We start from the raw sequence: 72,089 nt of genomic DNA, 5'->3' as shown, positions 1-72,089 counted from the left end.
TAATACAGAATTTATTCAGTACTGCACTTGATCTGTAGCTAACTGAGGGTTTGGTATTAGGTTAGCAGGTAAAGGGAATGGGAGCAGCAGTAAACCACTACTGTTGGCTGTGAACCACCGTCAAACACCTTTGAATTTGGGTAAGATCTGATCAGTGTATGATAATTTGAGTGTTGGTTCCATTTCTGTGTTAGATTGGTTGTTTGATTACGATTTTAGTTAGGTTGTAATAGAATCTAATTAAGGGAGATTTGATCTCTTGTTTAACAGATGGATGAATTGGAATTGAGGTTTCTACTGGATTCTGGCTTATGTATTGAGGATTGTGATAATGTATGGATTAATTGATAGATCGGTAGATTAACGGAGGTCTTTTGGAGATTAACTCGATTAATTTGTTATCTAGGTTAGTTGATTTCTCTAGTTGAATTAATTCAACTGGATTTTATCTACGAAGAAGTATTGGATTATCAAATGGATTACCTAATTGAATGAAGATTGAGTTTTGGGGTTTAGCGAGTTGTTGTATATATGATTAGCTAAACCATATGCATCATATTATTTGCAGGGCATTGATTCGAGATGAGCGTTTTGACGCGGGACTACTTGACACGATCTACGTATAAAGGCGGGTACTTCTTGCCTTATCTCTTTAGTATTTTGACCCTAGTGCATGAGCTTTATATTCGGATAGTTGTTGTATCTATCTTGACTCCACTTGTATTTTTCCTGCGTTTGATACTTCCACTCAATCTTTAAGCTACTCGTTTCTGTTTCTATACAGTCTCGCGTTGCTATCTCTGATATTTAGCAGATACCAGTACCAGATGTTAGATATTAGGTATTTGATACCAGATACTAGATACCTGATACTAGATGTTATATATTGGATATATGGATACTACTTACTATGTTTACATACCTTATTAAGTATGTTGGCTTCATGTAGCATACATATTTTCTGTTTATATATATGATGACTGCTGCATATTACGCATCATGTCATTGCATGCATGTCGGCGACCATGTCTCTCTTGTGGTTGGAGCATGCCTAGAGTGGTGTGCAGCAGAGACCCTATTGCTACGTAGCCAGATAGCTACTATGCAAACTATCCACTCAGTCACTCGAGAGTAGTAGCGGTTGGTGTGTCGTACAGTTGTCATCGATCTGACCTCTCGACCATACAGGGGTCGTGGTGCAGAGAGGTGGGCGGGGGTGACCATCCGTGCATACGCTGTTGTTATTATACTTATGCTGCTGCTGTTTACTTATGCTGTTATTGCTAGTTTATGCTGTTGTTGCTTATGCTGTTATGCTTACATATGTTGAGATATGCATCGGTTGTAGGTGTCTAGACACTGACTCACTTATTGGTATTATGTATATACCTCACATGCTATCCTTGTAGTATGAGCAGTACTGTAGTAGATCTTTGCTATATGTGACCTATTACTAGCATGGGATATGGTTTCAGGTATGGACATTTACTATGATATCACTGTAGTATCTGCTATATTCCCTACGAGACTATATACCTTTGTGTATATCTAGTTCTTTACTATACTCATGCACTATCTGTCTATTACCTGCTGAGTCTCTATACTCACCACCCCGTATATTGGTAATTTCGCCAGGTAGCAGGTAAAGGATTTATAGAGTCTCTTGGAGATCCTGTCCACTAGTCCCACGTCACATTCGAGGACGATCTTATGGTTTCGGTATTCCTTACGCTATTAGTATTTTGGTTTTGTACATGTTCTTGTATTTGTGTATTCCTTTTATATGGAGTTTAGTTTGGTGATATCTTGTATTTGGTTTAGGTGATGTGTCAAGCTAAGCCGGCTCGCAGTTGGTTGTATTGTGTTTTGTGATCGTTATTTGTGATTTCCGCTGTGTTGGTTTTAGTACAGCCGTGTGAGCTGATTAATATATATATAACTGCATGGTTGTGTTTATTTCTGTTCCAGCCGAGTGGGCTGATTATATAACTGCGCGGTTGTGTATATAATCTAGCCGTATGTGGCTGATGTATTTTGTATGTATGTATGCCTCATATTGTCACCGGTACAGAGGAGATGTTGTCGAAATTTTTCGGTAGGTACTCCTCTGGGGGCGTGACGATTTATTTGTATCAGAGCCATAGGTTTACGAGACTTATTTTCTGTGATTTGGATTTTTGTGATTTGGTTTCTCGATGTGTCTTTTCAGGTTTTGGGACCAGGCAGTGACAGGAATCTCCAAGCTATAGGAGGTATGTTTGCATAATATTAGCTTACATTTCTGTTAGTACATGCATAGTTGTTCTAATAGTTATGTTATGTATTAGTACTCTTTTGTTAGTACATGTCTAGTTGTTTGTAGCATACATCACATGTGTGGGTCAACCATTGATCACGGTTGATCCTATTAGAGATCAATGATTACAGTCTCATGGGATTTCTTTTACCATACCACCAGTATTAGTAGCTTCTGTTATCACTAGTTTGGTAGTGGATAGTATCTGCTAAATATCATGTTGGCTTGTCAGTTGAGTATCAAATTACTCGTGTTGGTTCGGTCAGCAGAGGATCGATTTACCTTTGTTGACTTGGTCAAGAGAAGATTGATCGATTCTTGTCAGTATATTTAGTAGAGTATTGACTACTTTTATTAGTTCGGTCAGTAGGAGGCCGACTCATTCTATTTCATGAAGATTTTGACCTTTGGGTTATTTAAGCTTGGTTGGATAACCTAGAGGACACGTATGAGTATATGATTTTTACAGACGTGGAATGGACTGAAATAGCCACATACTATTGTCAGTTTGACTACTCTGTAGAGAATCAATATATCCTATTCCATGGGGACTTTGACCATGGACTGTATGTATCTGGTTGGGTTACTTAGAAGTACATTTGGATAGATGCCCCCACTGATGTGGAAAAATGTAGAACTAGTTGCTTAATACTTACGTGATACATTTATTATATAGGTGTATCAATTGGTGAGTATACTAAGATACATGACTTGTACAGATGCGGAACAGAATGTTGGTTGCGTATCCTTTACGTGACTAGACATCATGTAAAGGAAGATGCAGAAGACGATTTATAAGAGCAGTGTATCTCTTGTCATTGATTCTGAAATGCTCTAGAGAGATAGTGTTTCTCCACCTCTTTCGATTTAGCTTGTCAGGAGTTCTGGAACTAGAAAATGAGGGATTCTGATATAATGGTTTATTGGGCGATGATCAGTTGACTTGTCTAGCGTTGTTCCTTGGGAGGTCCTAACTCATGGACCGATTGGATATGGGTAGATATCCTCGATAGTACATATAGATATATGATCTGTAGTGATGCAGTGTATGTGGTGTTAGTTGCTTAACACCTACGAAGTTCCACCGTTACTGAGTGGAAATATCGGATGATAATCTTCGATGAGTAGAGTGACGATCGACAGTTATGTCGGTTAGCTATTTGTTAATGGTGCTCCTCTACCCATGTGTCCATTGCTCGTCACTAAAGGTTACTGAACTTCAGGTGGAGCAATCATAGTATGATGGGTTGCAAGACATCAACTAACATTGTCTCTGTAAGTAGCGCAAGACCTTGAACACACGATCATTTACTAAAGGTCTTGAAGTCTATATATTGGATCAGGATGTTCGATATTTTTATCGACATTTGTCGGACATTTACGGTATGTCTATGAGAGTTGTGGAGATATTCTCTTGATGGGTAGACTTTTAGTCAGGAGGTTGAGTGACCCTTTGGATTTTGGATCATCATGTTCCTTATGGTGGATTTTTGAGTATTTGAATGGATGATATTAGATATACTCTTTGGATATTTTTGGATAAGAATAGTAGAGTTTTGTATACTTATATCACATGGATTAGCCATACTCTACTATTTGGAGAGTTATTGGTCATCAATCAGGAAATCAAGGAGTGCCCTTGGATTTTCAGTTGTGCTACACTTTTGGTAGGATGGTGATATATTTCCACATCTTGATTGTAGCTCATGATGAGAGCGGATCAGTGGGAAAATTAGATTGGTGAGTATATGATTAGTCTATCTCACTAAAGATATACGTGAATGGATTTTTCTCACTAGATATAGTACCTGTAGTGGAACAACATGACGTGCAATGTTGAACCATAGTGGATATGTTGAAGTTTGTTTTCAGTGGGTGTTGAAGGATGGATGTATTCCTCTTCTCGATCATGGTGCAGGAAGCTATTAGGTTGATTAGTGTTGTGGATGATTTCAGGTTGGTGATTTTAGTTGGTGAGTCGATTATAGACTTATTGTCAGTGATCTGATTTTGAGTATGTTTGTTGTATGGACATTAGGAGTCCTTGATATTGCCATTTAGGCTACAGTACCCTAGATATTGCTATGGATTTGATGAATTTAGTATTCTTAGGGTAGTTGGATCAGTTGATGTTGTCTTCAATGACAATATTGTGATCTATTCTAGATCCGAGATGGATCATGTACACCATCTTCGTATGGTTCTAGAGATGTTTCGACGGGAACATCTATATGCGAAGTTCAGTAGTGCGTATCTTGATGTCTTTTGTGCGATTTCTGGAACACATGGTCACCAGTAGAGGTACACCTATGGATTTACAAAAGATAAAAGTTGTTACCAGTTAGGAGTAGCCAAAGTCTACATAGGAGACTCGCAGCTTCCTTGGTCTAGCTGGATGTTAGTGGGGATAGATTACGAGTTTCTCCATCGTTGTTATGTCGTTGACTTGATTGTCTAGGAAGAGTATGAAAATTTCCTGGACATATGCTTACGAGATCAGTTTCAGGAGTTGAAACAAAAAGCTGATAACTGCACCCGTCTGAGTGTTACTTTCTAGTGTAGTCGGATCTGTACTCTACACAGATGTATCGTATCTGGGGTTTGGTGCAGTTCCGATGTAACATGAGCGGAGTAGCCTCATACCAGTAGTTAGAATTTTCGTGTGATGAGAATGAGATTCTTTATTTCCATGGGAGACTATGTGTGTTTCCAAGTTACTTCTTATCTGGGAGAAGTTACTACAGGAAATACATCGATCTGGATTTGCGATACATCCGTGTGGTACCCAATGTATAGAAACTTGGAGTGTTCCGGTTGGTTGGACGACATGAAGAAAGACATCGCAGATTTTATAGCTTGATGTCTAGAATGTTAGCTAGTGGAGGCTGAACATTGGATACTAGCAGGATTATTTCAGTTGATTTAGATACTAGAGTGTCATATGGGAGCATGTTATGATGGACTTTGTTGTGAGATCACCCAGGACTTGTAGAAGATATGTTGCAATTTTGGGTAATCGCTGATTGATTGACTAATTTGCTTCTATTCTATCAATCCATAGGACAGATTCCGTGGATCGATTATTAGAGTTTTATTGTAGAGAGATTTCCTGACAAGATGGTATATCTCTTAGTATTGTACCGGATGGAGATCCGTGATTTATATTACGGTTCTAGAAAAGTTTATAGTAGATCGTGAGTATAGAGTCTTGTTGTAGTAGGGGTTTCTAACCCCATACAGATGGACAACATAAGCGCACTATATAGATATTAGGGGATCTGTTGTTAGTGTGCGATATGGATTTCGGAGATAATGGTAGAGACCATTTATGTTTATTAGATTTTACCCACAGTCGGCTAGGTAGTAGTGTAGAGTAGCGGAAGCAGAGTGAGCTCATAACCCACAGAGTCATTTCTTACGGTTGCAGATTTGCTTATGATATTTGGATGGAGTGGTATATAAGCATGTTATTTGGTTGTTACTCTTAGACGAGGATCCCTGAGTTGAGTAGTAAATTTGGGGACCAAATTTTTATTAGTGGGGGAGAATGTAAAATACGGTGTCCAAATAATAATTAAATAATAAGGTTATTTGACAAATAATCTTATTGGATTTTTCAGGAATTTTTAGAAATTTTCTAGTATTTAAATAGAGTTCGTATGACATGTTTTAATGGGATGAATTGGTTGAGTGGAGAAAGTCTGTTTGGATTACCCAAAGGTGAGGGTTGATTGAGAAATTTAACCTAGGGTTTAATTAAATACCTAAGTTTATATTTTATTTCTTTTTGTTTTCCTTTTTCTTCCGTTTCTCAACCGACCCAAGCCACGCTGCCCTTTCTTCTTCCCCATCTTGTTGATTCCCTTTCTCCTCTTCGCTACCTCGCGCCACCATCCGAAGCACGAAACGGTGTCGGTCGATCGCCGGCCTCGCTCACCCCACACCGGCTAAGCCTCCCTCTCCCATTAGCTCTTCGTTGCCGCCGCACCAGTCACTTGCCTCTCAGCCACCGGCCCTCTTTCCCCTCCTCTTCGTCGTCGGCATGGTCCCTAGTCAGAACCGCCAGCTGCAACAAAGGTCAGTATCGCGACTAACCAGGTCAGCCAGCTATCCCTTCATTCCTAATTCGTGCCCTAGATTTGATTCATCGTTGCTGCACTTGCGCGCCGCAACTCCGACCATCAGATTTCCCTATTGTAGCAGACCATTTGCTGATAACCTGCACCCTCACTTCTGATTCCCTCCTCATTGAGAAGCTTGACATCGGCTATGATTTGGCCACAGATAGCAACTGTCTCCACTTGGTACACTCTTTTGGTTGCCCTTCTGCCAAGATCCAGTGCTGGACATCACCTCCGATTCTGACATCAAGTTGCTGGGCATCTTCCAAGCGTCATTGCTGTTGGCCAGACCTAGGGATCAATAGAGGGGTAAGATGTGTTTGATTAATACATAATTTATTTAGTACTGCACTTGATCTATAGCTAATCGAGGGTTTGGTATTAGGTTAGCAGGTAAAGGGAATGGGAGCAGCAGTAAACCACTACTGTTGGCTATAAACTACCGTCAAACACTTTGAATTTGAGTAAGATCTGATCAGTGTATGATAATTTGAGTGTTGGTTCCATTTCTGTGTTAGATTGGTTGTTTGATTACGGTTTTAGTTAGGTTGTGATAGAATCTGATTAAGGGAGATTTGATCTCTTGCTTAACAGATGGATGAATTGGAATTGAGGTTTCTACTGGATTCTGGCTTATGTATTGAGGATTGTGATAATGTATGGATTAATTGATAGATCGGTAGATTAACGGAGGTCTTTTGGAGATTAACTCGATTAATTTGTTATCCAGGTTAGTTGATTTCTCTAGTTGAATTAATTCAACTGGATTTTATCTATGAAGAAGTATTGGATTATCAAATGGAATGGAAACATAGTTACCTAATTGAATGAAGATTGAGTTTTGGGGTTTAGCGAGTTGTTATATATATGATTAGCTAAATCATATGCATCATATTATTTACAGGGCGTTGATTCGAGATGAGCGTTTTGACTCAGGACTACTTGACACGATCTACGTATAAAGGCGGGTACTTCTTGTTGGAGGATCGGTGGCCGGCTTGAAGGGGGGTTGGATAGACGGCACCCCCAAATACTCGCTTCCTACGTATTCGTTAGTGCGCAAGCGGAAATACAAATACTAATAATGAATACAAAAGCTAAAGACAAAGAAAAGAACTAGCAAACCAATAACACGTTCGTTTAACGTGGTTCGGAGATGATGCTCCTACTCCACGGCTGTCCGTAAGGTGGACGATCCCTATCCGTCGGTGGATGAGCCCCCGGCAAACTCCGGCTATCTCAAGTCGCTCCTTGTGGGTGGAGAAACCTCACCACAACACACCAAGACCTCTTGGATTCCACAAACACTTGAGCACTTGTAGACTACTAATTAGACCTTAACCAAGTCTAATTTCGTCGCCTTGGCCGGCCATACCAAGCTCCTTCTTATAGAGCTTGGGGAAATCAGCCTTGCTGATTTGCCCGTTACCAGTCGACTGGTCCTTGCACCAGTCGACTGGTGCCAGCCCAACGGCACTCCAACGGCTATCTATCAGTCGACTGGTCTCATGACCAGTCGACTGATCCCAGCAATTTCGGGCATAGAAAGCTACTAGGATTTTACTCCGAGTACAATCTCTCATGCACTCGTACCCTCACGACTCATTTGACTCTTCTTTGCAGCCTTGACCTCTTGCCTTCAAGCCTACTTCCTTTGGCTCTCGTCCCTCGGATGCATCCAAGCCCGCGGCTCATCCCCAATGCCATCCTTCGCGTATGCCTCGAAGTCGCTTCCCTCGGCCCTTGTCCTTGTTGCCTTGTCCACGGTCCCTCGGATGCTCCATCCTTCACCGGACCCGAAGCCGTCAACCTGAGTCACATGTGTCACCTGCAGTCCTGCACAACTCAAGTACACATATCAAATAACGAGGGTAAACCTAACTTAAACCCTTTGCCCAAACACCAAAACACATGGTCCCACGGACCATTGGGATTGCTCCAACAATCTCCCCCTTTTTGGTGTTTGGCAATACGTTTAAGTTAGGGAAAACAAATAGCAAATAAACATGCTAATACAATGGACTTACGATGCCAAGGCTACACACTTGGACTTACTCCGCCGAATGGACTTACATTACCAAGCCTACACACTTGGCAACCGCCGAATGGACTTACGTTGCCAAGGCTACACACTTGGCAACCGCCGAATCAAAATGCAAACATGCATTAGAACCTATCACAAGGCTCCCCCTACACCTATGCTCCCCATTGAGCTAGGATTTTATCACAGGGCTTTTTAAGAACCTATCCCAAGGCTCCCCCTACGCAAAGGAACTTAAGGTTTTCCCAATTAAACCTTACTTCTCCCCCTTTGCCTAACATCCAAAAAGTTCTCCAACAATATCCCAATTGTTGAAAACTTATCATCCAAACTGACCCTAAACTCATGTATTAATCCCCCTTGGATCCCATACATCTAAGCGAGTTGACATGGTCATAAACCAATGCTGAAAACAGTTTCAGATTGGTATCAGTCGACTGCCCTAAGTGCCAGTCGACTGCCCCTTTCGACAGAACCTTACAGAAACATTCTGTGGTCGAAATCTACTGTTACCAGTCGACTGGTATCATCACCAGTCGACTGGTATCGACAAAATGAGCTTAAAACCAGTCGACTGGTATCTGTACCAGTCGACTGGTACCCTATTTCTGAAAAAATCAGCCTTTTCAGGCCAACTTCAGAAATGCACCAGAAATTCCCTAGACCTCCAAAAATTCCCAAATTTTGTGGAGAGGTCTATTGTACCCTTGTCTACTTGGGAAAAATACATTACAAAATGTATCTATCACTAATCCCAAGATTGACACAAAATCCAAAACTAGCTAAATGGTTCAATTGAACCTTGACCTAAAGTCCTAGTTTTGGCTTCCTTTTGATGTATTTGCCCATACCAACCCACAATGCATCCCTAGCATTGGTTTATATGGCATCTATACATCCAAAACTAATTATCATGCAATATGACCCTTAATGTCATATTTCCTTGCATGAAACATAATCCATGTGTGCCAAATCCCTAGGTTTGAGACTCAAGTCCGTCTCTAAACCATTTGGCACACTCCATGGCTCCTCTAGACCCCCAAGTAGAACCCACCTGAGATCCATTGGCCATGGGTCCCAAATTGACTCTTGGAGCTCCCCCTAGAGCTCTTTACCTTATTCACCTCCCTAGGTGACTCATCTATTGTGACCAAACCACAATGATGTCCCTTAGAAGATCTCCTTATCTTCTTAACCTTGGACACATCATCCTTGCCATAATCATATGCAACCCTAGCATATTTCTTTTTATTGGCCTTGGATGACTCTCCCTTGCCCTTATCATGTGCCACCTTAGCACATGGTCTCCTTTTGACCTTGGAGACACTAGATCGGTATCCCAAACCCGATCTATCATTATTGGGTCTTTGACTACCCAACACCATATTTAATCCTTTAGATTCAACATTGAATCTCTTAAGGAATTTCTCTAAACCATCAAGCTTTGCCTTCAAAGCTTGATTCTCCCTTTCTAGGTTCCTAAACCTAGAGTCAACATGTCCACCTTGGACATTCCTAGACCTACCCTTTCTAGGCATATGTCTCCCCTTCTTGGGATTAATGCCTTGGTTCTCTATTACCTTCTTCTCCTTAGGTAATGAGAATTTAACTTGCCTAGGTCTACCATTCCTAGGTTTTTCATGAATTGGCCTCCTAGGGTTTTGATCTACATTAACCCTATTCCTATCATGATACTTAAATCCAAAATTTTGCATGGGTAAATAATAAGAATTATTCCTAGCATGCATGGAGGAATTTAAATTTGACTTCAAATTTAAATTAGGGTTTACCTTACCCATTACCTTTGGAGCTCCCCCTTGACTCGAGCCTCCATTCTTCCTCCACTTCTTTTCCCACATCTTCAAATGCGCCAACTTCTTGAGCTATTTCTTCTTTGGGCATTTGGTGTGGTAGTGCCCTATGTCACCACAAGTGAAGCATCTAATGTGCTTCTTCTCCTTCTTCTTCTTGGCACCATCATTTCTACAACCCACATTAGTATTCAAATCAACTTGAATGGGTTTAGAATTTACCTCTTTCTTACCCATAGGACATCTACTCTTGTAGTGCCCTTTTTCATTGCAACCGAAGCAAATGATGTGGTCCTTTGACTTTGCTTCGGTGGAGGTGCTTGCTAAATTGACCTCTTCCAAGACCTCTTCTTCATCCTCTTCACTTGTCTTGGATTCTTCTTCAATTCTTGAGGATGTTGATGATATCTCATCTTGCTTCTCCTCCTCGGATGTTGAGCATGGCTCAACTTCCGGTTGCTCCTCTTCAACTTGAGCAACTAGACCCATCTCAATGGGTTCTTCTTCCTCTTGTGTAGGTTTAGGTTCTTCTTGTAGAATCATCTTCACCTTGCTCCACAACTCATGGGCGTTCTTATACTCACCTACACCATTTATCACATGATTAGGCAAAATATCAATCAATATAGATATTACCTTTGAATTTGCCTCCGATCGTGAGGTTTGCTCCTCCGTCCAATGTCGTGTTCGGAGTCTTTTTCCTTTCTTGTCCTTTGGAACTTTGAATGGCTCCCTTACCACCATCATTGTGTCCCAATCCGTGTTGAAGAAAACCTCCATCCTCATCATCCAATACGTGATGTCCCCAAGGCTTCCTCCTTCAAATTTTGGAGGGACAATAAACCAGGCCATCTTGTGCTTCCTTGGCGGTTAGTCCAACGGAGAGCGTCCTCGCTCTGATACCACTTGTTGGAGGATCGGTGGCCGGCTTGAAGGGGGGTTGGATAGACGGCACCCCCAAATACTCGCTTCCTACGTATTCGTTAGTGCGCAAGCGGAAATACAAATACTAATAATGAATACAAAAGCTAAAGACAAAGAAAAGAACTAGCAAACCAATAACACGTTCGTTTAACGTGGTTCGGAGATGATGCTCCTACTCCACGGCTGTCCGTAAGGTGGACGATCCCTATCCGTCGGTGGATTAGCCCCCGGCAAACTCCGGCTATCTCAAGTCGCTCCTTGTGGGTGGAGAAACCTCACCACAACACATCAAGACCTCTTGGATTCCACAAACACTTGAGCACTTGTAGACTACTAATTAGACCTTAACCAAGTCTAATTTCGTCGCCTTGGCCGGCCATACCAAGCTCCTTCTTATAGAGCTTGGAACAAATCAGAACCTGATTTGCCCGTTACCAGTCGACTGGTCCTTGCACCAGTCGACTGGTACCAGGCCATACACAGTCGACTGCTACAGTACGCTACAGTAACTGCTACAGTGCGCTACAGTACTGCTACAATGCCGCTACAGTAAAACCCTAAAACTAGGATTTTACTCCGAGTACAATCTCTCATGCACTCGTACCCTCACGACTCATTTGACTCTTCTTTGCAGCCTTGACCTCTTGCCTTCAAGCCTACTTCCTTTGGCTCTCGTCCCTCGGATGCATCCAAGCCCGCGGCTCATCCCCAATGCCATCCTTCGCGTATGCCTCGAAGTCGCTTCCCTCGGCCCTTGTCCTTGTTGCCTTGTCCACGGTCCCTCGGATGCTCCATCCTTCACCGGACCCGAAGCCGTCAACCTGAGTCACATGTGTCACCTGCAGTCCTGCACAACTCAAGTACACATATCAAATAACGAGGGTAAACCTAACTTAAACTCTTTGCCCAAACACCAAAACACATGGTCCCACGGACCATTGGGATTGCTCCAACACTTCTTGCCTTATCTCTTTAGTATTTTGACCCTAGTGCATGAGCTTTATATTCGGATAGTTGTTGTATCTATCTTAACTCTACTCGTATTTTTCCTGCGTTTGATACTTCCACTCAATCTTTGAGCTACTTGTTTTTGTTTCTATATAGTCTCACGTTACTATCTCTGATATTTAGCAGATACCAGTACCAGATGTTAGATATTAGGTATTCGATACCAGATACTAGATACCTGATACTAGATGTTAGATATTGGATATATGGATACTAGTTATCATGTTTACCTGCTTTGTATGTTGTATGTTTACATACCTTATTGAGCATGCTGGCTTCATGTAGCATACCTATTTTCTGTTTATATATATGATGACTGCTGCATATTACACATCATGTCATTGCATGCATGCCGGCGACCATGTCTCTCTTGTGGTTGAGAGGGTCGTTGGCCAGGGCCGCACGCTCGGGCACTCATGGGTAGTGGCGGTTGGAGCATGCCGCTTGTCCTGTCGTGCAGCACTCGGCCACTCATGGGTAGTGGCGGCTGGAGTGGTGTGCAGCAGAGACCCTATTGCTACGTAGCCAGATAGTTACTATGCAAACTGTCCACTCAGTCACTCGAGAGTAGTAGCGGTTGGTGTGCGGTACAGTTGTCATTGATCTGACCTCTCGACCATACAGGGGTCGTGGTGCAGAGAGGTGGGCGGGGTGACCATCCGTGCATACGCTGTTGTTATTATACTTATACTGCTGCTGTTTACTTATGTCGTTATTGCTAGTTTATGTTGTTGTTGCTTATGCTGTTATGCTTACATATGTTGAGATATGCATCGGTTTAGGTGTTTAGACACTGACTCACTTATTGGTATTATGTATATATCTCACATGTTATCCTTGTAGTATGAGCAGTACTGTAGTAGATCTTTGCTACTTGTGACCTATTACTAGCCTAGGATATGGTTTCAGGTATGGACATTTACTATGATATCACTGTAGTATCTGCTATATTCCCTACGAGACTGTATACCTTTGTGTATATCTAGTTCTTTACTATACTCATGCACTATCTGTCTATTACCTGCTGAGTCTCTATACTCACCACCTCGTATATTGGTAATTTCACCAGGTAGCAGGTAAAGGATTTATGGAGTCGCTTGGAGATCCTGTCCGCTAGTACCACGTCACATTCGAGGACGATCTTATGGTTTCGGTATTCCTTACGCTATTAGTATTTTGGTTTTGTACATGTTCTTGTATTTGTGTATTCCTTTTATATGGAGTTTAGTTTGGTGATATCTTGTATTTGGTTTTGGTGATGTGTCAAGCTGAGCCGGCTCGCAGTTGGTTGTATTGTGTTTTGTGATCGTTATTTGTGATTTCCGCTGCGTTGGTTTTAGTACAGCCGTGTGAGCTGATTAATATATATATATAACTGCGTGATTGTGTTTATTTCTGTTCAGCCGAGTGGGCTGATTACATAACTGCGTGGTTGTGTATATATTTCAGCCGTATGTGACTGATGTATTTTGTATGTATTTGTGTCTCAGATTGTCACCGGTACAGGGGAAATGTTGCCGAAATTTTTCAGTAGGTACTCCTCTGAGGGCGTGACAGTTAATTACTACTTATGCATATTACTACTCACTCATCATATATTACTATGCTAACTTTAGTTTACAAAAGTATTTGTTTAACTTTGTTTTATAGGAATCAATCTGATCGGTTGACCAAATCCATGGATTAGTCGACCAAATTAGGTTGATTCAGATCAGAGATCAAATCATGCTAAAGCAAACATAGAAGCCAGACCAATCGATCGACCAAACTCAGGGATCAGTCGACCAAACAATTAATATATTAATGCAGACTTAATGGTGAATCTCGGCAAACAGGGAAACTACTCTGTTCGATAGACCGAACAAGGTGATCAGTCGACCGAACAATAAATGTTATTAATGAGATCGTGATAGGATCTAGACGAAGAAAGAAAGCTGAGTCAATCGATAGGGAAATTTGTTGACTGAAAGGATCAGTTGACCGAACATCTTTTCGGTCGACTAAACAAAGCTTATAAAAAGGCATCGAGATCCGAGTCGATGACAATACCTTTTTATAATCCTCTGCTCGCGCCTCTGGTGTTCTATGCCTTAAACTACATGTGTAAGCTGTTACGCCAAGAAGTGTCGACGATTTTCATCTTTTACTCTTTGTCACTATACTTTTATTAGTTTGCATTATTTACAAGAAGATAGTAGTGTGTTACTATCTTTCATTTTTATTTGTATGAATTACTTCTTTCTGAAGATTTCGGAAAAAAGAATTATAGTGAATTACCTTATGGTACGATCAAGGATCGCAAGTCTTAGAGTATAAGTCGACATAGGCTCCAAAGTAAGTAACCACTTGAGTCATCTGTCTTTCTTTTGCTATCTTATTTTCAGTTGTCTTACTTTGATACTTGTTTATGAATCGATACAAAAAGAAAAGTTTTTAATGTGATATTCACCCCCCCCCCTTCTTCCCTTCCTTTCGATCTATCAATCGTAGTGGTCAGAATACGTATCCTTACCATTTAATTCATAATCAATTAGTACCCTAAAATTCAATAATGATAATAATCAATAATAAACAATAATTGGTAATAATAATAGTGAAATAGTAGTATTTTGGAAAAAATAGAAAATAAAATAATTATTTTCTTTACTGTAAAACAAAATTATAATTTGAATAATAAACTCACTTACAGTAATCCTTAGAAATTGATCAAACGATGGGAAAGGGAAAGGTGGGATCATGAATTACACTTCTCCTTCCTTACCAAAGTAATTCTGGCGAGAATATGTTTTCCCTTATTATGAAAATTAGTAACTTTCCCTGCACGCATAGACGATGTCCATGGGTTGTAGGTCACAACGTCAGGGACCACGTTCTAAAGGAAGATCTTGAGGATGCTACGTATCTCCTAGTAGATCAGGTTGTCCATCCCTCTTCCAAACATCACCGTCAAATCTAGTGCTCGATCTACTGATATCTGCACAAATTCAAGGCCATGTTACATAAATCAAACAAGAATTTGAAACTGAAAAGCTGAGAAATGTTCGATTGAGGAAGGGAAATCAAGGATTTGGTGCATACATGAAGGCTACAAGATCTGCGAAACTTGGTGCAAAACTTAGATCTGCCCTCTAAGACATAGATTCGGCGATCCATCGGTGGACCACTTGATCTACATAGCTCCATAAAGTTGCATAAGATAGATCTTGCAGCCTAGTCGCCTGCCCTCCAAGACACAAATCTAACAATTAGGATGTTGGATTTGCGCGGCCTCATAGGGCTTACCTCGTGTTGTCCCTGCTCGATGTCGCGCTCACGACTTTGCCTTGCCTCATGGTGAAACAGAGATTGGTTGGCAGTAGCATATGATTAAGGGTTGAGGAGGAAAAGGGTAAAATGGGGAGTTCGCCAGATGGGGAAGCTTATAAAGGCAAATTTGCAATGAATACAGATTACCCCTAACTTAGGCAAGAATTTGTAATTCGTCACAATATTTAGGGATGAATTTCAAATTCGTAGCCAAATTCGTCCCTAATTTTTTTTTTTTGCTAAATTAATGTTTTTGCAGTGCAGAATTTTAATTTTTATGGCAAAAATTTACTTGAATTTAGTATTCGTCCCTAAATTTAGGAACTAGTTTCATGACAAAAATTAATTTTTTATGCTAAATTAATATTTTTTTACTATGTGGGAATTTTAATTTTTAGGGTAAAAATTTAGGACGAATTCAATATTCATCCCTAAATTTAGGGATGAATTTATAATTCATCGCATAGTTCATCCCTAATTAGGGATGAATATTTGTCCCTAATTTTAATTTTATTTCAATGAATTTTGTAACAAAAGTTGATTCGTTACTAACTTATGATAAAAAAAAATTTACTATGATCTTTTTTCATCGCTAAATTATTTTTTTTTTTTATAGTAATAAGAGGTTTGACTAAAATTCACTGATAAACCCAACACATTCATAGGAGTATAATCATGTCATCAAAACATAGTTTCATACCCTAGATAACTTCTTGTGATTTTCTAAAATTTATGCAATCTTGAATAAATTTGGTACAAACTCATTATTGTACTTAAGTCTATCATATTCACTTAACACCAAGATTAATATGTTTTTGGGACTCTTCTCACTCGGTTGAAAATTTTAAATTCTTAATATTGTATGATGATTAGTGAATTTTGATTTAAACTCATTTATTCTATTTAATCCAAATTAGGATTAATGTATTCTTGGTATCTCTTGAGTGAAATCATGTCCTCTAATCTTAGTTTCATATCCTATTTAACCCATTATGATTTTTTTAAAATTACAGTCTTATGTAATTTTATCATAATATTATTGATGAACTTAGACTTATCATCTCAATAACAATATTTATATATTCCTAATACTCTTGTGATTTTCATCATGTTTAAAATTATTAAATCTAAAACTTATATAACCATTAATGAGTTTTGATTAAAACTCCTAACAAACTTGGCTTATGATATGCAGCCAAAACCAAAATCAATGTATTCGGGAGACTTTTTTTTTTAACTATAACTATACTTTCTAATCTTGATTCAATATCTTATTTGGGCTACTGTGAGTTTTTTTTAAAAAAAATTGCTTTTATTCCAAGAAGACGAATAATAGTTTTTAAAAACCTTACAAAAGTAACTTTTTTTTGTTGTTGAGATTTTGAATGTATTTCTATGGTTCGGAAGGGTCACGTGCATGAGTACAGACGGAGAGATATTTTAAAAAATATATAATTTAATAAATTTAAAAGTATAATTTGCTTAGGATATATATTTTACTGAACCACACCTCTAAATTTTGTGATTTTTTATTTTACGTACCTAATTTTTATAATATATATTTCTGAAATGCTCTTGTTCCTCCTTTCGTGTCATCAGATTCATGAATCTAGAAAATTTAAAATTATTTTAAATTAAAATTAATTTATTATTAGAAGTCTTTTTATGTATTTATACATACAGATGTAAATTTAATAACGTAAATTAAGAATAATAAAATTTTAAACTTGTAAAGGCTTAATCAAATTTGTCACAAGCTTATTATAAAGTCTAAGATAATGATATTCACTAATCAACATCTACGACACTTCTAATTTAAAAGATACTAAATATTTAAATTTTTAAATGGTATAAATCCATCAATTAATTTCAAATTAAATTAACTGATAGATATATAAAACTTTGAATTATTTCAAATTAAAATCATGTATTCTCAAAATTTTCCTTAATGCATTTATACCGTCGGATCTAATTCAATAGAATAAAATGAGAAAAGTGAATTTTTTTAATGGATAGAATAAAAATATAGATCCATGGACATAAATATATTAAAGAAGCTTCAACAATTATATTGATTTGGATTTAAAATGATTTACAATTTTCTAAGTCCATTCATCAATTTCGAATGAAATTTATTTATGGCATGAAAGAAAGAAAAAGGGTATATCCAAAATAAGTTGTGAGATTTGAATATTATGAAAGATAGCTAAATGATAAATTCTTAAAGTTACTTCCATTATTTATTTCAGTAAAATGTCATACATTAAACATACCCTCACATAGGAGCGTATTTTTGTCGTCTAAATGGAAAATTAATTCTTGTTTATTTTTATAAATCTATTATGGGATAATAACTCATGCCCTAGACTACCTCTGTAATTTATGAAAGTTGGATGGATGATTTAAATAAAATACAGTACAAATAATTCGTAGGAAATAATTAGCTATATCTATTTTTTATCGAAAATTTTTAAAATGATCAAATTGTGTAGATCATTTTTAAAATTATCAAATCATGTATCTATTTCTAATTTTACCTTTATTAGTTAATTGATTTTTTAAATCAGTCGAATCGATTTTGATGTGTACCAAAAAGTCAAAAAAATTAAATAAATCAGTCGACTCATTTATTTTTTTTCATAAAAGTATATTTTAAATAAAATTGGTTAATGAACTAAACGACGCCGGATTGATATGAAAATAGTTCCTATATATTCAGCTATCTCTCATGATTATATTCAGACCTTTAAACGTCAATTTAACATTTAATACATAAGTCGATTTTGTCTAAAATAGGCTAATGGACCAAATGACCTCGGATTGACATGAAATTATTTCCAATATGTTCGTCTACCTCTCCTACTTATATTCATGCCCTCAAATGCCAATTTAACTCAATATATTGAGAGCAATAATTTTTTGAACATGAATTATTACCCCGGTCCATGACTGGGTTATCTTTGGTTCCGCTCGGACCCACTCAGCTGCTCGGCGCGGCCATTAACCGCTTAGTCATCCCGCCATCTGTCCTCAAGCTGAGACTCTTCGGGAAGTGGATCCCCTATTCTTACCGCCGGATCAATTGCCTCCCCTTCAAGTCTAGTCGAAGGAGGCAGTGAGTCCGACTGACTGGACTATGTGTCCGAGCGGGCGGTCGCCGCCTTACCATTGCTTATAATATCCCTTGAGCCGTTCGGCCCTTATGCCAAATTTAGCCGCTCGGCTCTTAGTTTTGGATGCCTCAGCGTTCAACCTGGATGTTCGCTTGTCTCAATCTTCTCGGAAATCGTGCAATCTTTTTCATTAAGGCGAAGCGTGCGTGGTATGGGCGCATTAATTGCGCTCGGTGACAGGGTGCCACGTGTCGACCATTGTGTGGCGGCAGCGTCACTTACGATGGGACGCCCCCGTTTGAAATGGACGGTCAGATGATGACCTCGTCTCCCGTGACCTGCATCCGACGGCGGAGGCCGACCGACCTCAGCCGTATAAAGCCTCTGTCTCCTTCCTTCGTCGCCTATTCGCTTGCGCGTTGTCTTCTGCCTCTTCCTCTGCCGTGACCTCCGACGATCCAGTTCTTGTTTTTCGGCGGCGATCATCTCATCGGTGATTCTTTCCGCCCGTTTCCTTCCCAGTGAGTCTTCTTCCTTCACTTACTAGGTCTCCTCTGCTCATTTCGCCCCTTTCGTTCCCCTTCCTTCGATTTCTTACTATTCTTTCGCCTCTCCGAGATGGCAAGCTCCTCCGAACCCGCCACCAACGTTCATGGCCCATGGTATGCGACCATGGAGAGTCGGTTTGATGAAGAGGGCGCTCGGCGCCTTGTTCGGACGTACGGGATCCCAGATGACCATGAAATAGTTGTAGCCGACCCGACTGACCGGCCCCATGATCCCCCGATCGGCACCATTTGTTTTTTTCTAGACCAATTCCAGGGCGGCCTTAGATTTCCTACCCATCCCTTTATTTTAGAGGTTTGTAACTATTTTCGCATCCCGCTCGGCCAACTTGTGCCGAATTCCTTTAGGCTGCTGAGCGGGGTGGTCGTCCTCTTCAAGCTGCACAGTATCCCTCTTGACCCCAAAATATTTCACCTCTTCTTCTATCCCAAACAATCCGAACCGGGCACTTTTATTTTCCAAAGTAGAATAGGCTTTAAATTTTTTGATAATATGCCGACCTCCAACAAATACTGGAAGGAGTTTTTCTTCTATATCCGACTTCCCGAGCGGCCAGCATTCCGAACCAAATGGCAGACTGCTGTGCCGACTCAGCCGGAGCTCGGCAAGTTCAGAAGCAATCCAGCCTACCTTCATGCGGCGAACTGGTTGTCCGGTCAGCGATACAAGATCGACCAGTTGCTGCTCAAGGGGGTGTTGTATATTTTCGGATTGTCTCCCGTTCGGGCAAATCACCCCTTCTGCATGAGTAAGGATTCTTTACTCTCTTAGTCTTTTTTGTCTAATTGATTTTAATTTCTTTTACTGCAGCTGAAGTCATGTGGCGCTCCAAGGCTACTGATCATCTGAAGTTGAAGGCCGTGGAGATTGAGGCCGCCACAAAAAAGGAACTCGCCGAGCGGGGTCTTATCCCTAGTCGCCCGGCAGATGTAGGAGAGGGGGGGGCGCAGTCCGCCCCTGAAACAGAAGCTGCCCCATCCGCTTCAACGGAGGTTGAGGCGGATCATGTTTCCTCAGCCCCCGCCGAGCTGGGCGTCCCCCAGGTCGGGGATCCACCATTGGAGGTTCGGCGAAAACGTCGAAGAGACTCCAGCCTTCCGCCGACCCAAGAGGGGGAACCACAGGCGCCGATCGGCGTAACTTCGCCTGCTTACACGCCATCACAGATCGGGACCCCTGTGGCTTCGCCTACCGCACAGCCCTCTGGCTCTCCTCCCCGGACTCGTCGCCGCTTACGTCGGTTGGGCGAAACTTCCACTATAGGGGAGTCCTCGCATCAGGCGGCCGCGACTGAAGAAGCGCCGTCCGGTCATCCAACCATCAAGACTACCCTCCGATTCCCCTCGGAGGAATATTTACTGTCCGCCGATCGGCCATCGAGCCCCGTTCACGAAATAACCTTGACGGGTCCGCTCGCCAAGCTCTTTGAGGACGCGCAGATTCAAGTGGCCCTCATGACGCCCAAGCAGCTCGGCGACAACAACATGCAGCAGGCCACTCAGGTAAATTCATCTTTCTTCCTGTGCCATGCTACTGTTTGGTTCCGGATTTCATTATTTCCTTTACAGCGCTGGGCTGAGCAAATCGCCACTAGCCATTGGCTAGCCGAGCTGGAGGAGCTCCTGGAAAAACTTCAAGTGTCGGGGGGTCCGTCGGCTGAGCGAGAGAAACAAGCCTTCGAGGCCGAACAAAAGAAGGCTGCCGACCTGGCTACAGAGGTGGCTCGGCTAGAGGGCCAAGTCAAGAAGCGCGAAGCGGATGCCAAACGCGCTACTGCCCGGAAGAAGCGAGCGGTAGCCGATTTGGACAAGATGAAAGTAGATGTCCATGCGCTAGATCAGCGATCCAAGGATCTGGAGGCCCAGCTGAACGCCGAGCGAGAGGACCGTTCGGCAGAATGCACAAAGGTCGAGGTGGACTTGAAGGCTGTCCAAGATACCTTAACTGCTTCCCGAGCGGCACTCAAAAAATATAAGGAGGGAGAGCCGAACCGCCTAGCAGCAGCGCGCCAAGAATACCTCCGCTCGGAGAGGTTCGGCGTAAAATTCGGTGGCAACGTCTCTTCTACTTTTGCCGAAGCGGTCAAGGTCACCGTGACATACTTGAAGAAAGGTGGCCACCTTCCCGAAGGAATGCATATTCCCGCCTCCGACCTGGCGGCCATGATTGATGATATTCCGGACGCCTTCTTTAATTTTGAAGATCCTGAGTGAGGCGAGTTCTTTCAAGTGCTTTCTGTATTTCATCCGCTCGGCGGATGCAACATTTTTTGTACGTGCCGTTCGGCCTCCTTATGTTCCTTTGCTTGTATTTGTTTGCCCTTCATTGTCTCCTTTTAGTGTGTTGCTGCTTATTCGTAGAATCAGTTGGGCTCCCCATGTTTCCTACCAAACGACTGATCAGTTTAATCGGTAGACTCGTTTTCCTCGAAATCGTTTAACGCTTGGCTACACTGCTTGCATCTAGTGAATGCGAAGTGTTGGCAAGCCGATGGCCGATCGGACCTAATTAATTTAGTACTTGCGAACGCTCGTGATTTGGCGTCCTTAGTTCCGTCCAGGTTCACAGTCACGAGTTCGGATCGGCGCGGCTCTTGATCTTTAACGACGGGGCTCGTCGGCGCGGATGTTTATAGCCGATCGGCGCGGCTCTCGATCTTTAACGACGGGGCTCGTCGGCGCGGATGTTTATAGCTGATCGGCGCGGCTCTCGATCTTTAACGACGGGGCTCGTCGGCGCGGATGTTTATAGCCGATCGGCGCGGCTCTCGATCTTTAATGACGGGGCTCGTCGGCGCGGATGTTTATAGCCGATCGGCGCGGCTCTCGATCTTTAACGACGGGGCTCGTCGGCGCGGATGTTTATAGCCGATCGGCGCGGCTCTCGATCTTTAACGACGGGGCTCGTCGGCGCGGATGTTTATAGCCGATCGGCGCGGCTCTCGATCTTTAACGACGGGGCTTGTCGGCGCGGATGTTTATAGCCGATCGGCGCGGCTCTCGATCTTTAACGACGGGGCTCGTCGGCGCGGATGTTTATAGCCGATCGGCGCGGCTCTCGATCTTTAACGACGGGGCTCGTCGGCGCGGATGTTTATAGCCGATCGGCGCGGCTCTCGATCTTTAACGACGGGGCTCGTCGGCGCGGATGTTTATAGCCGATCGGCACGGCTCTCGATCTTTAACGACGGGGCTCGTCGGCGCGGATGTTTATAGCCGATCGGCGCGGCTCTCGATCTTTAACGACGGGACTCGTCGACGCGGATGTTTATAGCCGATCGGCGCAGCTCTACGGTTTAACGTCTGGGCTAGACGGCCTTCAAGGCTAACTCCTTACCAGGTCAAGCGACCTTGGCCTTCATAACTTATCCCGTGCTCGGACAAATTTTATGCCCATCCGACCGGCACGGGTCATTTGCTTACGAGTCTAAATGCATACGCCGTTCAGCGGAGAATGCTCCATGTGTTTTCATCTTTTTGCTCCTTAGCTTGGAGAACGTACTCCTGGCCGAACGACTCAGGGTCTGCTTCGTCGAGCATTTTGGCTAGGATAATATACCTCCGTCCGAATGGTACGGGGCCTTCAATTTTCGAGCGCTTGGCTCGACCCATTTACCTCCGGCCGAGCGGCTCGGGGCCTTCGTTCTTTTGTTGGCGGTGCCTTATTTGTTCTTTTGATTTTTCGTTTCTGCATTTCAAGTATTCAGTCGAAAAAAGTACATAAGATGATTTACATAGGCACACCTTTCACCCTGCCCGGTAAGGCTGAAGGTGGTTCGCGCTCCACGGCCTATCTAGCTGCCGACCTTCCTCATCCTCCAAATAATACGCACCCGAGCGGAGCTTCTCGATGATTTTGAAGGGACCTGCCCATGGAGCTTCAAGCTTGCCGATGTCGCCGACCGGCTTGACTTTCTTCCAGACAAGGTCGCCGACCTGGAATGATCGGGGAATGACGCGCCGGTTATAGTTTTGCTTCATTCATTGACGGTACGCCATCAGCCGAACGGATGCCTTGGCCCGCTCCTCGTCAATCAAATCCAGCTCCACATTCCTCCGATCGACGTTGCCTTCATCATACAATTGGACCCGGACGGACTCAACGCCGACTTCTACCGGAATGACTGTCTCGCCGCCGTACACCAAATGGAAAGGCGTAACGCCCGTTCCTTCCTTTGGAGCCGTTCGGATGGCCCACAAGACGCCCGGTACCTCTTCTGGCCAGCTTCCTCCGAGATGGTCGAGCCGAGTGCGTAGAATGCGAAGGATTTCCCGATTGGTCACTTCGGCTTGACCGTTGCTCTGAGGATAAGCCACGGACGTGAAGTGTTGCTCAATCCCATAGCTCTTGCACCAATCCTCTAACATCTTCCCTGTGAACTGCCGCCCGTTGTCGGACTCTAGTCGGCGAGGGATGCCGAACCGACAAATGATGTGTTGCCAGATGAATTTTTTAACCATTTGTTCAGTGATCTTTGCTAGCGGTTTAGCCTCCACCCACTTGGAGAAATAGTCTACCGCCACTAGTAAGAATTTCCTCTGCCCGGCCGCCATCGAAAATGGACCGACAATATCCATTCCCCATTGGTCGAACGGGCATGAAACGCTTGACGCCTTCATTTCTTCGGCCGGTCGGTGGGAGAAGTTGTGATACTTCTGGCATGAAAGGCAGGTAGATACTGTTCGAGCGGCATCTATTGTAAGGTTGGCCAAAAGTATCCGGCCAAGAGGATCTTCTTGGCCAACGAGCGCCCGCCCGGATGACCATCGCATGATCCTTGATGTACTTCCTGGAGGATGTAAGCTGAGTCCTCCGAGCTTACACCGCGAGAAAGCTTTCTTGTAAAGCTGATCTCCGATGAGTGTAAACCGACCGGCTCTTCTTCTGAGGAGCCGGGCTGCATATTCATCGGAGGGTGTGGTACCCGAACGGAGAAATTCTATAATAGGTGTCCTCCAGTCGCTTGGAAACGTGAGGCCTTGCATCCGATCGACGTGCGCCACCAGCAGTACTTTTTCAATTGGTTGCTGAATGGCAGCTGGTGTTATTGAACTCGCGAGTTTGGCTAACTCGTCTGCTGCCTGGTTCTCCGTTCGGGAGATCTTCTGTATAAGAACCTCTCGGAAAGTAGCTTTGAGTTTTTCAAAGGCCTCAACGTAGAGTTTAAGCCGAACACTATTGATTTCAAAGGTGCCAGAAAGTTGTTGAGCGGCCAACTGTGAATCCGAATAGAGAGTCACCCGACCGGCACCCACATGCCGGGCTGCCTGCAATCCGGCTATGAGGGCCTCATATTCTGCTTCGTTGTTGGTAGCTTTGTAATCCAGCCGGACGGATAGGTGCATCTTCTCTTCTTGAGGTGAGAGCAGCAATATTCCAATCCCACTTCCGAGCCGAGTGGAGGACCCATCCACATATATTCTCCACATAGCTTCCGGCTCTGGCCTTTGCACTTCGGTCACAAAATCAGCCAAGGATTGGGCTTTGATCGCCGAGCGGGGCTGATATTGGATGTCAAATTCACTTAATTCTGTCGTCCACTTGATGAGCCGTCCGGACGCTTCTGGATTCAACAGTACTCTTCCGAGTGGACTGTTCGTCCGGACAATGATGGTGTGAGCCAAGAAATACGGTCGAAGGCGCCGAGCGGCTAGAACCAAAAAAGGCCAACTTCTCGAGCCCGTGTAACGAGATTCAGCATCTTTTAAAATGTGGCTTGGAAAATACACCGGCTGCTCTTCGCCGTTCACAAGTCCTACAACATGCTCAATCGATGACAAATAAATATAAAGTGACTCACCCCGATCGGCTTGGCTAACACTGGCAGAGAATTAAGATATGTCTTCAATTCTTCGAACGCTCGGTCACATTCTTCATCCCACTGGAACTTAGTAGCGCGAGATCTTGAAGAATGGAAGGCTCGGTCGGCGGTTTTGGAGATGAATCGGACAAAGCAGATCCGACCGGTCAACCTCTGCACTTCTCTTGTATTTCTTGGGGCGGCATGTCTTGCAGAGCTTTCACCTTGCTGGGATTTGCTTGATTCCCCGTTCGGTCACTATGTACCCCAAGAACGCCCTCCTTTTGCTCCGAACAGGCACTTCGGGATTTAGTTTGACTCCATATTTGCACATGCTCGGAAGGTTTCTTCCATATCCTGGGAAAGATCGGCCGCTCGGACGGATTTGATAAGAATGTCGTCCACATAGACTTCCAGATTACGCCCGATCTGCTCCTTGAACACCTTGTTCATCAAGCATTGATAGGTGGCCCCGGCATTCTTCAATCCGAACGGCATCACATTATAGCAATATGTGCCGTCGGCCGTTACGAAGCGGCACTTGATGATATCCTTGATAGGCGTTAAGCATGCAAATTAATTCGCAGCCGGCCGTAGAGTCCACCAGCTGATCTATCCGTGGCAGAGGATAGAAGTCCTTGGGGCATGCTTTGTTTAAGTCCCGAAAGTCGATGCAGACTCTCCACTTGCCGCCCGGCTTGGAGACTAATACTACGTTAGCCAGCCAGCTCGGGAACTGCACTTCTCGTATGTGGCCGGCCTCCAAAAGCTTCTCGACTTCCGCCCGGATGATGGAGTTCTGCTCGGCACTGAAATCTCTTTTTCTCTGCTTTACCGGCCGAGCGTCCGGTCGGACATGTAACTCGTGCCGCGCTATGCTCGGCGAAATTCCGGGCAACTCATGTGTCGACCAGACGAATACATCATGATTCCGTCGGAGGCATTGGATCAGACCCTCTTTCTGCTTCTCCTCCAGATCGGACGCAATAAAGGTGGTGGCCTCCGACCGGATTGGATGAATATGCACTTCTTCTTTTTCCTCATAAATTAAAGTGGGTGGCTTTTCGGTGATGGCGTTTACCTCGATCCGAGGCGTTTTCCGAGCAGAATTAGCTTCTGCTCTGACCATTTCGATGTAACATCGCCGAGCTGCTAGCTGGTCTCCTCGTACTTCTCCCACTTTGTCTTCCACGGGGAACTTGATCTTCTGATGGAAGGTTGAGACGATCGCTCGGAATTCGCTGAGCGCCGGTCGTCCCAAAATGACGTTGTAGGACGAGGGAGAGTCAACCACCACGAAGTTTGTTGTCCTTGTCCTCCTGAGCGGCTCCTCTCCCAGCGAGGTAGCCAGCCGGATCTGTCCGACCGGCTGAACTTCGTTGCCCGTAAACCCGTAGAGCGGGGTCGCCATGGGCAGCAACTCGGCTCGATCAATTTGCAGCTGATCGAACGCCTTCTTGAACATGATGTTGACCGAGCTCCCTGTGTCAACGAATATGCGATGGATAGTGTAATTTGCTATTACCGCTTTAATGAGTAGAGCATCGTCGTGGGGCACTTCAACTCCTTCTAAGTCCCCGGGTCCGAAGGTGATTTCCAGTCCACTTGCCCGCTCCTGGCTGCAACCGACCGCGTGGATCTGGAGCTGCCGGACGCCCGCCTTTCTGGCTCGGTTGGAGTCTCCTCCGGTCGGCCCACCAGCAATAACGTTGATCTCACCTCGGGAAGTGTTGCTCCTATTTTCCTCTTCCCGAGCGGACGGCCGGGACCGCTCTCTGGACGCTCGGCGATTCTCCTGTCTTGGAGATCAGTGCCGATCGGGCGTCTGCTGATGTCGCCTCTCGGTGTGAATCCGGTCGGCTTCATGGGTCCTTTGTCTTCGGTCGACGGAAGGAGACCGTCGTTCAGCCTTCCTGGGCACGGGATTAGCCACGAAGGGAAGACTTCGACAATCCCTCGTGTTGTGCGTATCCGTCTGGTGGAAGGAGCAGAACATAGGGGTCCATTTCTTTTTTGGCTTGATCCGAGCGGCAGCTACTTCTTGAACTTAGGTCCTCACACGAGGGGAGCGGATTGCTTCGACCCTTGGTCCTCTAGGCGGCTGATGAGCGGCCTGCTGTCTCCGTTCGGCCTGAATAGGCGTCCTCTCGGTTGGAGTTTCCTTTTTACGGGCGGCTTGCGCTTCTTCTACGTTGATGTATTCATTGGCTCGGTGTAGCATGTGATCATAATCTCGGGGCGGCTTTCGGATGAGCGACCGGAAGAAGTCCCCATCCACTAGGCCTTGTGTGAAGGCATTCATCATGGTCTCTGATGTGGTCGTTGGAATATCCATTGCCACCTTGTTGAACCGCTGGATATAAGTTCGAAGTGATTCTCTCGGCTCCTGCTTGATGGCGAACAAGCTGACACTTGTCTTCTGATAACGCCGACTGCTGGCGAAGTGGTGGAGGAAGGCCGTTCGGAAGTCTTTGAAACTTGTGATGGATCCGTCCGGCAGCCTCCGAAACCACCGTTGAGCCGATCCCGAGAGAGTGGTAAGGAAGACTCGGCACTTTACTCCATCTGTGTACTGATGGAGTGTAGCCGTGTTATCAAACTTACCTAGATGATCATCCGGGTCTGTTGTTCCATTATACTCGCCGATCGTCGGAGGCACGTAGTGCTTGGGCAGAGGGTCTCGCAGAATAGCCTCCGAGAATTGGCGATTGATCCGCTCGGGGGATGCATCCGCTCGGGGGGTTTTCCCCTTTCTGTCATCTCGCCTAGGCATCTCGTCTGAAGAAGATCCCCTATCTCTTCGAGCTGGTACAGCTTCAGGGGTGCGAAACAAGGCTCGATGGAATGCGACGATGGCTGGAGGTGCTTCCGCTCGGCCACCTGACGCAGATGTTGCGTGTTGCTCAGGCCGCTCAGCTGCTGCTTTCTGTTTTTGCTCCACAAGTTTGGCGGCCCTCATCTCGACCAGAGCATCGAGTTCTTCTGTTGAAAGCGCCACCGTGTGTTGTCGTCCAGCCTCGTCCATTGTTCTTGTTCGGATGCAGGTGCGTTCCCACAGACGGCGCCAATTTGATCCTGTCCGAACCAGGAGTCAACGGACACTGGGCACGCGGTGCTCCCTGCTGGATCCTCGAGTGCTCCGGCGAACCTGCAGCAAAAATCGAGCCAGGAGGGGTGTCCCGGCGACGGCCCTCCGACGCTCAAGTCAGGCGAGGAATAACAAAAAGGTGGCCTCAAGATGAAGACTTGCGTACCTCCGGTGAAGAAATTGAGACCTTATATAGACCTCTCGAAGGAGCCTGGGCGCGCCAATCAAAGCAATCACCTGCTATCGACCATGCCCAGGTAAGGGTCTGTCAGAAGGATCATGTCCAGGTATGGGTCTGTCAGAAAGACGCCCATAAGGCCATACCGCCACTGTATCAACCTCTCCATGATGTGACGGCGAGATCCTCCATCGTACACTCTCGTGTATGGCTAACCTTCATACCCTCGCCCTTAGCCTGGCCGAACGGACCACCCACTCGGACCTTCGGTCCCAGCCGGGCAGACGCCCCGATCGGCCATTCGGTTCTCCTGCCTTGGCGTCGGAAACCCCGGTCCATGACTGAGTTATCTTTGGTTCCGCTCGGACTCACTCAGCTGCTCGCCGCGGCCATTAACCGCTTAGTCAGCCCGCCATCTGTCCTCAAGCTGAGACCCTTCAGGAAGTGGATCCCCCATTCTTACCGCCGGATCAAAGGTAATTTGATCCATCAGTCGATTTTGAGCAAAATCAACTGATGGACTAAATGAACTAAATGACCTCGAATTGACATGAAACCAATTATTATATGTTCATTTGCCTCTCTTGATTATATAAATGCCATAAACGTCAATTTGACTTAATATATTGATAGCGATGATTTTTTGAACATAAAAATATTTGAAAAATTAATTTATATTTAAAAATTACAGCTCTCAATATATTGGGTCAAATTGATGTTTAAGGGTATAAATATAATTAGAAGAATTAGCGAATACATAAGATATAGTTTTATATCAATCTGCGGTCATTTGATCCATTATTGTATTGGAATAGGAATCAGAATGAGAATGAGAATCATTGTATTGTGGAATGGGAATGTGTATGAGAATGGATATCAATCTTAAAAGCAATGTTTGGTTAGTTGTATATCTTCTATCGGAATAAATCAAAGTTTCCTTTTTTACCCTTAAAGGAAAATAAGAGAAAAAATTAGATGTGAGAGAAAAATATGATGAAAGAGAATGATGAGAGAGAAAGTATTATGAGAGAGAAAGTGTGATAAGAAAGAATGAAGAGAGAGAAAGTGTAATGAGAGAAAATGAAAAAAGAGAGTGTGATTGGAGAGAGCATGATGAGAGAAAATATGATGTGAGATAAAGTATGATAGGAGAGGATGAAGAGAGAGAAAATATAGTGAGAAAAAAATGAGGAGAGAGTACGTCATGAGAGAGATTGAGGAGAGAGAAAGTATGGTGAGAGAAAAAGTGAACAGTGAATATGATGGGAGAGATTGAGGAGAGAGAAAGTATGATGAGAGAGAAAGTGTGTTGAGGAAAAAAGAAGTAAGTGTGATAAGAGAGATTGAGGAGAGAGAAAGTATGATGAGAAAGAAAGTATGATGAGAGAGAAAGTGTGTTGAGGAAAAAAGGAGTAAGTGTGATAAGAGAGATTGAGGAGAGAGAAAGTATGATGAGAGAGACAGTGTGTTGAGGAAAAAAGGAGGAAGTGTGATAAGAGAGATTGAGGAGAGAGAAAGTATGATGAGAGAGAAAGTGTGATGAGAAAAAAAAGAGTGTGATGGGAGAGATTGAGGAGAGAGAAAGCACGATGAGAGAGAAAGTGTGATGAGGAAAAGAAGAAGGAAGAGATTGAGGAGAGAGAAAGTATGATGAGAGAGAAAGTGTAATGAGAAAAAAAGAGGAAAGAGAGTGTGATAGGAGAGAGTAAGGAGAGAGAAAGTGTGTGATAAAATGATGAGAGAGAAAATATAATGAGAGAGAATAAGGAGAGATAATTGATATGAAAGAAAAAATAAATAAATATATTTTGATATTTGATATTAATGGAGAAAATTTTAGTTTTAAGTCAAGGGTATTTTTGGAATAAGGGAATATTTTGATTGATGAAAATAGGGTAATGACTCATTGAAGGGGGTACATGAGAATGAGTTATTACCCAATTTCAAGGATTCATTCCCTTATTTGTATTCCTAATCCTATAATCCAAACATTAACAATGGGAGTCAATGATTCCCATTCCCATTCCCCACTCTTATTACCCTAAACCAAACGCCCCCTAGATTTTTTTTAACACGAATTAAAATTTTCAAACATATTTATATAAAATCATTGCTTTTAATATATTGAGTTAAATTGATATTTGAGGGTATGAATATAATCAGGAGAGATAGAAGAATACCTATGAACTAGTTTAATGTCAATCCGAAGTCAATTTATCTATTAGTTAATTTTGGATAAAATTGGCTAATGTACTAAATGTTAATTGGCAAGGCATAGATATAATCAGGAAAGATAGTCAAATATATAGAAATTAATTTCATGTCAATCTAAAATTATTTGATCCATCAATTACTTTTATTTAAAATTGACTTTGATAAAAAAAATAAATTAAGGACTGATTAAAAAAAATTAATTGATCGATTTATTTAAAATTTTAATATTTTGATATAGAATAAAATTAATCCGATTGCTTAAAAAACTAGTCGATGGATAAAAATAAAATGGAAAATGAATATGGAATTTAATAATTTTAAAACACCCATAAGTGATATGGTAATTTCGGCTGATTGGTTCGGTAAGAAGCCGTACCTGTATCAACGTAAAATAAATTTGCCCCGATGAAATAAGTTTACTTATCATTTTCGCACCCCAAGCCACCTCATTGTGATTTGTGGAAATCATTGGGCACCACTACCAGGCAACAGATAACCTCATGCTGTACCAAATTGGGGGCGCACCATCTATTTACTTTTCATCAATAATGCATCCTCTTTTATTTATTTTTCAATATTTTAATTTTATTTTTTCTATAAAAAAATGAATATGTATATCATTAAAAATGCAGGCACATACAATAGTCATAATTTTTATTTCTTTGAAAATATTTCTATGGCTGCAAACGAATCCTGCTCACGGGCTTTGATTTTAAAAAAATATTTAATTTATATTTGAACTTTTCGAATTTGAATTTAAATATATTTGATAATTTTAAATAGTTAAATCGTACTTTATTTATTTTTTATATAATTTTAATTTAATTATGTAACTTAAATTTATTTCGTATTGTAGTTCGATTTTGTTGGAATTAAAATTCAAATAATTCATTTAAAATCAGATTCTTACGAAAATTATTTATATTTTTAAATTTTAAATCATATTTTAATATCACATTATTCTATTCAATCTGATTCACTTTGTCTGTATATCTGATTGCTCTGTTTACTTTAAAAGAGGGAATGAGGAAGGACAAAATGTTTCAATGAAAAAAAAATTAATAGGAAAAAAATAAAGGAAGAGAATCATCAAAGAGTCATGTACAAGGGTGACCTTGTGCGCTCGAGCGAGGCAACCTCGCGTGAGTGGGGCTGGCGACAACGAATGCACGATGTTGTCATATGTGCAAGGTTGATCTAATCAAAGTTATGTTTGAGAAATTTGACTAACATAGTAGTTGAAAGGGTGAAAAGGTGCTTTCCATCCAATTTGGATCTGAATTCGTAAATTCATGTGGCCATTTAGTAAACAAAAGAAACAAAAATCATTCGTCAAGTAAACAAGGGGAAGTTTCCCATTGGAAAATCTTTCCATGATTTTTTTTTTCATCCGTTTAAGTAAACAGAGCATAAAGTTTTTCAGCCATTTTTAATGTGTGTTATCATTTACAAATAATATATCAGGAAAATTACAAAGTGGGACACGTCACCCCTAAACTTGATAAAGACATATTCAGCAATAATTAATTAATTAATTTATTTATTTACACCGTTTAATTAATGGTATTTGGTTTTCCCTTTAAAGCGATCGCTTTCGTTCGTCACGCTCTCTATCCATCGATCTAGAGCTAGGGTTTCAGATTCCCCATCGGTGGCTCCAACGAGTCACGAAAAGAGACGGGGAAGAACACCCAGAAACCCTCGAATCGCCTCCCTCGCCAAAACCAACCATAAATTTCTGATCCCGAACGGCGGAGCTATTAAACCCCTCTTCTTGTAATGAATCCGAGCACCGGCGTGAACATCGCCCCTCTCTCCTGCAGGACAGATTAAAGAAAACCTTTCGTAAGAACAGATCTAACCTCTGAGAAACTCGAATTACAGATTTGCACCACTTGACAGATGAACTCGGACCTCAGAAAGTTTTGATCTTTTCTTACAGGAGTGAAGATCTGAACTAAGTTTCCTTTTTTTTGGCTGCTGAAAGATCCATGACTCACTTTTTTCTCTATTTCGAATCCCGATACTGTTTGCTGAACCATCAGGCCTAGATCTGTTGATCTTGTTGACGAAATTTTCGTTTTGACCATCAAATTCTCATCTTGATTCAGTAAAAATGGTTAAATCGGCTGTTTACTACGAAAATTCTTTCCTTGGGGAAGCGGAAATCATTCCCCAGAACTCGAACACTGGTTCATGGATCAGGGAGATCCGGATCTCCCATCTGTCCCCTCCCAGCGAACGATGTCTGCCTCTCGCCATTCTGCACACTGTCGCTTCTGGTGGCGTCTGCTTCAAGATGGAGTCGAAGTTGCCACTGTCTAACGATTCGCCGTTGCTCTCTTTGCATGCCAGTCTTGCCACTGAGAATAAGGTAATATTCCCCAAATGGAAAAATAAAGAACACATTAAAATGTTTCTATGGCAACTGCAGGATGATTAAGAGTGAATCACGCCAGAATCACTTCTCCAAAATATTACACATATGAACTTGTTACTTCCTGTTCATGCTTTTGGGGGAGGGAATATGCTGCTGAATTCACTTTTCATGGCCTGATTAGACTCTGGCTGAATAAAATGTTGTTCTAGTAAAACTTTATTGGATTGGATTATTTCAATGAAATAATGAGATATGATAATGAAACGAAAAATTGTATCATGATTTTATTTAGTTTCTGTTTCTAAACTGGGGAAAAGGAAGAGTTTCAAAAGAAAAGTTTACTAATAATCACTTAAGTTCATTGTTTGATCTGTCAGGTGCTTTGTTAATTGTCTAATAGTTGCAACCAATTTTGTCTTATGTTTTGCCACAAGTTTGAAAAATCAAGTCCATTAGTTACTATAGTTAAAGGCTATCTTTATTTTGAAAAGTTATCATCTTTTTTAAATTCTTTTCTATTTGTTGTATGCACACTTTAAGGAGCTTTGCATGTCATTGATAAACATGAACCAATCATATATATGCTATGAGATTTAGGCATTTGTTGCTAGCATGTATCTAGAATTTTGTACATTTAACTTAAATGAGATATAAAATTTATTAGTTGTATGTAAAAGTGAAGATATAATAGCTGCTAGAGAAATTCGATCGTATTCGCTGCAACTCTCTGTTCAGAATTTCTATTCTATCTAGTTTTTACCCCCTTTGAGAGGCTATCTTGAGCAATTATCATACAACTGCTTAGACCGGGTAAATCTTGCTAATGTTTATACTTCATTTCATATTAACTTTAACCTTCTTAAAAGTAGGAGGTATTGATTTAGTTTATGCCTTCCTTGGTTGTGAATTTCCTTTTATACCTATTGGATGTATATATTGTCTTGTATTAAAATTTGAAGCATGAGACAACTTGAACATACGAAGTGGATAAATTTCTCATGGTTGTGTAAACCCGAATTATGACAAGTGGTGGTTATTCAGTGAAAGCATTCTTAAATTTGATTAAAACAATGAAAAAAAAATTAAATGATAGCATTGATTTGATTGATTTGAGTTTTGTAGATCTTCATTGTCAATTGAAGATTGTCCTTGATATAGATTAAACAGTTCAAGAGATTGTTTAAAATTATTTTTTATTTCCTTATCTTGCCTAAGGCAATAATTTGTTAAAATTTGCAATCTCATCAACTTCTTCTCGCTGTATACTCCATGTGAATAAATCCATGTTATTTTTTGCTACATATAAAAGGTTATACATAAAAAGCTATATTTTGGAAATATATTTTCATATATCTTTCCTTGATTTCAAAACCCTATATTGTTTGTTCTTCCGCCAATGCAGAAAAACAAAAGTACTGGCCTAGATGGCTGCAAATTTTACTCTTAGATTTGTGTAGAAACCTGTTGCTTTCCAAAGTAAACTTCATATGTAAGCAAGGTCTTTTTGAATGTACGTATCCTTATTCAGACTTCATATTGCTTACATAACATGTTAATATGTTTTATGGCAGTTATGCTGAAAAACTATGAAACATTACTTGTTTGTGCTTTCATTATTTTGATCAATAGACATTTAGAGACTAGCTTAATTTTCCATGTCACGCTTATGATTAATGCTTGTGAGGAGAGTAGAGGAAGACCTAAGAGACTATTCAAATTAATCAATAATGTTTACATTGCAATATTTCATATTCATTTATTCTGTGTTTTTGTCCTTGTAGACTGCTGTTGTTCCAATTGGTGAAGCAGAGTTGCACCTGGTGGCTATGGCTTCAAAAAAAAATCCTATGCCAATACCCTATTTTTGGGGATTTATTCTTCCATCAGGATTGTATGATTCTTCTCTTACAATGTTGAACCTAAGGTGCCTTGGTATTGTGTTTGATCTTGACGAAACACTTTTAGTTGCTAATACAATGCGCTCATTTGAGGATCGAATTGATGCACTTCAACGAAAAATAAACAATGAGACAGATCCTCAGCGTATTGCTGGCATGGTAACTGAGATCCAACGTTACCAGGAAGACAAATCTATCTTGAAACAATATGCAGAAAATGATCAGGTTGCTGAGAATGGAAAGATTCATAAGGTTCAAGCGGAGATGGTTCCCCCACTGTCTGATAGTCATCAATTGATTACACGACCAGTAATAAGATTACAAGAGAAAAACATTATCCTCACACGTGTAAATCCATCGGTATGTTTCTTATACTGCCATTGAAATCCAATTGCGCGTTCTTTACTTTAGCCCTTTCCTGACTTGAAACATTTATATAAATGATAGTAGTTAAACATGATTCATAAGCACCATTTATGCTTTGGAATGAAATCATTGTATCATTTTATTTTAAAGTCTCCTACATTCTCTGCATCAATTATATCAGTTTGATTTAAGAGCACAAATTTGCCTATTTTATTTTAGATAAGAGATACAAGTGTTCTTGTACGGTTGAGGCCTGCTTGGGAAGATCTTAGGAGCTATCTAACAGCAAAGGGTCGCAAGCGCTTTGAGGTCTATGTGTGTACAATGGCTGAACGAGATTATGCTTTGGAAATGTGGAGGCTTTTGGATCCAGAGTCTAATTTGATCAGCTCATCAAAACTCCTTGACCGCATAGTTTGTGTGAAGTCAGGTATGCTACACACATCTTGCTAGTGTATAATACATGCTTTATTATTTTAGTATGCTATCATCTGCAATCTCCTCTACAAACAATACCTGTCAAACAACTGTTTAGGGTTCTCAGCATGTATCTGTTATTTTTCTCTGTTCCCAAGGCCTAGTATGATCGATGTATTGATGTTATTTGCTTATCTTACCATAGGCTCAAGAAAGTCACTGCTTAATGTATTCCATGATGGTATATGCCATCCAAAGATGGCACTTGTAATTGATGATCGTCTGAAAGTATGGGATGAAAAAGATCAACCACGTGTTCATGTTGTTCCTGCTTTTGCCCCATATTATGCTCCTCAAGCAGAGGTATGGCGAATCCCTTATGACTAGGTGGTTTTATAAATTGTAACATCTTTTTTATGAATTAATAAGTGATTCAACCTTTCATAGACAAATATCACCATCCCAGTTTTGTGTGTTGCAAGAAATGTTGCATGTAATGTTAGAGGAGGCTTTTTCAAGTAAGTTCACTAAGTTGATCTTGTTATGCTTCCAGCTATTATACTATTTGTTCCTTCATTTATTATTTGACACGACAAGTCCTTATTTTTCTTAGGGAATTTGATGAGGGTATACTACCACGGATAGGTGAAACAACATATGAAGATGAAATGAGAGATTTTCCAGTGGCTCCAGATGTGGGCAACTTCTTGATATCCGAGGTAAACCCGGTTATGAATTTGCAATGTCAAGACTCATATTTCCTTTTTTCACTTGTATTTTAGTTTTTCTTCCTCTGGTTTAGGATGATTGTTCAACATTAAATATAAACAAAGACCAGCTAGGCTATGATGGTACAGTGGACACTGAGGCTGAGAGGAAATTGAAGGTTTCTTTTTTTTTCTCTTTTAGTTTTGAACTTCTAGTATTTCATACACAAAGGATGTTATTGTTATGTTGTCAGCTTGAATATTTTTCAGGAAGCAAGTTGCAGCCTTCAAGTTATTCAACCAGTGGTTACTAACTTTGTGCCAATGCCAGTATCTTCTATACCACATGTACTTCCTACATTTGGCACCACTTCTTTGGGAGCTATGCAAATGATGGTGCCTTTACCAAATAATCAAGTTGCGCAGCCTGTTACAGTAGGTAGGCCTGTAGGTCAATTAACTTTTCCAGAAGCTAGCTTCCAAGGTTCTCCTGCCAGAGAAGAGGGTGAAGTTCCTGAATCCGAATTAGATCCAGACACAAGGAGAAGGCTTCTTATATTGCAACATGGTCAAGACACAAGAGAACCGACAACTACATTTCCCTTGAGCCCCCCACTTAATGTCTCAATTCCTTCTGCGCATCCACAAGGAAATTGGTTTCCATTAGAGGAAGAGATTAATCCAAGGCAACAAAGAAGGGCGGCTAAAGAATTTAGCAGAGACTCAGATCCTGCAAGATATAGGAAGCGATTTAGGCATCCATCTTTCATGCAAGGAGGAGAGAGCTCTGTTCCTTCAGATAGAGTTCTTCCTGAAACTAGAAGGTTTCCCATGCAGGTAGTGTGGTCTTGACCTGGCAAAAGTTTTGTTGACTGTACAATTCAGTCATTCATATTTACTGCTTTGATGACTCAGTTGAACAATGGGGGCAAGCGTGTGCGCTCAAATAACTCACCAAGCTTTAATTCCTTCCAAGGTATTGTACTTGTTTGAAGATTGCATTGTTAGTTCTCTGATTCATGAAATACTTGTTATATTTTGACAAATGATTTGATGCTACTACTGCACTTTTAGTTTCAAATGCTCTTCTTGTTGCAACTTCTGTTGATTTATCTTTCAGATAGCTTTCTACCTGTCGCAACTTTCTACTTAGAGTTAATTATCCATGCGTAAGAGTTAAGGGTATATATTTGGACATACAAGGTTGTCTAATTTAAATAAAAAAAAATTAATTTTAAGAATGTATTGCTTCTTGTTATGCCTATCTGTTCTCATTTAATAATTTTTTTTACCATTTTTTGTATTTGCTTTTGAAATTACTGTATCGTTGTCATGCCTATCTATGGACCAATATGCGAGTATTAGTTGTTAGATTTGAATTTTGCTTCATGAATACTGATTTGTCTTTCCCTCCAAATAATTTTGAAGGAAAAAAGCAGGACCTTATTAGTTGGAGCAACATAGAAACCCCTAAAACGTGATTATGTAAATGTATATTTTGAAAGTGTTCACAACCATAGTCAAAGTTGAATTTGTTTATGTCAATGTTGCAGCAGATTTGCCTTTTTTTAATCATATATTAACAAGTATTTTCTTGCACTCAGTGTCTTGTGTAGTCCTTTTCTTATAGTAACATGTGATGGTAGATTGATTGAGCATTGATCTATGTTGTGAGATAGGATCTATGTAGCCAAACTCAATTAGTATGGCTTGTTGTTGTATAGCTTGGATAGTTGAGTTCAAAGGAAGGGTAGTGATAGATGTAGGACTGACATTAAAAGGAAAATGCTGTAACCTTAAGCCTCATAGCCACTTAGGTTTTTCATGTATCCTCTACCTTTAATTATTTTTGAGACAATACATCGAAACAGTTTTTTTTTTCTCAACACAGTGAGTTAGTCATCTCCCATTGCTCGATACCTTCTCTTGGAGGGGCAGCTTGTGCTGTCCAGTCCATTTTGGAAGCACAGGCTAGGCCCAAGTTGGTGGACATTTTGAGGTTTGGATGTGGAAGCATGATTTCAGATCTTTGTTGAGGTGGACCCAGGTTGTTACCCTGATGCTTATTTGGGCACATGGATTTGAAAGCTAAACATGCTAAGTGATGCAAGCATGTCTCTCTCATGCCAATTGCTAAGTCCTGATGGGGATGCAGGGATTTTTACTTCAAATGGGGTTTGCAGGCTGGGCTTTTGGGCCGCTCGCCGCGAGGCTGGTGTGAAACTTCCGTGGGGCCTCGCTGGTCGTCTTAGCTTCAGTGTTAGCTGGTTCATCATTTTTTCAAGTCCCGGTGGGGATACATTTTATATGGCATTTAGTTCACCAAACAGGCTAGTCTAGTCCTTTTTTGTGGATGCGCCTATTATACCAGTCAGGATTATGCCCTTTTCTTTTATGTATTATTTTGTGTGTTCCTTGCCTAACATGCATATTCATTCGTCTCTATCAAAACAATGTCTTGCTTTAATTTCTGTTAATTGATTGAGCAATTTTTCTTCCACATGAGTGGTGATAGACATCATAGAAATCCATTTGCTGGAAATACATTAAACCACTTATCCCAAAAGCTTAGATTAGTGAATAGTCAATCAGACTTTAGCATGGTATCAAAGCAGGAGGTGACGGTTTGAAAACCAATCATGCATGAAGACAAAGTTCTTTAGCATGGTATTAAAGCAGGAGGTTAGGGTTTGAATAGCACCCATACATGAAGCGAAGTGCTGACAATATAAGTATATATATTGGTCCATTTCTAATGGAACACAAAAGCATCTTCCTGTCAAAAATTTACAGTCTTGACTCATCAATTACGAAAATATCGTAAAGTGAAAGATAATCAATTTCATAGAAATCCATTTGCTGGAAATACATTAAACCACTTATCCCAAAAGCTTAGATTAGTGAATAGTCAATCAGACTTTAGCATGGTATCAAAGCAGGAGGCGAGGGTTTGAAAACCAATCATGCATGAGGACAAAGTTCTTTAGCATGGTATCAGGAGGTTAGGGTTTGAACAGTACCCATACATGAAGCGAAGTGCTGACAATATAAGTATATATATTGGTCCATTTCTAATGGAACACAAAAGCATCTTCCTGTCAAAAATTTACAGTCTTGACTCATCAATTAAGAAAATATTGTAAAGTGAAAGATAATCAATTTCATGGGATTTTAACCTCTTTTAAGTGATTACAAGACCATTTTTTTTATTAAAACAATGACCAAATCTCTAACAAATCTCTCTCTTTTTAATTTAAAAAAATTTAAACATCTAATATTAAACCTCATTAAAATTCTAAAAAAACTAAAACCTAAAATTTAGAGGAAACCCTAGTTTTTTCTCCTTGAGCAAGGAGAATTTGACTCCATGTAAATTGTTGGCTTTGTCTTTGATTGTTTTTTCAAAGAATTAACAATGATTGTCTCACAAAGTTTGCTAAGCATTATTTTATATTTATACTTTCTTGGGTTACCTCTCCAATGCATGAGAAACTAATAGATCTTCATCTTTGCTTTGCTTCTTTCTTTTTGGTCATCTCTTCTAATGAGTCAGGAAACACTACCTCTCTTCTAAAGTTAGAGATATTATTTGTAGCTCCCTTGTGACAAAGTCAATTTGTAAAGATGGAGGCTTGAATGTTGCTCAATAATTTAACATACTCTAGTTTGAAAATTGACTAACGTTTAAATAAGTTGTTAAATTAAATAAACATACAATAGAATCAACTATTCTACAGTAATAATAATAATGAAAGCTAATGCATTGGTAGAACTTAAGGGAATTTTAAGCGTAATGAATAAGCATATCCTAAAACATATATTTGTTAATAATTATTACTTAACTCAGTACTTTTCCTAATAGTGACATGAGTTTTCTATTGGACCAATAAGACTGTTTGGTTTAGAATTTTCTTTTAGTTTCTATAAAATAGTTTATGGACAAAATAAAATATTTAAATTAAATTATCCCTCATAAACTTTTTTCTGAGAAAATCAATTTACAAATTGATATAAATTTTTTACTTGTAAATTATTTTCTAGGAATTGAGTATATAAATTGATTTTTTTTTTCTAAACCAAACAAAACCCATAACTTTTAGTTTGGTAGATAGAAGTAGACAAAGGAACCAAATTAATATGATGACAAGATTTTAATTAAAAGTTAATATAAATGTAGATGTGAATTATTCATAGAGATTCTATTTTTTATTCCTACTTTGGTATTTTATTCTTTTAATTTAATGTATTGTTCTGAAGGCAATGTCATAATTGTGGGCCTAAACTATGGTCAATAGCATGTGGAAAGTTTCTTAAATATGTTTAATTGTTTGAGGTGTTTGATGATAGTTGGATCGAAGAAGTAATGTTACTCGATTATTATCAAACTGATTGCAATCTTTTTGTCCGTCTTTTTGTTAGTAAGGATTCCAATAGAGCCTTCTAGATCAGAATCATTTAAGTAAATCTATAAGTAGCAATTCAATTATTTTCATCAAGTCCATGTGAAAACCAAAGATCTTGAGCAACCAATCCAGTAAAACAATTCAATAGATAAAAAGGTATTGTTAATTTCTTCATGCTTGCCTAAGTTTGAAATACCATTTGTACAAATAAGAATCCCCTTCTTTACATGATTTCTCTTTTGGAGTCTCAAGTAAAGGATAATAAGGGACTCTAGAAGGTTTATATGAATGATCTTTGAAAGAATCTTTAGAAAGACTATGGGAAGGATAATTAGATCTTTAGAAGACTCATTGTCTATGATTTTTGGGGCATTTTAGGAGGCTTAAGATGGGGATTATTAATAGGCTCTTGAGAACATTAGTATAAAGGATTATAGAGCTTTCATTTGGCAAATTGGGTAAAGGGTCACTAGGGGTGTCTTGGGAAGACTTGAGAAAAGGATTGCCAAAGGGATCTTTAGGTGTTAAGATAAAAAGATCATTAATCTGATGATAGGTGTCATTCATTGGGATTAAGGTTTTGATAGCATATTGAGCAGTGCTTACTGATAGTCAGTTGTTAGCGTATCTTTTTTGTCTAAGTGTGGAGGTTCGATTAATGATCTTTCCCTTTCTAAAGGGAAAAATTAATGAGAGGTTCTTTGAGTATTATAATTGTTTTTTTAACCTTTTAAGTGTGTTTTTTTTCATTCAAGTGATTTATTTTTTTTACAGTCAAGACATATGGAGAAGAGGAGAGTGATTTATTTTAAAATCAATACATTTGGGGAGTTCTTCCAAGTCAAATCATTAGGGAGATCTTCTAAGATTTTAGTGTCATTGGGGTGTGCATCTTTAAGGTCAAGTCATCAAAGGAATCTTCTATCGTTAGGTCATTAACAGTGTCCTTTAATGTGAAATATATGATGAAGTCAATAACGGTGTTTATAAGGTTTCAATTATAGGATCATGAATTTTAGTTTGGGTGGAAGCTTTGGATGTTGTTACCTTTTAATAATTACTTCACTATCAAGATTGGCATTGTGTGTTTTTGATTCGTGATGTTAGATGTTTAATAATCTCTCTAAAATGTTCTTATGATCAAGATTATATTCAATTCTTTTGGCTTTCTAATTGAGATCCTCTACTGAAGTAAATGAAAATAAGTTGCATTCCTTTATATTTCTAGTCTAAATCCATTAATGAATTTAACAGTCAAACTAAGTAAAACAAGGTTCTTTTGTAATATCACAATGACTACATAAATTTATAAATTGTAATAGGTATTTTGCTGCACTTAAGTATGATCTTTGTATCTTTATAAATTCATTATATAGTTGATCATCAAAGTACAGAGGAATTTATCCTTCTTTAAGTTCACGTTTCATTTTCGAACCAATGTTTGATGGCTTCTTGTCCTTACCGATCGCTAATGGCCTAGCACATTGCCAATATTTTCTAATGGATCCAGTAGTCTGAATTGAGTGAATAATACTCGTTCAATTGAGGTCATGCATTGATAGTAATACGAAGTCTTATTTCAATTAACTAATCAAGTGAAAATGGCTTTTGTTCTAATATGTCTAGGCTTATAACAATTATTATTTTTAGTAATGTGATTTGAATTTTCTTTGCACATAAGATGAAGTGATAGTGGGTAGGATTTCTAGAATCCATGCAGCTATATGTGCATAAAGGGTGGTATTCCTCAAAGTTACTTTGATGGTCCATTAAATATATAAAATTAAACTATTAACTTAATAAATAAAACAATTCGCAGATAGAAAGAAATTATATCGAGTCTGCAAACAAACGTAATGTTGAAGATGTCACAATATTTTTTAGTCTCCATCAATAGATCCCATACAACAATTCCGGTAAAGAAGGCCCTCAACTTTTTTTTCCCTACATATTTCTTTTTTTAAAAACAATCGAATTGGATTAACTCAATTTTGAACTGGATATCTAACTTTTATCCATCCTAGACATGATGTGTACGATACTTGCCTCTATTATGATTGCATCATGAGATTGCTTGAGCAGAAGGATGGGCTAGAGGTGCTTAACTTTGGTTTGGTGGGGATGACAAAGTGAGTCATAGTGTGGTCGGGTGATGAGATCACTACTACAAAGGCCACCAACCTGAGCAATTGCAAGATTGTGGGTGGGTGAATGGTAATTGTGGAAATTGTGTGCTGGTGAGGAAGCTTTGTGCAGGTTGAATAACATCAAAGATGGGGCTTTCAAAGTTTTGAATAGCAGACCTTCCACTGTTACAGGCGATGCATGCAATGGCCTCATCACACGGTTGAGTGGTTCTATAACTGGATTGTGTGCCCATCAAGAAAACTCACTGTGAGAGCATGTGTATTTACTGACACTGGTTGGTTGTAGGCTGTTAGTGGACAGTGAAGCATGTGGGCAACAAGTGTTTTTGCTGATTGGTAGTGCTAGAAGAAAGTCACGACGAGGTTGGGGCGACCATGTGACAAGAAATATCTTTTTGCATAGGTGTTGAGGGCTTAATGAATGAGTTGGTAGCATTGGAGAGTTGAAAGGCAAAGGTGTAAAAATGAAGGGGGTGAAAGAATGAGATTCAAGGAAAAGTATTGAACCCAAAATAAATTTTGCTCTAACACTACTTAATGCAGCACAAGTAAATCATACCTCCAAAAACTCTTTAACTTTCGACTCAACAAAAAGGAAGATATTATGAAAATGAAAAATGCTCAATTTTATAAGATCTTAACCCCTTTTATCAAGTGACCATAATACTAATTCTTTGTAAAATATTATCCTAGCTTATTCCAACAAATCTCTAGTATTTTTTGAATCTAATCATCTTTTAACATTTAAAACAACTATTAAAACTCAACATTTAAACAATTGTTAAAACTCAATTAAATTACAGAAGTTTAAAACAAAATTCTAAAGGAAATTCCTAAAATTTGTCCCCAAATTTTAGACTTTGTTACTCTCCTAGTAGATCAAAACTTTTAGGATAAGTGGTTATCCAATGAACTTTATCATAGCTCTTGTTGTTTTTGTAGCTGAAATTGTTTGACTGTCAAAGTTTGCTCTGCTTCCCAAAGATCATTTTGTTTGTGGTATGTTTCTGTATGATAACCAAGTTGGTGAGATTCTTCTTGGAATTAATTGGCCATGCTGTGTTAATCAAACTTGCAATATTGAAGGTGAGGAGATGCCGGTGGGACAAAATACTTCAAGTCACAAGGATGCCCAATTTGAGCATAGACAAGCTACCATAGAGCAACCAGAATCTCCTGCTAGAGTTTTACAAGAAATAGCAACAAAATGTGGAAATAAGGTATTTCTGAATGACTTAAGTACCTTCTTATTTTAATATTCAATGTGTTGAAAAGAAGATATTGTAATGGTAAATTTTGATATCAATGTTAACTATTCTTTCCCTAATTTGTCTAGATGGAGTTTCGGACCACCCTTTGTGATACGACAGAACTGCAGTTCGCTATTGAGGTATTGAGAATGTGGTCAACAATGTTGTTTTTGATATCCAAATGCCTCTTTTCTTTACATTCATATCCTCTTGCACTAATTCCATTTGGGTAAGCATGATCCACATGAAGATTCAGGATATCTATTTTGGTGCTCTTTTATCTTCTAGTAGGGGCAAGTTGTTCCATTTGATTTTTTATCATGCATTTGTTAGCATGATTCCTACCTGAAGATTTAGGAAATTGATTTTGGTAATATTATCATCTTCTAGTAGGGGTATTGTTCCATATAATTTTGCCTCTATTAGGCCTTGGTTTTATCTCTTTTAGGATACAGTTTGGCTTCACATGTGAATTATTGATGGCAGTTGATATGTACAACCACCAATGGTAGCCTAAGATCAATGTCGCCATTGTTGCCAATATGGTTGAAGAGAGAAAATTGATTTTGTATAATATGCATTTATGACTGAAGGATTTTATTGATGATTCTTTGTTTTTTTCCTAAATATCTCGAGATGGTAATAATTTGTGTTAATTTTCTTTCCAGGTTTGGTTTGTTGGGGAAAAGTTAGGCGATGCGGTTGGAAAAACAAGGAAGGAAGCTCTACATCGAGCTGCTGAGATATCCCTTAGACATTTGGCTGGTACATCTTTTGCCACAGTAGCTATATTGCTATTATTAAAATCAAACTTAGAGTTAATAAACAAGGGCATTCAATTTCCTTATTTCTTTCCAGATCATAATACCTTCAAATCCAAATAGATATATCTATCAGTATCTGTTGTTTCCTTTTTGTTCCCTTTTCATGAAGCCGCCCTTTTTTTAGAGTGAATTTTATTAGCCTTTTGAAATTCTATTTGTTAATGCAATTTCCTTTTTTTTTGATTTATTCTCTAACCTATGCCCTGTAAGAAGTTGGTTAAGTCACACAAATTGTTTCTGAAATTATTTACACTTCTTTTCTATTTTACTCTTTTGTAGTTTTCATATGTTAAAGAATTCTTTATGTGCATGTAATGACATCAGTATTTTTTGTTCCAGAGAAATACTTGTCGACTGGCACTAATATTGCCCAAGGAGATATATATAAATTCTCTGAAAGCAAAGAAAATGGTGTTATAAATGATTCAGGTTCTTTTGGCTTTCTGTCGTGCCCCAGAAATGATGTTGTGCCAGTAGAAAGTACTTCAGAAGATTCTCGTACGATGGATCAGAGATCACTGGGTACACAACGACCATCTTTTGTCACTTCACTAAAAGAACTAGTATGTATCACCACTTTTGATGGTATTTCTCTGCATATTCCAGTATTTCCTCTCATATATTTCATTGATCTTTTTGTTCAGTGTGTTATGGAAGGTTTTAGCCTTGTTTTTAAAGATGAATCTCTACCTTCAAATGGTGCTGTTAATAAAGGGGAAGTCTCGGCACAGGTGATTCTCCAACCTTTAACTTCATACTTTATATGCTAGTCTGAGGTAAATAAGTAATGGATTAATTATTCACCTGCATTGTCATTATGACTACCATCTTATGTCAACTGCAAATCACATAGTAAATACACTTTATCTCTGTTCATTATCTTTATCCCTTCTATCCCTCTTCACTTTTTTTTGTGGTTCGATGAGGGCTAGAAGATAAGGTGAGACTGACTTTCTTACTGACTTGTTTCTTCGGATATCTTTCCGAAAGTTATGTTCTGGCTGGTTTCCCCCTGGTGTTCTGGCTGCTATTTGGGAAATTTCTAGAAAATAATTTTATGAACATGAAATTAAGTCAGATCTGCTGCATATCATTTCTGAGGTTGTAGTATTGGCAAGGTATAAGTGGGAATGTGAACCATTTTATTTGTCCGAGGCTATTAAATTTATGACATTTTCTGAATCTATACTCTTCTAATCGTTATGGTTTTGGGATACATCCTTTACGAGTCCATGCATTAAATTGTTATTATGGGATTGACCAAAATGATTCTTTTTATGGGTCTTGGTAGCTAGGAAGAACGATATCTATCAGATCTGTGTGAACTATCTGGGCCATTTTGTTACTAACTGTGACCTGTGTGATAGAGTGGACCCAAATCTTCAGGGTACACAGTAAACGATGTTTTTATTGTAAACTTTGGTTTCTGTGTGAACTATCGGGCCATTTTATTGCATAACTTGAAGGGTGACATTTATTTTCAAAATCTTCTTCAATCACGATTTATAGACAATTTTCTAAAGGTTTGTGTGTTTGTGAAACAAGCGTGTTTGAGTTCAAATGTGATTACTTGTTTCAGGTAGAAATAGCTGGTCAGATATTGGGAAGAGGAGTTGGAACAACCTGGCATGAAGCTAAGATCCAGGTATTATACTTGCTTTTTCTTCATCTCATGCATTGTGATATAAAGACAGTAACGTCACATAGGATGAAACCGCACAACTTGATGATATTGCTGAGGTGGAAATATTACTGCAAAATCCTAACACACATTCTTGGATAACAGTTTCTTGTTCTTCCAAGGATCAATTGGTTCAATTCTTCATTTCTTCAGCATTTAACGTGCTATTAGCTTAATGACAACGAGTGCCTGCTTATAACTACTGTTGTTTACCAGTACATCTAAGAAAATTTAAGTTATTTACATAATTAGACAGAGTTGATGATTTTATCAGGGTTCAATTTTTTTTTGGTCGAGTCTGATTAAACATAATCCTGATGGCTAACCTTCTATTAGTTGGTAGCATTTGACCTGTCTAGTTCTTGTTCAACTAATTGTATAGATAAAACTAGTCTCTTGTTTAAGCACTCAACCTTGTCACTCTAATCATGTCTAGGCCATGTGGGATTAGTTTCAGTATGTATATGGATAACATACTTAATACCCTTTTAAGTTGCTGATATGGACTGGTGAGTTGGGGATAAGGTCTCCTATCATAACCATGGAAGATTTACCTCTTGGTATGTATTAATAGGACTAATTTGCTAGTATAGGCAGGTGTTTGCATGAGATAATACTCTAGTTTTTTTTTTTCATTACTGTACATTTGTGTTTCCGATCTTATGATTGCATCTTTCCTACAGGCCGCTGAGGAAGCCCTTGGTATGTTGAAGTCCATGCTTGGTCAATTTACTCGTAAATTATCTAGTTCACCAAGGTGAGAAATAATATTTTATGTTGGTGTTTCTAGATTTGTTTTTTTTTAAACTTTAGTTATTGAAAATTTTAATAAGATATTAGGGTTGGGTTTATTTCATATTGGGTTCCCAAAAACGATGCTAACTCATTTGCACCTATCTCCAGCAAAGGAAGGTGGCGATAGAGTTACAACCTTAGTGGGACAAGGCTAATTGAAGCAGCCTTTTTTTATGCTAGGGGAAGGTGGTGCTGCAACTCCTAGGTGGGCTTGTCCAGTATAGGCATAGTTGTTGCCATTGATGCAATTCGTTGGTCCAGTCTTATCTCATAGTAGGGTAGATAGTATGCCTCGGCTGTCATTGGCAAGTGGTTATAGCAACCAGCGACTTTCTTAATCCTAGTATGGGCGAAGGGAGACAAACAGTGTTCAAATAGATGCCTCAATAGGTGCTTCAATTGTGATTGTTGTTGATTGAAAGTGTAGTCTAAGGCTCGATATGGCGATTCTACATAAGCAATGAGATGATGAGCAGTGCAGGGGAGGGGGATAATTAGGACTTGTTAGAGGAAGGACAGTTCGGTGAAGCTTCTTCCATCAATGCGGGGTTTTAGAGGAAGGTCTATTGTCTTAACAACTTTACCGTTGCGTTAAGGCTCTCCATGTATAACAATATAATGTTCAAATATATTAAATATTATATCAAGTATGCTTAAACTTGAAAAAACAAAGTTCTGCAAAATAAAGGCTCTATTGCTAGTAATTGTTCTTTCCTTTTTTTTTAGTGACAAGGCCATATTTTCAACTATTAGCTTCCTCACCCTTTTTCTTTTATTTCATTGTGATGTTAGGTCGCTATCTACAGCTCTGCAGAGGCGCTTCAGGCCGGAGTTTTCTCGGTCATTTCAGCAACTTCCATCTTTTGGAAGATATTCTAAAAATGGAACTTCTGTACCATGACTAAACTACATCGTCGGTGATTTCATAGCCTATCCGCTGTAGGAAGCTTGCTTCGGAGGACGCATAACGAGCTGGCTCATCAAGGATACCAATAGAGCTAATTCTTGGCCATCCTGGGTGGCATACTTATCGCTAAGGACCATGTGTATGTACATCTCATTGTTGAGTGTATTTTGTCTCCCACCTTCGTATTTGGGATCGGTGCTGCTTGAATCACGGCAACAAGGTTGAAAGTGTTGTAGTATCATCCTGTCATTAACAATGTTCCCTAATGGTTGGTAGATTGCGATACGAACTACAGTTCGGGAGCATCTGAGAGATTCCCCATTTTCTGCTTTTAGGTTTATGCTTGTTTTACTTTTATTTTGAAGTTGCGTGGCATGCTCAGATAGATATGGTTTATCGACACGCCTGGTAACTGCCCTTGTGTGGCTCCCTGAATGTGTTCGAGGATTATGAAGAGTTAGCCAGAATCGTTATGGAGTTTGAATCGAGTTTGATCGATTGAGAGTTGATGGAAGTTTTATAGTATACTACTAAGAGCTGTATTTCTATGGCCTACCTATCAAGTGCTTCTGTAATCTACTTGTACCTTTGAAATGCTAATAGTTCATTCTTTTTAAATTTAGTTTTTTTTTCTTTATTGGGGTTTAAATACTTTTCAAGATTTGTTTTGTCTCATGTTTATGCATTTTTCTTTGATATATTTAGAACATTAAATTCCATAACTTCATATCCTTTTTTAATGTTAAAAAGAATACTTATTCGAATGTGTTTTTATTGTAATTGAATACATTTTAAATTAGTCGATCAATAGATATGTGCATCTAAAACTGTTATATAAATCATTAATTTTAAAATTCATATTAAGAATGTAATTTTTAACATGATAGATTATGTACTAAATTTTTGAATCTGAGAGTGAAGTCCACTCAATATTAATTAATTAAAAAAACAGAGAGAGATTTGTTATCTTAACGGTTAAGATAACAGTCTCGTTGAGTCCACTCGATATTAATAGACTACATGGTCAGCATTTTCTTTTGACGAATTAATAGTGTAGTAGTCTTTTGCTATAATTTTGTAGTAGTTATACACTCTTTTCCGATAATTTTGACAAAGTCAAAGTGATTTCAATCCAGTTCACGTAATTTTGATAAAATTAGTAACAACGTTTTATCTATAAGTATTTTGAGTATAATATTTTTGGCATGTTGACGATGCGGTGGTTGTATAAAGTTCCGTTTGCTAACTAAATTGTCTGCTTAGCTCAAGTACCGCTTTCCTCTATCTTCTGCTCGGCTTGCAAGAGACTGGATTTGCTTCTCTTGTTGGTGCTCTATCCACTGATTCTATTGCTGCTGCTTCATTGAAGTGCCTAAGACAGGCAGCTTCTTCCACCGCCGCCAGCTGACTATTACCGAAGGTATTATCTGACCGCGGCTGCTAGCTTTTCTGACCTTCTGCCCATGGAGCCTTTAGATCTGGAAGGATTGAATGGCATGAAGGAGACTGCGAAAGGCCCAGACAACTTGGTTGAGGCAAGGCTCACATCTCTTATCTACGAGAAATCGGCAGGTAGGCGATAGGCTACGGATTCGATGTATAAGAACCTTCCCTGAATTCAGGGAAGGAATCATGATCATAATTAGCGGTTCGTTCGCCTGATATGACAATCTATCTCAGTCAGATGTCCCGATCTTTCCTAGCGATCCGGACTCCCGGGTCAAATCACTCAATAAAGCGCTCGAGTCAATGGTGAATTCAAAAAAAATAATTTACTTTTAATATGTGATAGTAGTTTTGATGCAGCTGTTACGTTTAGTAATTATGACATAGTTGCAATAACAACAATAGAAAAAAAAAATATTTTTTTTTTCAAAAAGTGCCCTTTTAATAAAAATGATAATTATAATTGTTCTTTTTCCACCCTAAACATACGCATTCGTTTTTGAGCATGCTCCAAAACATATGATCTTGGTTGAAAATAAAGTTAACTGACTATATAAAAGATACTATTTTTTTTATTTGATATAAATTTATTTCTCATGATTCTTCAAAAAATGCAACACCATACATAATATGTTTCCTAAGTTTCTCCAAAAAATATAATACCTACAAATAAAAAAAATAAGTATGAAATAATCATTGAAAAAATCTATATCTTCTAACATTTTGAGAAGTAAAATCATCAATACGATATTCAAAATCAAAATTTTCTAACACCTCATTTTCGATATATAAAATTGTCAAGCCATTTATATTCAAATCATTATCATCATTTTCTCTCAATTCTTCCCACTTGTTGATTGCATGATTATTTAATTCTTCTTGATTACTCGATTGTTGTTCATTTGTTACATGATTATTTAATTCTTCTTGATTTTCTTCTTGCAATTCATCAACTGAATTTTCAATTGAAGAGCTAGCTTTAAAAAACTTACGAAAAAATACCTTTGTGAGTTTTAATAATTTGTTCCACTTTTTTTTTTGTTTCTTTTCTAACTCCAAGATTGATATTTTTTTAGAAACATGTTTGTATTACAAATTTCAAGTGTAAAAATAAAACATACAAAACTAGCAACAAAGCTAACAATGAAATAAACACAAGCAGTGAAAATAATAGTCAAAGAACAATAAAGTCTGGTTTATGCTTGAAACAATTGATATAACTTATTCTATGATGATTAAAATTGGGATGATTTATTTAAACTCTTTCAAATCTGTAAGAAAAATCATAAAATATTGACTCCAATACAATATTAAAAATCAATATTGAATATTGACAATAAGAAAAAATATAGATGAGTAAGTAACTTATGTTGTAAGTTTATATATTTATGAATGATGATTTTGATGAAACTAAAATTAATAAATTTTTTTAATTTAATTAGAAGATATTCAAAGGAGAAGAAAGGAAAAAATTTAACATTGAAGATTCATACTTTACTCTTTAGAGTCTTATGTCTTCTGTAAATAAATTAATGAAGAAAAAATTGTACAAGAAATAAAATATTGGAAAGAGAAAAAATGATCATTTACTTTCCTTTTTTTTTAGATTTTTTTCTTAAATTTTAATAGAAAAAATAATTTTTTTTTGACCTTTATTAAAACAATTAACAATATATATATATTTTTGGACCTTTATTAAAATAATCTAATCAAATATATTTTTTAGATTTTTATTAAAACAATCTAAGTATATATAATATATATTATATATGCATGTCAAATTTGGGGCCACTAAAAATCAAGGGTCCTTGGCCATCGACCCCGGTGACAGAGGCAGGATCTCCTGGACCACTTTTTGTGATTCAGGGGATGTGCCACTCGTATTTGCAGCCGGATCGTAATTGCGATCCGGCCGCAATTGGTTGTGATCCCTTCCTGGGTTCATAGTCCCCATCAGATTATAGTTTGGTTCGGAGCGGGCGGTCGGAGGCCGCTCGGAGGACACCCTCGCTCGGCGCCCAGTAACCTGGCCACTTATCCACTACCGGAGGCCTTCGGGCGGCCTCCGGTCGTCCGCTCTGAACCAAACTATAACTTGGTGGGGACGGTGAACCCAAGAAAGGATCGCAACCAATTGCAGCCGGATCGCGGTCACGATCTGACCCCAAATACGAGTGACACATCCCCTGGATCACAAAAAAAGTGATCCAGGAGACCTGCTCTCCCGGCGACACGTCTTAGGGTCGGCCCTGGATCTTAGCAATGTACATATTATAATGGATGAAGGATTGGAAGGGAAGTACAAGACAAAAGCCATGGGCATCACTAAGGAGGTGATGACCTTCGTCAAGAATGTCTCCATGCATCCGAAGACATGGTTGGATTTTCCATTGTTGCCTGATGAGAAAGAATCTGACGATTTTGACATGTCAGTTGCTCAGAAAGAACATGCTTGGATAGTAGAGCGCTTGCACTGAGATTACATCTATGAGGCTTGAACTTTTCCCAAGTCATATGAGCGAAGGATGCTTTCGAAAAATCTATCTTGTGTTTTTGCACCCAAGCCTCAATAAGCATGATTCTTAACAAAAATAGAAATAGAGAAGCTAGGAGTAGATGCCTTCCATTGGAAAATTGATGACACTCCACTTCCACCTAAAGAGAAGATCACGTGACAAAAGGATCTGCATGAAATCTCACTTTCTGAAACTAAGCTTCAAGCTGCATGCTAAACTAGTTGTTAATGAAACATCAAAAATAAACAAGCAAACCGTTTGTTATCCAAGAAAAAACATTGCATTATACATCTTATCTGATCTTGGATACGAGTGGGCTTTGAATCCCATACTTGAGCATGGTGTTGGTGAGCATAACAAACTTAAGTTTAAAGATTGAACCTTATGATATATTGCATTCATCAATGATAATATTTATAGGTTGCACCTCCCTAATTACTTGAGGACTTCTAATGTTTTTAATAGCACTTAAGGCCTTACTCTATGGTTCTCGATGAAATTACCTTAAATTTGAGGAAAAGTTCTTTTCAATTTGGGGTGACTGATAGAGGAAGATCTAAGAACATGACCAACCCATGTTATCTAACACAACCATGCTCCTTCCTGTACCTTGACAAGGAACAATCAAAGCTGCCAACAGAGAATATGGTCAGCTTGTGCCCCCTAACACGGGTGTGCTTTATTTTGCACTTTGATGAGCAGCGATCGAGGTTACCAGTGAAGAACATGACAAGCCCGTGCCCCTTGACACATTTTGTGGCTCGATGAGAAGCAGTTGAATTTTCTAGCAGGTGATACAACCAATTCATGTTCCCTAGCACGATAGTGCTTCAGAGCATGGCCATATGTCTTTGTCACAGGTCCTATGGACCAAGTCACCAAACGACCTATTTTCATTATTTTAGGCTTAGTTTCATTTTCTTTGCACTCTTAGGGTTTTTAGGCTATTTAAACACTTGTTTAGGTTGATGTTGTTAAAGTTAATGTGTTGACCATCAATATGAGGAAGTTGGATCATCACTCTTCCATCGTACATGCAATTGTTGTATGAATCAAAGAGTCACCTTGATAAGCTAAATGGTTACTTAGCATTTAAGCTTACTTACCCTCTAAGTTTAACATTTAAGCTTACTTACCCTCTAAGTTTAGCATTTAAGTTTACTTACCCTCTAAGTTTCTTTCAAGTCTATATAATGGCTTTGTAATCAAAAGTTTAGTATATAGAAAGCAAAATATCTCTTTCTCCTCAAGAGTTCTACCAAAATTCTTCAATAGTTGGTATCAGAGCCTCCAGGTTCTACCAATCCAAATCCATGGCCAGCTCGAGCTTAACAAACATCAATCATCTCATCCCAGAGTTTAATGGCGAAGACTATGATTTCTGGTACGTAAAGATGAAGACCATCTTTCGATCTCTTAACCAATGGGAGATTGTGGAGAATGGAGTGCAAGAGCCCGAGGAAACCATTGCCCTCAACGAAGCCGGTCTGAAGAAATTAGAGAAGTCTCGACAAGCCGACGCAAGTGCTCTCTCAATCCTTCAAAGAGCAGTCACTAAGGCTATATTTCCCAGAATCATGCGTGCCGACACTGCTAAAGAAGCATGGGAGATCTTGTAGAGCGAATTTCAAGGAGATGTGAAAGTGAGAGCGATTAAGCTCCAATCACTACTCAAGGAATTCGAAAATGCCAAGATGCAGGAGAAAGAAACGCTCATGGAATTCTCAACCAGAATCTTTGATTTGGTCAACATAATGAAATCTCATGGTGAAGATATTACAGATCAGAGACTGGTACGAAAGATTCTCATCTGTCTTCCTGAGAAATATGATCCCATTGTTGCCGTCATTGAAGAAACAAAGGACCTAACAACACTCACAGTTCAAGAAGTGATGGCGTCCCTAAAATCGTTCGAGCAAAGATTGTCCAGACATTCTGAAAAGCCAATAGAGGGTGCATTCCAATCAAAGCTCAAAATTGGTAACAACGAACGAGAGGGCCAATCACGAGGTGGATGGAAATCAAGAGGACGAGGTGGACGTAACTCAAAAGGAAGAGGAAAAGATAACTCATCGAATTGCAGCAACTGCAATAAGCCAAATCACTCCGAGAAGGACTGTTGGTTCAAAGGCCAATCGAGATGCAAAATATGCAATCGATTTGGTCACCTCGCCAAAGATTGCCGAAGTAGGAACTCTTATCAGGCAAATCAGGTTGGAGAAAATCAAGCAGGTGAGGAGACACATGGAACATTCTATGTATGTCACACAGCCACCAACAAGGAGCAAGGAAAATGGTTGCTAGACAGCGGATGTAGCAACCATATGACGCCGATCTCAGAAATTTTCTCTGAGATCGACAATAGCATCAATGCTCCTGTTCAGTTTGGAAACGGAGAGCAAACAAAGTCAAAAGGACTTGGGAGAATCGCCATCGAGACGAAGGAAGGCCCGAGCTGCATCAACAATGTCTTGTGTGTGCCGAGCTTGAGTCAAAATTTACTCAGCCTTGGACAATTGGTGGAAAATGGGTACAAGCTCTGCTTCGATAACAATGAATGTGTTATATTTGACAGGAGAGATAAGTCAAAGGTGTTCACAAAGATCAAAATGGTCAATCGAAGCTTCGCTCTCAACATCAATTATGCCGATCTAAAAGCTCATCGAGCTTCTACCTCAGACTACCTGACATCAACCTTATGGCATCGACAACTTGGTCATCTTAATTTTCAAAGCCTCAAAGAATTATCTGGCAAGAGTATGGTGCAAGGACTTCCTCAAATAGAAGGAAAGCAACATATATGCGAAGGATGTGCGTTTGGAAAGCAACATCGACTTCCTTTCCCAAAAGGAGTATCATGGAGAGCTAAAGAAAAGTTGGAACTTATCCACACCGACGTCTGCGGACCGATGGACACCCTTTCTCATGCTCAGAATAGGTATTTCATTCTTTTCATCGATGATCACACTCGCATGACTTGGGTCTATTTCATGAGACAGAAGTCCGAAGTATTCATGATATTCAAGAAGTTTAAGAGTCTCGTCGAAAAACAGAGTGGATGCTTCATCAAAACTTTAAGAAGTGACAGAGGCAAAGAATACACTTCTAAAGAATTTCATAATTTTTGTGAAGATGAAGGAGTAGAAAGGCAACTAACGGTAAGGTACACCCCTCAACAAAATGGTGTTACCGAGAGGAAAAACCAGACAATCGTTGAAATGGCAAAATCAATGATGCACAAGAAAGGTTTACCCAAAATCTTCTGGGCTGAAGCAGTCTACACAGCCGTTTACTTATCCAATCGATGCCCAACCACGGCCATACCAAATAAGACTCCGTTTGAAGCATGGAGTGGTAGAAGACCATCGGTGAACCATCTCAAGGTATTCGGAAGCATTTGCTATTCTCAAATTCCAAAAGAGAAACGAAGCAAACTTGACGAATCTAGCGAAAGATGTATTTTTGTCGGCTACAGTACCATGAGCAAAGGTTATAGACTATTTAACCTACAGCTGGGTCAAGTTATTATTAGCCGAGATGTTCAAGTTGATGAAAATGCTTTATGGAATTGGGAAGAAAACAAAGTTGAGAAGAAAGACATTTTGATCAGTACTGACAAAGAAGATGAAATTGAGCCAAGTACACCAGATTCAAGCTCATCTCAACCCAATGACGAAAGCTCAACTGATCCAACTTCATCAAACTCCTCATCCCCGAGCACAACTCCAAAAAGGTACAGATCATTAGATGATATATATGCTACATGCAATTATTGCTCCATTGAGCCTGAGAACTTTGATGAAGCAATCAAAGAAGAATCGTGGAAAAAAGCAATGGAGGAGGAAGTCCGTGTGATTGAAAAAAATCAGACATGGGAGCTTGTTGATAAACCGACAAATAAAGAAGTCATAGGTGTTAAATGGATCTACAAAGTCAAGCACAACCCAGACGGATCCATTCAAAAACACAAAGCAAGACTAGTTGCCAAAGGTTATTCTCAACAGCCTGGAATTGACTACGGGGAGACGTTTGCCCCAGTAGCTCGGCTTGACACAATCCGAGCTATAATTGCATTCGCCAGCAAAGGGTGGAAACTTTATCAGCTTGATGTCAAGTCAGCGTTTCTCAATGGTGAATTGAAGGAAGAAGTGTATGTAGATCAACCTCAGGGTTTCATCCTAAAAGGAAAAGAAGGAAAAGTCTACAAACTTAAGAAAGCGCTATATGGACTTAAACAATCTCCTCGCGCTTGGTACAGTGAGATCGACAACTATTTCAACCAAACAAAATTCGAGAAGAGCAAGAGTGAACCAACTTTGTATGTCAAGCAGCAAGGTAATGATGTTCTTATAGTCACTCTTTATGTTGATGATCTAATTTTCACTGGAAGCGACAAGAAGATGATCGAAGAGTTCAAAAATGACATGACTCAAAAGTATGAAATGAGCGATATGGGTCTACTTCGACATTTCTTGGGCATGGAGATCTACCAAGAAGAAGATATAGTATTTATCTGTCAAAAGATATATGCAGAAAAGATTATGAAGAAATTCAACATGCTGGGATGTAATCCTGTCTCTACACCACTCATTATGGGGGAGAAATTGAAAAAAGAAGATGGAGGAAAAGCAGCGGATGTCACTCATTACCGTAGCCTCATTGGTAATTTGTTATACCTCACAGCAACTAGACCTGATCTCATGTATGCTGCAAGTCTACTCTCAAGATTTATGCAGAGTCCGAGCCATTTTCATCTCGGTGCAGCAAAGCGCGTCTTACGATATGTTCAAGGGACAACCGACCTCGGTCTAAGCTTTCAAAAGAATCACGCACTTAACCTTGTCGGTTATTGTGACAGTGATCTTGGTGGATCCTTAGACGACATGAAAAGCACCTCGGGGTACTGTTTCTCTTTTGGTTCAGCAATATTCTCATGGTTGTCCAAGAAACAACAAAGTGTTGCACAATCGTCTGCGGAAGCCGAGTACATCTCAGCATCAGTAGCCACTTCACAAGCAATTTGGCTTCGAAGAATCTTAGGTGATCTCGGTCATCATCAGATTGAAGGAACCGTGCTATACTGCGACAACAAATCTGCAATCGCTATGGCTAAGAACCCAGTTCACCACACCCGAACTCGACATATAGCACTCAAGCATCATTTCATTCGACAGGCAATTGAAGATAAAGAAATTCAACTTGAGTTCTGTCGATCTGAGGAGCAATTGTCTGACATCTTCACAAAAGCACTTCCGAGAGAAAGATTTGAACAGCTCCGAGCCAAACTTGGAATCCGACAACACATTAAGGGGGAGTGTTAAAGTTAATGTGTTGACCATCAATATGAGGAAGTTGGATCATCACTCTTCCATCGTACATGCAATTGTTGTATGAATCAAAGAGTCACCTTGATAAGCTAAATGGTTACTTAGCATTTAAGCTTACTTACCCTCTAAGTTTAACATTTAAGCTTACTTACCCTCTAAGTTTAGCATTTAAGTTTACTTACCCTCTAAGTTTCTTTCAAGTCTATATAATGGCTTTGTAATCAAAAGTTTAGTATATAGAAAGCAAAATATCTCTTTCTCCTCAAGAGTTCTACCAAAATTCTTCAATAGATGTTAAATTCTCTTTTGATTTTGAAATAAAACTCTTTTTGTTTAAACCTAGGCTCCTCAATTTGTTTATCAAATTCTCTACATCTTTCTTTTCAATTCCTCTGAGGAAATCAGCCCCTAAATCAATCTCTATTCTTCCCCGCATCACTCATGGCCAAGTTTAATTCGAGTCAACCCAGGTCATATCCGAGTTAAGTCCAACTAGCCAGATCTAAGACCAAGCTGGACTCAGGTGAAGTCATTGTGATGTAATTATAATTGCTTCACATTTAGATGTGTTTTGGAATATAACTATTTATGAATATTTTGGATAAATATTTATATGCAATGTTGATGGTAAATTTTATTCTCAATTGCTGTATATATTATAAATGTGTACAAGTTCAATAAAAATCTGAGTTGCATTATATCTGTACAGGTTCAACAAATTGTTAATATGGACCTGAAAAATTGGAATAGAATGAAAAAGAGGAGACATGATACGAGATCTTCCTTGGTGGGTCATTTAATAGATAATGCAGCTAAGGCACATCATTCTCAACAAAATTTTCAGCACGTGCCTCTGAGTCCTAGGGCCCTTTCTCATGATGGAACCACAAAAATAAAGGATGGGCTTGTTAATCCTTCTCATGCACAATAAGAGTTGATCATTCCCTCTCCAATGACAATGAATATTGAACAACTTGACTCGCATAAATTCTGATTTATTGATGATGATCAACCACTCAATTTTGGTTCATCTTATCTTGTGAAGATAAATGACAACACTACTGAGTCTAGCAAAGAGTATATTGAGGAAACTCATTAGGTTTGTGAGGTGGAGATGGAGGTCTCTAAGGCTTGATCCTTTTTCTGACCTCTTTGAATAATGGGTTTATTGATGGTATTTATTACTTGATTTTTATTCCTAATCTTATTTGCATGAATTTAATGATAGAATTTAAAGATATCACTATCTTCTCTTAGAATATAAGGGGAGCTTACAATGTAAGGGCCAGAAGGCACATCAAAGAGGTTATTCAAAAATATCATCCTACCTTTATTTTTCTTATGAAGATGCATATTCAATTTGAAAGGACTAAAGCTTTCTGGAATAAGGTTAATTACAAGCCAGTAGCTATTGTTGAGGCTCGTGGCCAAGTTGGTGGTCTCTAAATTTTAGCTTAAAATTTGATCATGTGACAGTGACAGTCATAGATATCTCTCCTTATTCTGTGACTTTTAACATTGTTGTCGGTACTAAAAAAAATGGGCATGCATAGGTGTGCATGCAAGTCCCGTTCCTTCAAATTATATTACTTCTTAATAACACATTTGCAACCAGAGTTTGGATATTCATTTTCCTTGGGTCCTTTTAGGAGATTTTAACGAAATTCTGGTTCTCAGGGATCAAAGAGGTGGTGTCTTTTGCCAATTGAGAGTTGATGCCTTTGAGAATGTTTTAGAGCATTGTAACCTTGTTGATATGCACACTATCAGAGATAGATTTACCTGGCACATGACTTGTAGAGGGAATAGAACCATTTCTAAAATACTTGATAGAGGACTGACCAATATTCAGTGGCGTCTAGCCTCCTGAAGCTTTAAATCGAGGTTCTTAGTTGGGTCTACTCAGACCATAATTCCATTCTCTTTCGCTTAGCAAGCTTGCCTCAAGCTCGACGCCCCAAGCCTTTCAGGTTTAAAAGCTACATGAATTATGCATAGTGATTATTATTGTGGTAAAAGATGAATACGTTCGTCCCTAACGCCCTTATCAATCCGTCTCAGGGCCAACATAGAGGAGATAAATCACGGACGACTATTAATCTTTGGAATAATGACTAGCAGATAAGGGAGGTATTTACCTCAGCTTTGCCGAGATTCGAACCCCAGATCTTATTATGATAATATTTCATACGCTGACCATTAGACCCATCCGAAGGAACTGCATAGTGATTATCAAAGTGTAGTGGAAGAAGCTTGGTCTAATAGGAGAGGAAGACCTATAGCTACCTTAGAGGAGTTTAATCATATGGTCTTCCAGAATATTTTCAAAAAAAGAGAGATATTGCTGCCAAATTAAAGGTGATTCAAAAGAAGCTAGAAATGATAGACTCATTTGTTCATGTTCACCTTGAACAGACTCTTAGCATGAATATAACCTAGTGTTATTTTAGGAAGAGCTTCATTGGTTTCAAAAGTCTAAAGAGTTGTGGGTTAAACATGGTGATAGAAATACTACTGATCCTGTTGGGAAATTGAGAAGATGAATCTGTCGGAATGACATGTCTGGAAGGTTGACCGCATCCCCATGACCCGATTGATGAGTTGTCTCCTATATTGACCAAGTCGTCCGATGTCTTCTGGTCAACAACACCTGCAACCAATGATCAGGTTGCCCCGATCCCTGGTACCTCGATGCTCGAGGTGGGTCCCACGAACATATAAGCATCCACATAATAACAGGACAACAAAATAAGTACAAAATAAATATAGCGACGTACCCTGGCCCCGGGGGGGGGGGGGGGCGCCCTCGGATGGATGGATGAGCTGGTTGCGGCGCTGATTGAGTCGTCTCGGTCGTGATGAGTAGATAGACGTCTACCAGATGAGTAACTGACTCCTGCAGCTCCAAGCCGGACACGACATGGATCTGTAAGACGACGAGCGGTCTAATCACAGCATCGGCTCACAGGCCGGAATAGGGACGCGAAGGCCGGAGTACAATAGCGGCACGAAGGCTGAACACCCTCTCGGCTCGCAGGCCGACACACGACACACAGGCCGGACAATACTAATAACTCAACAGCTCGATGGCCGGAACACAACACAACAAGCACAATACAAATCATGGAGGTCGTGGGTCGGCCAGCGGTGGAAGTGGCATCGGCGGGCGGCAGCGATCACTGGCGGTGACGACAATAGCCACTATATAGCACCAGACACGGGAAGAGGTGGTTGTTGGTGGCCGTGATGGCTCCTGGATGCAGCGGTGGCTGTGAGTCCGAGGCTGGTTCGGAGGTTGACTCTGAGGATCAATTTCAACGGACTCGATTCTATTCAATCTTCTAACTCTGAAGGGATCTCATAAAGCTTGAGCACTTTCTCCCAAAGCTCCTTAGCATTGTTGAACTTTCCAACTCGATCAAGATCTGAATTTGTTAGTCCGCATAGGAGAATGCAAGTTGCTTTTACATTTGTCTCGAATGTCCTTATTGTTTGTGCATCCCACTTGTCACACGTGATGGGTACACCTTCTTCAGTGGGAGGAATAAATCCAATATGGACTATGGTCCATATTTCTGCTTCGGTCTTCAGTTGGTGCTCCACCTGGTCTTTTCAGTATCTGAAATTCTCGTCGGACAGAAGTGGTAGGCATGTGGAACTGTATCCATCTTTATAGGCCATTAAGAAGGAATCTCGCAAAATAAAAACAATAAAACTTGTTCCAAGACTTGGTCTTGGATTAGTAGTGCAGGAAAAAGATAGAAATAGGAATTCATAAATTTCGAGAAAAAATAATAAAATAATAATAAAATATTTTTTAAAAATATTATTTCAAATTTTACTAATTGCGATATTTTATCAATTCTAATAAGTGGTGAAGAGATGAGAATGAATTTTTCGAAAACAATTTTGGAGGGAAAAAACGAAAGGCGTAAGGTTTTATTTTTAGCCTAAATAGACGAAAAAGCCACAAAAAAATGCTCGAATGGTGGTTTCACCTATTCGAAGCGACCCCGCTCTGATACCAATTGTTGGATCGAAAAGCGTTAGAGGGGGGGGGGGTGAATAGTGCTCGTGGCTATTTCCGTTTTATCGATTATCGGAATCGTAAATTAAGAGCAAACGCAGCGGAAATGAAATAAATGCAAAGAAGGAACACAACGATTTACTTCGTTCGGAGCTTAGATCGACTCCTACTCGAAGGCCCGCGATCCTTGATCGCTTTCGGTGGACAACAACTATAAGCACGATTATTACAAACTAAGTATTACAATAAGTGCAATAAATAAATCTATACCAACGACGGAAAATGAAATCTTGGAGCTCTGGGTCGTCGGGCACGAGTAGCAGCACTTCGAAGCGTCTTTTGAAGCAGCATGTGAATGAGAGAAGGCTTAGAATTGTTGTACTAATGTGCTGCTTGAAACCTGCTTTTAAAGCATGCTGGAGGCGCCTCCAAGCTCGTCCGAGGTGCCTCCAGTTCGCCCGAGTCGCATGCGTGGATCAGTGACGAACTGGTCGAAACCTATCTGCTAGAGGGCGCCTTCATGGGTCTTCAAGGCGCCTTCCAAGGCGCCTCCATAACCCTCCGAGGCACCTTCAGCCCTGTTTCGCGGCCATCTCAGCTTTTGCACCCGAGGCGCCTCCAAGCTCCATGGAGGCGCCTCGGACACTGTTTATCCGAGGGAAGACTTCATTATTTTGTACCTGCAAGACATGTTAGTCCCAAACAATATCCTGCAACACAAAGTTAGCACATAAAGTAATAAATAAAGTAATAAACTATTATCGATAGTCATCAGACTATCCGGGTCTGACTTCAGATTTCCGACCGGAAATCCTAGGTCGACCCGACGCCTACTGTTCCCTCTACGGGGAACGCGTCCTCACGTACTCCACTCAGGAGATTTACCTGATGCCAGTCCGGTCCTCCAGATCGACTGGACTTTCCGCCTAGGGTTACCGCTCCCTAGAACCTAGGGTTACCGCCCCCTAGGGGTTTTCTCCACCTAGGGTTACCACCCCCTAGGACCTAAGGTTCCCCCCCCCCCCCCCCCCCCCTTAGGATTTTTCCTCCACCTAGGGTTACCACCTCCTAGGACCTAAGGTTGCCGCCCCTTAGGGTTTTCCTCCACCTAGGGTTACCACCCCCTAGGACCTAAGGTTGCTGCCCTTTAGGGTTTTCCTCCACCTAGGGTTACCACCCCCTAGGACCTAAGGTTGCCGCCCCTTAGGGTTTTCCTTCACCTAGGGTTACCACCCCCTAGGACCTAAGGTTACCACCCCTTAGGATTTTCACCTGCTTAACCGCAGTTAGGACTTTCCTGAAACCTTATTTAAGCATGTTAGATAACAAAGAATCTCAACTTTGAATCCCTTTGCCATTATTAAAACTTAGGTTCGATCGTCGGATGCTTCCCGCACCAACAGTTTATAGTCGTCGGTTCGACTCTAGAGTTTAACGTTACCGCTCGATGATCTTCAAGCCGGGGTTTTTATAGTCGCCGGTCCGACTCTTGAGTTTAACGTCGTCGCTCAACGGTCTTCATGCTTTGATTTTTATAGTCGCCGATTCGACTCTAGAGTTTAACGTCGCCGCTCGAGGTCTTCAAGTCGGGGTTTTTATAGTCGCCGGTTCGACTCTAGAGTTTAACATCGTCGCTCGACGGTCTTCAGGCCGGGGAGTTTATAGTCGCCGGTTCGACTCTATAGTTTAACGTCGCTACTCGACGGTCTTTAATCCGGGGTTTTTATAGTCGCCGGTTCGACTCTAGAGTTTAACGTTGCCGCTCGACGGTCTTCAACAATGAGCTTGCAACTCGGATAATATACGTCCGGCCGATCGGCATGGGGTCTTCGACATCGAGCCTGTGGCTCGGATAATATACGCCCAGTCGATCGACACAGGGTTTACGACATCGAGCCTGTTGCTCGGATATGATGGAAACCTGGCCAATCGGTATGAGAGTCCTCGCTCGAGAAACTATGATAAATTCTATGATCGAAAGAGAATATAACTGAAAAACTGGCCTACCAACCAACAGAGGATCTGATTAAATTTCTCGACTTCCGAATACCCGTGGAGTGAGAAGGATACAATATACTCGTCGAAACCCATTAAGACCATGAGGATTGCGGAACTTTCTTGGTCATCCGTCTTCACGTTCCAGACCAGGTGCGTTCCCACAGACGGTGCCAATTTGATCATGTCGGGAAACTGAGAAGATGAACCTGCCGGAATGACGTGTCTGGAAGGTTGACCGCATCCCTATGACCCGGCTGATGAGCTGTCTCCTGTGTTGACCAAGTCGTCCGATGTCTTCTGGTCAACAATACCTGCAACCAGTGATCAGGTTGCCCTGATCCCTGGTACCTCGATGCTCGAGGTGGGTCCCGCGAACATATAAGCATTCACATAATAACAGAACAATAAAATAAGTATAAAATAAATACGGCGACGTACCCTGGGCCCAGGGGGCGCCCTCGGATGGATGGATGAGCTGGTTGCGGCACTGATTGAGTCGCCTCGGTCGTGAGGAGTAGATAAACGCCCACTAGATGAGTAACTGACTCCTGCGGCTCCAAGCCGGACACGACATGGATCTGTAAGACGATGAGCGGTCTAATCACAACATCGACTCGCAAGCCGGAATAGGGGCGCAAAGGTCGGAGTACAATAGCGGCATGAAGGTCGAACACCCTCTCGGCTCGCAGGCCGACACACGGCACATAGGCCGGACAATACCAATAACTCAACGGATCGATGGCCGGAACACAACACAACAAGCACAATACAAATCATGGAGGTCGTGGGTCGGCCGACGGTGGAAGTGGCATCTACGAGCGGCATCGATCACCGGCGGCGGCGGCAATAGCCACAGTACAGCACCAGACGCGGGAAGAGGTGGTTGTTGGCGGTCGTGATGGCTCCTGGATGAAGCAGCGGTGGCCGTGGGAGGCTGAGGCGGCTGCCGGCAGCTGTGTCGGCCACAGGAGGCAGAGCTGGCCGCTGGAAGCAGCGATGATGCTCCCCACTAGAGCCATCGTAGGCGAGGGGAGAAGGTAGCGGAGAGGGGAAGCAGGGAAGGGAGTGGTAGCTTGCCGGCGACCAGAAGAAAATGACGTCGGCTGCTAGGTCACGGCGGTGCGCGGCTTGGAGCGATGGCGCGGCGGCAGGGATTTTCCAGCCTGTGTATCTCCTCGGAGAGGGTCGTGTGCTGGCGGAAATCGACGTGGGCGAGGCTCTCACAGCCAGGTGGGAAGCTACGGCGAGGAACAGAAAGGGATGAGGCGGAGGTTGATGTAGGAGGCACCGTCGAGGAGGAGGAGCTGGCCTCGAGGAGTTCGTTGCCGGCGGAACTCCTTGGTCGTGCCGGTGAAGGATGAAGGAACTGTTGGTGCGGGAAGCATCCGACGATCAAACTCGTGTTTTGATAATGGCAAAGGATTCAAAGTTAAGGTGTTTTGTGATCTAACAAGTCTGCTTGAGTGTTTCAGAAAAGTCCTAGCTGCGGTTAGGCAAAGGGAAAACCCTAGGGGGTGGTAACCTTAGGTCATAGGGGGTGGTAACCCTGTGCGGAAAGTCTTGGCAGGTCGATGGCTTCAGGCAAAAGTCCTAGGGGGTGGTAACCCTAGGTGGAAAGTCCTGGTGTCGCGAACCAGGTGAAAGACTGGACTAGCCGGGAAGCGAATGTCCAGCAGAAAGTCCGGAAGTGTCGAGTGTTGAGCAAAAGCCCAGTCGATCTGGAGGATCGCACTGGCAATAGGTAAATCTCTTGAGTGGAGTAGGTAAGGACGTGTTCCCCGTAGAGGGGACAGTAGGCGTCGGGTCGACCTAGGGTTTCCGGTAGGAAATCCGAAGTCAGACCCGGACAGTCCAATGACTGTCAAACTTCATGTTAATAATATTATATGTGCTAACTTTTGTCTTGCAGGATATGTTAGTGTTTTGGGTCTAACATGTCTTGCAGGTACGAAAGAACAAAGTTAAGCCTCGGATAAACAGTGTCCGAGGCGCCTCCATGGAGCTTGGAGGCGCCTCGGGTGCAAGGCTGAAGCTGGCTGCAAAGTGGAGCTGGAGGCGCCTTCATAGGGATTGAAGGCGCCTTGGACCATTGATTGAAGGCGCCTTCAGGTTGGGATAAGCAGCAGTCAGCGGAGGTAATCGCAGTGCAGGAACAGGGATAAGTTTTGGGGTTTAAGGCGCCTTGACTAGCACTGGAGGCACCTTCAACGTCCAATAAAAGGACATCTCGACCAACAGTTCAATACATCAACTCTCGAGCTATTCTTCTGCATTCAACTGCTAACGAACTCATTCCGAAGTGCTGCAACTCGACGTCGACGACCTGGAGCTTCAATTTAGCATTTTAGTTGTCAGTATAAAAGTTTATTTACGTTCTTTATTTGCTTCTTGTACTTAAACCTGTAAATCTATTCGAGCTTATAGTTGTTGCCCACAGTAAGCGATCAAGGATCGCGGGCCTTTGAGTAGGAGTCGCTACAGGCTCCGAACGAAATAAATTCTCCGTGTCCTTCTGTGTGTTTGCTTTTCTTTTCTATTTCCGCTGCTTATTACTCTGTTAGTTTTTTGATACGATTTACGATTTCAAAAAGTGAAAGCCACGAGCGCTTTTCACCCCCCCTCTAGCGCGTCTCGATCCAACAGGAACCACTGGTTCCTAGTGGGGACCGGCGATGGCACCGGCGAGGCACTAGAGAGGATGAGGAAGAGAGCTGCTTCCTGTGTGCGACGGCGGAACCACGAAAAAACCCTCCGCCTCTCGTTTGTGAACAGTGTCCACTTATAACCAAAAACTCTAGTAATGCCAAATGACACAAATGCCCTTCCCTTCCTCTCTAATTCCTCCTATGTCTTAAGCTATATCCGCATCAACTACCTTCTTCTCTGCATAAATAGTTATTAGGATAAAACATAATAAAATTCATGCTCTCAATCTCCCTAATGGCATTTGGTGTTCAGATAAAACAATTCTTTAAGAGGAAGCCCTCAAGTTTTTAAAATCTTTGTTCTATTCTTTCCATCAAAGTAATTATCACCAATTTGTGGTCCCTAATATGCCTTCACTTGATAAGCATAATAGAACTGTGCGTGCAGATCCGGTTAGTAAGGAGGAAGTATCCAAGGTGTTAAATTCTAGAAAGCCTTATAAAGCACCAAGGCCAGATGGATTTTAGTGTATCTTTTTCGAATAATATTGGCATATTCTGTAAGATGATATTTGGAAGCTTGAGTGCCTTTTCTATGAGTACCTTTGACCCAACAATTGTAGAAACTCTTATTGCACTTATCCCTAAAGTTCATAATATTAGGATCGAAGGAATTTAGATATCTCTATAATAATTTAATATTATCTATTTTGGACCTAAGTCCTTATGATTTTATTTTTGGACTTTACTCAAAAGGCCTTATACCAATGGAGATATCTTTCCCTTATAAGCCCATGATCTTTTCGATATATTTTTAACGTGGGACTTTATTTCCAACCTTGCAACCTCCCCCCTCAAGCTAAAAGTCTATCCGTTTGATGTACGTTCCTCAACCCACCTCATACCGATAGAGATATATTTCTCTTATAAGCCCATGATCTTTTTTATATGATTTCACTGAGTGGAGTAGGTGAGGACGCGTTCCCCGTAGAGGGAACAGTAGGCGTCGGGTCGACCTAGGATTTCCTGTAGGAAATCCGAAGTCAGACCCGGACAGTCCAATGACTGTCAAACTTCATGTTAATAATATTATATGTGCTAACTTTTGTCTTGCAGGATATGTTTGTGTTTTGGGTCTAACATGTCTTGCAGGTACGAAAGAACAAAGTTAAGCCTCGGATAAACAGTGTCCGAGGCGCCTCCATGGAGCTTGTAGGCGCCTCGGGTGCAAGGCTGAAGCTGGCTGCGAAGTGGAGCTGGAGGCGCCTTTATAGGGATTGAAGGCGCCTTGGAGCATTGATTTAAGGCGCCTTGGAGCTTTGATGATGGCGCCTTCAGGTTGGGATAAGCAACAGTCAGCGGAGGTTATCGCAGCGCAGGAACATGGAAAAGTTTTGGGGTTTAAGGCGCCTTGACTGACACTGGAGGCGCCTTCAATGTCAAATAAAAGGACATCTCGACCAGCAGTTCAATACATCAACTCTCGAGCTATTCTTCTGCATTCAACTGCTAATGAACTCATTCCGAAGTGCTGCAACTCGACGCCGACGACCTGGAGCTTCAATTTAGCATTTTAGTTGTCGGTATAAAAGTTTATTTACTTTCTTTATTTGCTTCTTGTACTTAAACCTGTAAATCTATTCAAGCTTATAGTTGTTGCCCACAGTAAGCGATCAAGGATCGCGGGCCTTTGAGTAGGAGTCGCTACAGGCTCTGAACGAAGTAAATTCTCCGTGTCCTTCTGTGTGTTTGCTTTTCTTTTCTATTTCCGCTGCTTATTACTCTGTTAGTTTTTTGATACGATTTACGATTTCAAAAAGTGAAAGCCACGAGCGCTATTCACCCCCCTTAGCGCGTCTCGATCCAACAATTGGTATCAGAGCGGGGTCGCGTTGATCTGGTGCAACCACCAATCACGCATTTTTTCGTGGTTATTTTCTGTTTCTTTTTCGGAGTCAATTAGAATTAGCTAATTAGCTACATTCTAATTATTTTACGAATCAGTTTTACTCGAAGCTAATGCAACACCACTCGAGTTAATTATTTTTTATCCTTATCTTCCCGCACTGCTAATCCAAGACCTAGTCTTGGCACATTTCTTTTGTTTTTGTTTTACATATACTGTCGATATTACAAATGGTCCAACAAGAAGGGTTCAGCACCTTTCGCCCCCCACTTTTCTTCGGAGAAGACTTCGGATATTGGAAGGGGCGAATGGAAACCTTCCTGAAGACACAATTCGATACGTGGATGATAATCAAGACCGGACTACTACTCTCATCCGACAAAGACGGCAAGGCGACACCCTGCGAAAAATGGGAATCTACCACAATCAAGAAGGTGGAAGCTGATGCAAAATCGACCTGCATCCTCCAGTGTGGGCTGATCAAGGAGGAGCTCAACAGAGTTGGTCCATTCTCAACGGCAAAGGAGCTATGGGAGAAATTAATCGAACTCCACGAGGGCACCTTAGAAACCAAGGTAAGTAAGCGTGACTTATTATTTAATAAACTGTACAATCTAAAAATGCAGGAAGGAGAGACGGCAAGTTCGCTCCACGCACGGATTCAAGACATCCTCAACTCTCTTCATGCGATCGGGCAGAAAGTCGAGAATCGGGACGTCATAAGGTACGCTCTAAACTCATTTCCGAGGAGTACATTGTGAGCATCAATGGTAGATGCCTACAAAGTCTCCAAGGACTTGCCTTGTTTAAAATTAGATGAGTTATTTTCTGAGTTTGAACTTCACGAGCAGACTAATGCACAGCCAACCGAGAAGGGGTTGCTTTGGTTGCAGGTACCAGTCGAACACGGGAACCAAGATTACGACGAAAAACTGAACCAGAATCAGAAGACGAACCTGACTCAGAAGATGAAGAAGACGAACTGACCAGCGAACTCGTGAACCTCGTGAAGAAGCTCTACAAGAAGAAGAAGGGCTTCAACAAGAAAGATCTGAAGAAGGCGGTACAATCCAAGGAGGCCCAACTGAGTTCTAAGGTAAAATTTGAAGTAATCTGCTACGGATGCAACCAGAAGGGGCACATCAAAGCCAACTGCCCCAACCTAAAGGAAGCAAAAAAGCAAAGAAGGAAGAAGTCCCTGAAGGCGACGTGGGACGAATCTTCTTCGGAGGACGATGACGACGAACTCGATCAGACGAGTTTACTCGCGTTGATGGCCCGGGACCAGATCGACGAATCTGAAAGCGAGAGCGAGTCAGAGGCCGAGTCCGAACGAAGCCACGGATCCGCATCCGTTTCCGAAGGGCCAGACTCCACTGTAAGTATTCCTAGACTTAATAATTTAGTCAATTATTTATTACGCAAGTTAGCTAAGTCAAACCTTAAGATTAAGTCATTTCTAAAGGAAGTAGCTGTCCTTAAAGAAGTGACTAACTCTAAATCCTTACCTGATCAAGTTCAGACTGGAAATTCAACTCAAGTTCAAAAACTTGAGGAAGAAAATTCTAGTTTGAAAAATCAGGTCAAGGATTTAAAAAATACCTTAGAACGGTTTTCTTTAGGCTCCAAGAATCTTGACCTAATTCTTGGGACACAAAGAGCCGTTTACAATAGAACTGTGCTAGGATATAAAACTAAAAAGAAATATAAATCTTATTTATCCTTAATAAACAAACCAAATAGAAAGGTAATCCAAGCATGGATCCCCAAGTCCAAATTGGTCAATCAAGTTGGACTTGGCCAATACTGGGTCCCGAAGGATCAAATACACTACCTCGATAGACCATATCGAGGCTATGATCCAGAGGGGACTAAACACGAAAACAATTCAAATTATAAATCAAAATTCGAAATTAAATTAAAATTCAAAAATTCAAAATTCAAAATTCAAAATTTGAAATTAAATTAAAATTCAAAAATTCAAAATTCAAATTATAAATTCAAAATTTGAAATTAAATTAAAATTCAAAATTCAAAATTAAATTAAAATTAAAAAAATTCAAAATTCAAATTATAAATTCAAAATTCGAAATTAAAACTAAATCCAAAACTTAAATCAAATAAAAAAAATAGAACGAGGATCCAGAATAATTGACACCACCAACTAAACTACCCGACTGGGTAACCGAACTTAATCTACCCGACAGGGTAACCGAACTTTACCTACCCGGCAGGGTAATTAAGGTTAGAAAAAATGGCTAGGTTTAACTTGACCCACGGTACTGGTGAAGTTTTTGGATGATAGTACATTAGGGAAGCTTGGGCATCGCATGTCTTCGGGAAGCTTGGGCATCGCATGTCTAGGAAGATATGGCTTCGACCTGGTGCATTTGGCCAAGTGGAACTGACCGAAGCTACCCTTAAATGGATCATAACCAGTTAGATCAAGGTTTAGTATTAAGTTCAATGGGTATGACTATTTGGAAAACCTTGAAGGCATGATTACTTTAATGAGTTCCTTGTGACTCACCATAGCCCAGAAATTTATCCAAAGAAAGCTTACTTGTTGAATCCAAAGCTAAACCTGAATCTAACACAAAGTTAAACAAAGCCCTTAAATTGAACCATAATTCATCTCACAACAATTATAAGATACCCTGATTGAAAATTTAGATCGGGTGAGATGACTAAGAAATTAAAATTAAAATTGACTTGAACTTAAATCAAGTTAATTCAACTAAATTAAAATTAAATTAATTCAGTTGAAATTAATTAAACTTTTCAAATTGATTAAACTTTTTCAAATTAATCAAACTTAATTTAAACTTAAAACAATTTTAACTTAAAATTCTTTTTCAAAATTCTTTTAACTTAAAATTCTTTTTCAAAATTCTTTTAACTTAAAATTCTTTTTCAAAGTTATTTTAACTTAAAATTCTTATTCAAAGTTATTTTAACTTAAAATTCTTTTTCAAAATTAATTTAACTTAAAATTCTTTTTCAAAGTTATTTTAACTTAAAATTCTTTTTCAAAATTAATTAACTTAAAATCATTTTCAAAATAAATTAACTTAAATTATTTTCAAAATTAATTAACTTAAATTATTTTCAAAATTAAATTAATTAAAATCATTTTCAAAATTAAATTAATTAAAATTATGTTCAAACTAAATTAATTAAAATTATTTTCAAACTTAATTAACTTAAAATTATTTTCAAAATTTAATTAACTATTTTCAAAATTAATTAACTCAAAATTATGTTTTTTAAAAAAATTATATATATAATTAACTTAAAACCTTCTCCAAAACTTTTCATAACGTTAATATTAAACATTTCATAAACAACCATAGGATTAATTGATTGCTAACTTTGATTGGGTGGAGTCTACTTCAATTAAGCTATCTTTGAATCCATTAAAGGGAAACCAATTCAACTACCTCATGTGTAGGAATTGGATCAATGGACGTTGGATAGTGGATGCTCCAGACACATGACTGGAGTTAAGTTGAAGTTTACTAAACTCAAATACAAGAATTTAGGATCGGTTGCATTCGGCAACGACGGTAAACTGAAAGTAATCAGAAAATGTAATATTGAACTTAGTTCTGACTTCATTATTCGAAATGTTTTATTGGTTGAAAATTTTAACTTTAATTTACTAAGTATAAGTCAATTGTGTGATAGTGGATACTTAGTCAATTTTGACAAATCTGGGTGTTTAGTTAAAAACATCGAAAACCCTGAAATCAGACTTAAGGGACTTAGAAAAAATAACATCTACACAATTGACCTATCAATATCCTTAATAAAGTGTCTCATGACACAACAAGAGGAAACCCAACTGTGGCACAGGAGACTGGGTCACACTCACACTAGACTCATTTCTAAAATGAGTCAAAATGGTCTAGTTAGAGGTTTGCCAAAATTAAAATTTATTGAAAACTCAATCTGTGATGCTTGTCAACAAGGAAAACAAACC

General features: G+C 40.2%; 1 protein-coding gene and 1 long non-coding RNA gene across 2 annotated transcripts in view; both read left to right on the top strand.

Moving 5' to 3' along the window:
* The window catches only part of LOC122024141, a 7,380-nt gene extending 45 nt beyond the window's left edge, over nucleotides 1–7,335 (top strand). Inside the window, exons 2-3 of the long non-coding RNA XR_006123345.1 lie at nucleotides 69–140; nucleotides 7,322–7,335. This is a non-coding gene — a long non-coding RNA (uncharacterized LOC122024141). The remainder of the gene's footprint in view (nucleotides 1–68; nucleotides 141–7,321) is intronic.
* A 24,725-nt stretch (nucleotides 7,336–32,060) lies between these two features.
* Nucleotides 32,061–48,864, top strand: LOC122022541 (RNA polymerase II C-terminal domain phosphatase-like 1). Its single transcript, XM_042580571.1, has 18 exons — nucleotides 32,061–32,312; nucleotides 32,410–32,841; nucleotides 34,629–35,105; nucleotides 35,331–35,541; nucleotides 35,734–35,891; nucleotides 35,976–36,046; nucleotides 36,142–36,247; nucleotides 36,331–36,414; nucleotides 36,506–37,072; nucleotides 37,151–37,211; nucleotides 43,872–44,005; nucleotides 44,122–44,175; nucleotides 44,704–44,800; nucleotides 45,199–45,422; nucleotides 45,504–45,590; nucleotides 46,439–46,504; nucleotides 47,224–47,297; nucleotides 48,128–48,864. The coding sequence occupies exons 2-18, from the start codon at nucleotides 32,584–32,586 to the stop codon at nucleotides 48,234–48,236; spliced, it is 2,838 nt and encodes a 945-aa protein (XP_042436505.1). The 5' UTR covers nucleotides 32,061–32,312; nucleotides 32,410–32,583; the 3' UTR covers nucleotides 48,237–48,864.
* Nucleotides 48,865–72,089: the final 23,225 nt, after the last annotated feature.

This window comes from Zingiber officinale, chromosome 9B, assembly GCF_018446385.1.
Source record: "Zingiber officinale cultivar Zhangliang chromosome 9B, Zo_v1.1, whole genome shotgun sequence".
NCBI lineage: Eukaryota > Viridiplantae > Streptophyta > Magnoliopsida > Zingiberales > Zingiberaceae > Zingiber > Zingiber officinale.
This window is presented reverse-complemented; position numbering and strand designations above follow the sequence as displayed.

What these genes read in the sequence shown, in the direction of transcription:
- LOC122022541 (XM_042580571.1), top strand. Translation starts at nt 32,584, where the DNA reads ATGGTTAAATCGGCTGTTTACTACGAAAATTCTTTCCTTGGGGAAGCG. An exon ending in CATAGTTTGTGTGAAGTCAG is followed by an intron (nt 35,542 to 35,733) that starts GTATGCTACACA and finishes ATCTTACCATAG; the next exon opens with GCTCAAGAAAGTCACTGCTT. An exon ending in AAATTATCTAGTTCACCAAG is followed by an intron (nt 47,298 to 48,127) that starts GTGAGAAATAAT and finishes TTGTGATGTTAG; the next exon opens with GTCGCTATCTACAGCTCTGC.